The 72,089-nt window shown below is 35.9% G+C and overlaps 3 protein-coding genes across 12 annotated transcripts in view; all 3 read left to right on the forward strand.

Moving 5' to 3' along the window:
• Window positions 1-9,353: 9,353 nt before the first annotated feature.
• LOC149786736 (uncharacterized) lies at window positions 9,354-41,785 on the forward strand. Of its 9 annotated transcripts, none has more exons than XM_089977240.1 (8): window positions 9,354-9,782; window positions 10,305-10,426; window positions 28,749-28,863; window positions 39,114-39,230; window positions 40,081-40,277; window positions 40,777-40,920; window positions 41,116-41,222; window positions 41,675-41,785. In XM_089977240.1, exons 5-6 carry the CDS (start codon window positions 40,101-40,103, stop codon window positions 40,900-40,902), a joined length of 303 nt encoding a protein of 100 aa, XP_089833366.1. In that variant the 5' UTR covers window positions 9,354-9,782; window positions 10,305-10,426; window positions 28,749-28,863; window positions 39,114-39,230; window positions 40,081-40,100; the 3' UTR covers window positions 40,903-40,920; window positions 41,116-41,222; window positions 41,675-41,785. The 9 variants fall into 7 exon arrangements, with proteins under 9 accessions (XP_089833366.1, XP_089833369.1, XP_089833367.1 ...); XM_089977241.1 differs by having other exon boundaries at window positions 39,141-39,230; XM_089977244.1 differs by having other exon boundaries at window positions 39,114-40,277.
• Window positions 11,764-18,140, forward strand: LOC149786737 (uncharacterized). The gene is made up of 6 exons (XM_089977235.1): window positions 11,764-12,376; window positions 12,940-13,135; window positions 13,674-15,679; window positions 16,198-16,424; window positions 16,647-16,824; window positions 17,289-18,140. Exons 1-6 carry the CDS (start codon window positions 11,899-11,901, stop codon window positions 17,522-17,524), a joined length of 3,321 nt encoding a protein of 1,106 aa, XP_089833361.1. The 5' UTR covers window positions 11,764-11,898; the 3' UTR covers window positions 17,525-18,140.
• A 21,581-nt stretch (window positions 41,786-63,366) lies between the features above and the next one.
• Window positions 63,367-72,089, forward strand: part of LOC149786738 (uncharacterized) — a 103,702-nt gene continuing 94,979 nt past the window's right edge. Inside the window, exons 1-2 of one of the 2 annotated variants that reach the window (XM_089978250.1) lie at window positions 63,401-63,450; window positions 63,848-63,966. The gene's annotated coding sequence lies outside the window, so the exon portion shown is untranslated. Of the gene's footprint in view, window positions 63,451-63,847; window positions 63,967-72,089 lie in introns of both variants that reach the window. The other variant, XM_089978249.1, reaches the window with a different exon arrangement.

Consider the following 72,089-nt stretch of genomic DNA (forward strand, 5'->3'; position numbering starts at 1 on the left):
AGAAACCTACCAAATAATACCAGATTTGTCAAAATCTGTGTGTGCTTACGATTGGTATGACTTATTCGACTCTAAGATAAACGTTCGTGTTGTAAAGATCTAGGAGCACAAACATTCAAATGATTATCATCGAATTATATGGTACCATCTCAAAGCGGCAAGGGTAGAGGCACGTAGGTAGAATATAGAATATGATGATCCGTTGATGATCCGTAATATCGCAAGCGACACCAAGTAAAAAATATCAACTTTTTTACTTGCATTTTCACACATTTATATATTTCACAGATCAATTTAGACTGATGAGAAACCTATCAATTGATATCAAATTCGTCTAAATCGCGTTTTTAAAAAATTACTAATGTTATAACTTATTTGCCTATATGGAAAACGCTCATTGAGGAAGACATTGAGAGGACATACAGACACACAAAGATGTACTTTATAACATGCATACACATATTATATATTGTTGTATAGCTTTCCTTATATGTTTGAGATCTATAATATTAAAATTGAAATATGTGGTACCGTGGCAAACTGCAATGGTAGAGGCACGTATCAAGGATATGAAGATCGTTAAAGTCGCAACCGATATCGAGTCAAAAATACAAACTATTTTATTTTCATTTTCACACATTTCTGTTGGCACAGATCGATTTAGACTGACGAGAAACCTAACAATTGATATCAAATTTTGCTAAATCGGTGTTTATTACTATTGTAATGACTTATTCACCTGTTTGTTAAACGATCGTATAGAAGACATTAGGAGAAAAGACAGACAAATGAAGACGTACTTAATAAGATACACACACATATTATTTACTGTTGTACAGCTTTAATTATATTCTTCAAATTTATAGTATTAGCATCGAAATATGTGGTACAATCGCAAAACGGCAATGGTAGTTTCACGTACCAAGGATATGAAGATCGGTAATGTCGTACCCGATATTCAGTAAAAAGAACAATCTTTTTTATTTTGCATTTTCACACATGTATATTGGCAGAGATCGACTTAGAATCATGAGAAACGTATCAATTGATATCAAACTTGTCAACATCGTTGGTTGTTTGCGATTGGTATGACTTATTCGCCTATATGGAAAATATTCGGTTAGGAAGGCACTAAACGCAAGGACGTACAAATGAAGACGTACTTCATAAGACGCATACACATTATTTACCGTTGAACAGCTTTTATTATATGTGTCAGGTTTATAGAATTAGCATCGAAAAAATGTGATACGATCGCAAAACGGGAATGGCAGATGGACGTAGCAAGGATGCGATGAGCAGTAACGTTGCAAGCGATACTGAGTGAAAAATACCAACTTTTCTATTTTGCATTTTCACCCATTTATATTGGCACAGATCTATTTAGACTGATAAAAATTTACCAACTGATATCAAACGTGTCAAAATCGTTCTTTGCGATTGGTATGACTTATTCGCCCATATGGAAAACTTTCGTATAGGTCAGATGTAGGCACACGGAAAGACAGATAAAGACGTGCTTAATAAGATACATACACATATTTTATAATTATGTACAGCTTTAATTCTATGCTTCAGATCTATAGTATTAGCATGGAAGTATGTGCTACCATCGCAGAACGGGAACGGTATATGAACGTAGCAAGGATATGAAGATCAGTAAAGTCGAACCCAATATTCAGTAAAAAGTACACTTTTTTGTATTCTGCATGTTCACACATGTCTGTTGGCACAGATCGAGTTAGACAGATGAGAAACCTATATATTAATATGAAATTTGTCAAAATCGGTGTTTATTTACTATTGGTATGACTTATTCGTGTATATCGAAACCGTTCGTAGAGGAAGGCATTGGGCGCACGAACATACATTATGAAGACGTACTTAATAAGAAGATACATAAACATATTATTTACTGTTGTACAGCTTTAATTATATGCTTCAAATCTATAGTATTAGCATCCAAGTAGGTGCTACCATCCCTAAACGGGAAGGATGGAAGCATCAAGGATACGAAGATCGGTAAAGTCGCAAGCGACAATGAGTCACAAATAGCAACTTTTTTATTATTCATTTTCACACATTTTTTTTTATTATTTTTTTTTTTTGTTTTTTTTTTGTTGCACAGATCGATTTAAACTGATGAGAAACCTATAAATTGATATCATATATGTCGAAATCGGTGGTTGTTTACGATTGGTACAACTTATTTACCTATAAGGAACATGTTCGTGTAGGAAGGCATTTTGGCGCACGGAAAGACAAATGAAGACGTATTTAATAAGATATATAAACATGTTATGCTGTTGTTTAGTTTTAATTTTATGCTTCAAATCAGTAGTCAGCATCGAAGTATGTTGTAAACTCCCCCTCCCCTTAGTATGCAACTGCAAGCACACTTTGTCAAATGCTAAAAGGCACTAACTTTCTTGAAAATTATAATAATCAAAAAAATTCCGGATTCGTATATTATAACGTTATAATGCGCTTTCATTTTCCGTCAGGTAGGTCTCCAGGTCGAGTTGTTATGAACAACAGGAAACAGTATCGTACATTCTTTGCTAAGCGATCGCTCAGGTGGTGCAGTGTCTGTACAGAGCGTCCGCCTTGGATGCGAGAGGTCGCGGATTCAAACCCCTGCCGAATCATACTAAAGACATAAAAATGGTACTAGCAGCTGCCTCTTTTGGCGCCCATCATTAAGATATTGGTGTGAGGATAATGTGATTGGGTGGGACAAAATGCTGTATGTTTGTGGCATGATGCCACATTGCTAGACATCATTATAAACTGTCACAATGCAGACATGGTAGCGATATGATTGCATTTTTTTTTAAAGCTACGTTAAAAATTACACACACACACACACACACACACACACACACACACACTTTGCTTGGTTATTTGCTATTTGAAGAGATAGAATATTGTTCATATTTCAACCGCTTTTTATTAATGATCATCGATGTGACCAACATATACGATAATAATACTCCCGATGATGATGATGATGGTTGTTGTTCTGATTTCTGTATTACTACTGCTCCATGGGTATATTATATATCGAACTTGAAAACAGAAGCACTACCAGCAATAAAGCAGCTTTGAAAACAAATCGCACTTAATCGATATCAATATATATTGACATCAAAATGAACGTCAAATGCTCTGTGCAACTGTATCGAAATGAACTATTACATGCTGGGTTTTTTTCTTTCTTTTTTTGGACAGTTTTAGACCGAAAAAAGTAGTACTTCAAGGCTCTGTCTATGGTATAAATATGTTCATGTACACTTTTCCATTGTAACTTTAAGTGTATAGACTGCAAATACGATGAAGCACAAATCGAGGACGTCGAGTGTTAGCATTGGAACAATGTTACTACTTCGGTCGAGAAGGATAACGACCTATATATGTATTCCTGCCCACTACCATGTAGGATGTATCAAACTGTATATTACTCAAGCGCTCTTTGTCGAGCGTGCTGGTGTGTGTGTACAAAAAAAAAATGGAATATAATAACTTTAACTGAAATATATACAATTAAATTCTATATAAAAGTGATGCGGCACCTGGGAGTAAAGCAAAAATGGAAGAAACAAATTTCCGGATCGCTACTATCAACAGCAATGGGATAGACAAAGCGAAAGCAGACAAAGTAGCCAAAGAAACAAACTTTGATGTAATAATGATACAAGAAACACACTATAGAATTAAACCAGAGTTCAAAATTTTAGTAGAAGACAAACTTAACGCAATAAAGATATGCAACAATTTTACAAATAATGATATTAGAGTTGGTTGCAACAATAATATTTTTAAAAAGCTGGGAAAGGTTTGAGGAGGGGGGACTTTTTTAAGGGACGGTTGCTACGTGTTAAAATGTTTAATTGGCATATTATAAATGTGTACATGCCAGCTAATAGAAATAAGAAACTAATTTTAAAGAAAACTTATATACCTACCTACAACAATATTCGATGGAAAATCTAATCATGGGGGAGATTTCAACTGGGTAACTATAAATTAAACCAGTCTAGCAGGATTGATAAATTTTACGGAAATTTTTATGATCCATTAATATATATTAATACTGCAATAACCAACCAAAAGCTATCAGACCATTTCATGCTCACTATTGACCTAAAAATGAAAAAAATAGAAAAATGTGGGCCAGGACTATGGAAACTAAATAATAAGATTTTAAATGACAAAGAATATGTCGAAATAATAATTAAAAAAAGAAATTGAAACCGTCAAAACTGAAGAAAATATTAATATAATAATTGATTGGGATGTTTTAAAAAACAAAATAAAAGGAATAAATATTCAGTACTCAAATAGAGGGCGGAAAAACCCCAGAAAAAAAAGACAAACACGAACTCAAATTAGAACTAAGCAAAACAACAAACGACGATGGAGAAAGAAAAAAAAAACGATTGACAGACAAAATTAAAATCGTTGAAGAAGACGAAAATCAGGGGAGAATAATAAGGGCGGGAAAATTTGCAGAGATCTACAACGAGGCAAAAAACGTATATAAGCGAGAAGAATTTAGAAAAGGGGGTGATACAATTTTAAACAATATCAAAATAAACAATGTAACCCATACTGTAAAAGAAGATATCCTAAATAATATTTCCAAATATTATAAAGAACTATACACCACACACCACACAGAACATATACTTCAGCACAATCGACAGCTACTTAAAAAATGTCGACTGTGAGATGACATCAGCAGTACATAGAGACCAATGTGATGATGTCATCTCAGATGAAGAAATCACAAAAAGTATATCAACACTCACAAAAGTCACCAGGGAAAGATGGACTCATCGTGGAATTCTACCAAAAGTTCCACGGTGAACTGACGCCGATCTTAAACGCTTTGTATACTAATATAGTTTTAAGTAAAAATAAAATGACTAAATCTATGAGGGAGGGAGTTATCACAATTATATACAAAGGGAAAGGGAATAGAGACGAGATTAAAAACTGGAGGCCTATATCACTTTTAAACACGGACTATAAGATTTTAAGTAGGATTTTAACAAATACAGTAAAGGGTAGGATAAACAAGATAATTAATGTAAATCAAACTTGTGGGGGAGGGATATACAAAACAATATTTTAAACATTAAAACTATAATTAACTACATACATGAAACTGGTATGATGAGTGCTATGGTACTCTTCGACCAGGAGAAAGCTTTCGACTGATTTGAACAAAACTGTATAAAGAATGTTTTTAAAAAATTTGGTTTCGGACCCAATTTCCAAAATGGACCAAAATCCTACACACTGGGATAATTAAACGGGAAATGCACGAAAGAATTTGAAATACAACGATCAGTGATACAAGGATGTCCACTATCAATGCTAGAATACGTAATGGCAATATAAATCCTACGTCACACGATAAGAAACAACCCAGATATACAAGCAGGGGCGTATTAACCATTAAGCAGACTAAGCACGTGCATAGGACACCAGGGCCAAAGGGGGCACCACAAAGTTGAGAAAAGGGTGAAAATAAAGAAAGAAAAAAGAATGAAGATTTGTAAAAAAAACTGATACAACTAGTGCAAATTGATCATGATGTTCTGTTTCTTGATCATGGTACACCCTAGCGTTATCTTCTCAGGTGTACGTGGAAAAGAGGGGGGCACCAAGATTTGTCAGTGCTTAGGGCACCAGTGAGCCTTAATCCGCCCCTGATTATACAAGGTATACAAATACCAAACCTAAAAAAGAATTAAAAAATGCTCTAACGTGCATATGATTGCAACATCTTTATAAGAGAGGGGAAATGCTATAAGCGTCGGGTTCCAAAATAAACCACAACAAGCACGAAATCTTAAAAATAGTTAACTGGAGGGGCAACCACCCTGGATTATCGCCCCCCCCCCCACACACACTTACTGAGAGACACTGTAAAGGCTCTAGGGGTTTACTTTGGTAATAAAAAAAGAAGCTGTAGAAAATTATGAACATATTATCAATAAAATAAGAGAAAATGTGAAAATCTGGCCATGGCGCCATTACCTATCATGGAGCGGGCCCAAGTGGCCAAGACTTATTTATACTCAAATATTAACTACATAATTAAATCCATAGATATGGATAATACAATTTTAAACAAAACAGACAACGAAATAATAGATTATATATGGAATCATAAAATGCATCATGTAAAAAAAGAGACATTATATAGGGCCAAAAGTAGAGGGGGCTTGGGGTTGCCGAGCCCTCTACTACTATAATTAACTAACATAATCAATAGATTAAAAAAAAAATGCACTCAGACCCGGCTACAGCGTGAGAAGCACCGTACATCTACTGGTTCGGCTTCACCTTGAGAAACCGACCAGAGATATACAAAAATAACAAATTAATATAAAAAAATCGAAGTGCCACGCAAGCATATGAGAACTAATTTTAAAATATAGAGACAAAACAGATTTATGCAAAATTTAATAAGTAAAAGTCACGCTTGGATTAGGGAGGAGGTAACCAAAAATATAAAATGTAGAGTAGAGCAGGACAACTGAGGGGGTAAATTGGACAAAAAATTGGAAAAATTGGGGAAAATAAGATCTGTCAAAACACAAAGTATAATTTTTAAATACCTGCACAACACCTGGCTAACAGGCGAAGAAACAATCAAACATCGCATGCTGAGGATAATGCCGAAATGCCCTTTATGTAAAACAGCGAATTTCACCAAACTACATACGATTGTCCAATGTGATAACACTAAACATAACAGGATAAAGTTAATAATGAAAATTTGCAAAAAATATAAGTATAACAAAAATAACATTTTATTCATAGATTTAGACTACGAAAACAAAATCGTTCTAAAATGTATAGACTATATAGTAACTACGATGATATCCTGTGGACAGGTGATAAAGATTTTTAAATAAGATACGTGGTAAAAATAAGAATACTAACCACAACAAGAACTCAATACGTCTTACGACGAATAGATACTTACCGTCAGGTTGATATAACGCAATTGATGTTGGAATTGGGGGAGAGAGGGGGAGGGAGGAATAGGTATTACAGACCGAAGTATCGCGTAGCGCAATTGCGAGCTGATGCCATACCCATACCCCCTCCTCGCACCCCACAACAGCCATATTTCAAACAAAATTTCAAATTCTATTTCAAATATTTCAAAGAAACCCATATAACTTTTTTTTTTTAAAGAGAAAATAGAAGAAAGGAAGAAAGAAAAAAAATAAAAGAATTTTGTAATTTAATTTTTTTTTTCTTTCTCTGAAAGAAAATTCTAAAGACATATATAGGAAGGGATACAGGGAAAATATAAGGGGGAAGTAAATGGCGATGACATCATGGGGCTAAGTCACAAGGCTCAGTGAAGTGCACAGGCCCATCATGAGTCTTTGAAAACACCCAATGTAGAACATAAACAGACAAAATAAAGACACAAATACATACTGTATAACACTTAGTTTAAAACCCTACTAACTTCTCCCGCACTGCATGGTTGACCACTATAGAATAATGTGGTCTCATAAATACGTTTGGATCTTTCAATAAAGCATAATCAGATAAACTAAATAAAGGAGGCCTAACGCGACCCAGGAAAAACACATAGAGAATAAAGAAGCGTGAACCTTGGATCGAGCGTAACCTACCTATCAACATCTTTAAAGACTATTATGAGGAACGACACATATTATCACTCGAATAATAAAATAGGAAATTATTTTTTTTAAACAAAATCTAAATAGTACACCATTCCATCGTCAAAATTAGAAAACCATAAAACAAATTAAAAGATACAATATAACATCATAAAGGAAGAAATACAACTGGGAAAGATATTTGATCTATACTTGCTGTCTCAAACATAAAGAAAATATAGCATACACACAATATAACACCATTACATATAGCAAACACTGAGACCTAGGCGACATATAGCAAAGGTTACAAAACATTTCAAGGGAAGGAACTTCGAGCAAGGTGAGGGAAACCAGACTCGGACGAACAACCCTTTAGATAACACTATGGAAACATAAATACCCCATCAAAAATTCTAAAAACTAAATTTTTTATATAAAATTTTGTTTTAATAAAACGTAGAACACATCTGAGGGGAAAATACACAAATATAAAATACTTTTTATTTTTTTTTGGAAATGGGGGCATCTGTCCGTTGCCCCCACCCCACTCCCAAAAAAGTGTGTGTGTGTGTGTGTGTGTGTGTGTGTGTGTTATTATACCCATTACATTACTTGCAAAATATATATGGTGCTGACATTTTCGGCAAGAGGGAGACCTACCGATATTCTGCATATAATTATTTTAATGTTTTTCAGAGCGAGAGTATTGGGGCCTGATCTGTTCAATATATTTCTCAACTGATACAGCAGGTATAATCAGAGGCGTAGCTGGGGGGGGGGGGGGGGGGAAGGGGAGTACATATGTCCCCGGGCGCCAAGGTACAGGGGCGCCAAAATGAGGCTTACAACGTTACATTATAATAAGTAAACAAGGGTAATATTCAAAAATGTGATTAAACGGGGAGGGGGCTGGGGCGCCAATTTTATAGTTCGTCCCCGGGCGCAAAATATCATAGCTACGCCTCTGGGTATAATAAATACCCCCCCCCCCCCCCGCGAGTTTGCCACAGAGCGCTCGTGTAATATACGGTTTAATACAAAATACATGATTGTGGGCAGGAATATACAAATTTTGGTCGATATACATGATCGTTGGTATCTATTCAAACGAGGGCCATGAAATACATTAGCAAATTCCTACAGTATTTTAAGGCAGGCGATTACGAATTATTTAAACCACGTTTTTCATCTGTCACAGATTTTATAATCATTTTGAAGTGGCTGCTTTATCTCGAGGAAAACGAGCGGTAAGTGTTATACAAAACAAAATCTTAATAGCAATTTGATCACTTTTGCGTCATTTGACAGTAAGAATAGTAATAAATAGAGGATAATTTCTTTTCCTACGTTAGGCCTAATACCTGGTATGTTTTTTAGTGTGGTACACACACAAAAACAACCCCAAAACAACACTAACAACATTTTAAAAAAACCACAAAAACGAGTGCCGTGCCGAATCCACGGGCTAAAATGCTTTATTATCATTTTTTTTATTTATAGCATCAATCACAAATTGAAATATATACAGTATAAGCGTTGGAAAAGAAAGTTTTCTTTTTGTTATATTTTTTTTTCTCACCCTAGCGAAACACTTTCTGCAAATGACCTTAATAAAGAAAAATAATAAATTAACCTAAACCACTTTGAATGTCGACCGTATCTTTTATTTACACGGCATCATGCGCGGAAGAAAATACCAACTGAACCGGGATTTCAGACAGCAGATGAATTGAAGTTGATTCATTGAACATCATTAGCAATTGTACAATCAAACAGATGCAACAATGAAAAGTGGAACTATGAAAAATCGAGAATGTTAGATTTGCGAAGGATTTATTCCGAATCATTGTCTGCTAATAGAGAATTCATCTCAGTTGCTGTGTCGGCGATGCCCACACAGCGCGCCGTCCAAATGTGAAGTTGCGTTTTGCTGACAGACATAACACTGTGCCATAATTTATCTGATGGCATGTAAAGAAGCTGCTTAAATTATAGTATTTAAAAGTTTCTTCATTTTGTAAGAGCTCAAGAAATTAATTCTGGTTTGAAAGACAAGATGACGGTAAAACTCAGAAGACGTAGCTGTACAGTGCCGTTGGTGTTGGAGACATCATAATAAAGGTAACTGCGTTAACTTCGCTTTTTGTTTGGTAGTTTGTTGGATATTATCTTTTGCTGATCTTCTTTGAGCTTGGAGTAAATTTTACATTCTGAACATTTTTATTTGCTCTTATCTGCTTAATATGTATTGCTGGGATATCATATAGAATATGAAGTCAGTATAATGGTACTATATTTTACATATTTGAATGATAAAAGACTGGTAAATGATATAATGATAAACTACAAAATAAATAATTTGCCCATTATCCCAAATATGTTAATTAAAACAAACATTGAATGTAAATTCAGATATAATGAGCAGTTGTAAGAAGTAAGAAATAACATTTTATCCATTGAACCTGTTATGTGTTATCATCATCAGTTTTAAAATAAACACATGGAGACAAGTTTGCTTAAATTCTAAAATTAACACACACACACACACACACACACACACACACACACACATATGGTATTTTAATCTAATACAGAAATGGTGACATTGATATATGCAGACCAATAGTTTTTTTTCTTCTACAGATATAAATTAAAAAGCCTAATTCTGAGAGTTTCACCTACAACATTCATGATGGGAAAGGGCCACTAATTAAGAGCTGACATATGTGGAAGAAAAATACCATCCATGTTGAAAAGGGCTAGAGGTAATGTGAGAAAACATAATTTATCAATCTTATTTAACATTATTGTTGATATTTTATCTCAACTGGTCAAAAGGCTAAGTGGGTTTATGTAATGGTCCTGAGTGTGTTATTTATTTCACATCCCCTTCTGTCTTTCAACAGTAAGAAATTAGCTACTTTGGAGTCCATAGTTCTGATCAATTTGTTTATATAAAACTTGGTTTTGGGCTTAAATCAACATCTTGGATAAATCTAATAATGAGCAAAATCCAAGTATATACATGTGATCATGTATAAGATTAGTTGAGTTTTTTAACCAGCCTAAAAGCCATACTTCCACAATATAGGCTAAAATCATTAAGTTGTCCTTGAAGTTTGATGAGTGTTAACCATTAATAATAATAAGGTGATCTTTCATCTGAGTATGTTACCACCACATGCAATATTTATACATGTAGTGCAGTTTTTACTAAACTTAGAATACATGCTTATATAAATGAGATCTAGATTGAAGAAGTGAAGATGCATACAAATACATGAGGTTATAACCACTACTGCTGATTCAAGTTTGATCATGCTTGGCCATTGGGCTTATATAGTCAAGTTTCACAATGATGCTTATTATGAGTGTGATAAAGGTATGGTAGTGAAGTGACCTTGCATCTGATTGGCAGAGTTTCTTATGATTTGCACAACAGTGTTTATGATCCAATTTAGATCTGACTTGTTTAATTATTTGCTTGTATGTCTGAGGCTATAAGCAAAATCTATGCATATAATGTGGTGGTTCTACATCTCACTAGCCATTCTTGCTACTGCTCTTAAAACTATTTCTCATTAATTTTATCAGACTTGGTGAATAGATTTATCTCATCAAGATATAGCAAAAGAGCAATTTTGTAAAAAAAAAATATTCATTCATATTAAACTCAAATTCTGCATCTGATTGGTTGACCTTGCAAATACTATAAGGGCTCTATTTCTGACAAAAAGATTATTTTGATCTAATGTAGCAGAAATGCTTATATGATCAAAACATTGAACATATTTGATGACAAATAAGAAATAGTTTTTCATGCAAATTTGATAAACATTGATAAATCGGTTCATATCATTAAAAGCTTGGAAGAGTTTGATTACATGCGAGACCATCACATATTAATCATTCTTTATTTAGAGAATTATTTTTGTCAGGATTTAGTAAAATATGTAAAATCAATATGGACTGGTTTTGTTATGTACAGCAAGGCCAAAATTAAAATTAAGTTTGTTTCCCCTTACCCGACCGACCCTCTTAAAATCCGCCGACTGAAAAAAAATTTTTGAAAAATTTGCGATAGTATTTTTTTTTTTTTTTTCGTTTTGTTCAAAAGTTCGTGTTTTCGTTTCGTTTCGTTGTGCGATCCGTATTTTCATGCAGTCAACAAAATCGATGTCACTAGCGCGCGAAAAACGTTTGTTGCAAGGTGTTTAAATTAGATAGGAAAAGCATCATGACCGGCATGGCCGGCAAAAGAAAATACGAAGAAGATTTCATTATATGTGTAAGCGTAATCGCGAAATGCGGGAAATCAAACAAAAAAATTTGTAACAACAGAATACTAGAATACTCAACGGAGTGTACATGGGATGATGTATATCACGACATTACCAATGATACAGACTTTCGCCCTCATAAAGCAGATGTACTGAACGTCAGTTTATCAGACAAACTGGATGGAACGATGACTTTTCATCCAGACCTTCACGAAGGTCTGCATGTGGTGAAAGAGTTTAATCAGCGACTGAAATATGTTACATTTACGGTGACCCGTGATGAAAGTGTTGGGTTGGATGATGTTTCCTCAACTACTACTAGTACAGAAAATCAACAAGCACCACCTGCACGGACTGCCTTTTCTGTTTTAATGTCTACTTCCGTGGCAACAAAGCTACCACAACTTAAGGACACAAATGCTGAGCGTTTCACTGGTATAAACAATTTTTTTTATATGAAATAATGTTATTTTCAAACATCTGTCTGACAGTTATTAGAAATGAATTCATGCACCCTCTGACAACTGCAATCTTTCTAGAATTTTTACTGCCTTCCTAATAATATATTTAAAGTCTGTTTGTCAAGTACAAATGTTTAAGCTTTGACCGACAATAAACACAGAGCATACACAATATAGCAAAAACTATACATATATAACATACAAAACAAAAGCAGACAATAAAAACATTAAAGACATACATAAACATGATTAAAACATTATTTTGATACCTGCAGTGCATAATGAATATGACAGTGTTAAAGTCTATTAATTATGAAATCCGTTTGTTGATATTAGATTCAAGGTTTTGAATTTTATCTGCCATGGGGCACGATTGCAAGACAGCCAACAGTAACTGGTGTCACATTGAAGACTGCTGTCTGTTTTTTGTGTGCCATGTACACTTATTCCACATCTCATATCTCATTTAATATTATCTATCAGTAAAGCTGGCCATTCCATCTCAGTGAAAGGTTTTTTTTATTCCATTTTTTTCAGCTAAAGATGAGTTGTTTAACGGCATAGTCAAAGATATGATAGAATGTGGAGACAAATTTCCTGGAAGCATGTCCCACCAGAGTATATCTGAACAAGTCCTGGTGCTAGTAAATGCTTTGTGGTACATAAGTGGCAACACGTCCACAATAGAAGAGAGAGCGGCCCACCTGACAAGAATCAAGCACATCCCGGAGAGGTGTTTATCTTTGATAATATTAAATTGAAGTAAAAGATTAATCTTTATTCAATGTATATTTATTACAAACATTCCTGCAACACATAATTCTAGAGAAATTTAATATAGTAAGTGTCTTAATGTCCATAGTTTTTTTTTTTTTTTGATTTTCAATGATAAAACTGAGCAAGCAATACTATCTCACGATAAAGGAAAATATGACATAGACTTTTTAATATTTGGTAAGCTGATTAAAATAAAGGTTCAATGTCATAAGATTTAAAAAATTGGTTGAACACTTGACTTTTTTATTTCTTTTGTGTTGCTACCCAACCCTAATATTGCGATGGAAGAGGGTGGTTTTATAGCACCATAAAATCTGGTTCAACCTTCCACGGTTTCATTTAAGCCTGTACAAAGTCAGGACCATTGCGGTTGTCAATTTCTCCATTATGTACATGTAGTAACCTCCATTTTGCTTACTTTACTTTTCCGTGACATTTGTCAGAGATTGATTATCCTTGTTCAGTAATTTTGTTGTAACTTACCTTTTTTACAGGTTTTTAAAGTTTGATGGTGCTAATGATTATAAAAGAAAGAAGCAAAAACGTCCACAGCTTACTGCAAAAGATCTGAAGTTACAAATCCAGTGTTTATTCAGGCTAATCTCAAGACCTTTTACACAGCATTGGACCATAAGAGGTGACATTGAAACCTTAACTGGATGTTTACAGTCTTATGCAGATTATTTAGAAAAAGCAAATGAAAAACAGATATCACGACAATTACAAATGAATCCAGTTCGTCAGATTGATTCCAATCTCTCCATTGCACATCGTCCTAGACAAGATGAAATCCTACCATGTTACAGTCGATTGGATGGTCAGGTATCTCAGATGGCAATGTTTCAACCTCTCTTCTTTGATGAAGATTTGCATTTAAATGAACCATTTAAAGGGCCAGAACAACGATTTAGATATTTTGAGAAACTTTGTCTGACCATACCAGTACATATGTTAAGGTACGACCCTGGTGGAGGGATTGGGGCGATTTCTTTTATCTGGAGAATTCCTGAAGATGGGATGTCTTCTTCGGAAATGTTTATGAGAGACAACCAAGTTTTGCACAGCTTACGCAGTAAACTGCCTGAATATCACACAAGACAAATGAGACAGGAGTTCTTCAATGCTTACGGAAATATTGCTGGAACCATTATACCTCCACACATTTTGCGGTCTATCTACACAACCTTTACAAATGATGCTTCAGCAGATCAAAATAAGGAAATAGATAACCGAGTACGTCTTTCTGTTTTGGGGATTGATCCTGATCTTGTGGTAGATTTACGTCACTTAAATAAGGGTAGACCTAATGACACTTTCGATGTATTTTTTCAGACCCTTGAAAAGGAGATTCAGGACATGGTTGCTGCAGATGAGAGGAGACACAATACAGAGCATATTTCACGTTTTTTGTCTGTTAGGGATATGATAGAGCAGGTGAAAAGTAAAGTACCAGAAGGAACCAATATTCCCAGTGAGTCATCAGTCCTACTAGCATTTGTTCCAAAAAATGCACATCAAAATGTAGCCAAGTTATACAAAGGTAGAGTACCTATTAGATTGAAAGTACAGACCAGGCAACTTCGTGCACAACACCAAGATGATCACTACTGTTCAGCTCTTTTTAAATATTGTAGAGCATATGCAACACAATTTAGAGACATTAGTAATTTTGTGTGTATGGACGACAAGTCTAAGCTGGACTTTGGAGAACCTGATCTCTTCACCTCAACAGGGGTAAGAGGGAAGAAATCCATAGTTACGATGAATTCAGTACTTTCCTGTCTTGATCATGATGTGCAGAGCAAAGGCTCACTTACTCCTTCTGTCGTACTTGATGTAGATATTCCAGGTGATGCAACAGAAACATTCTACAGGGGACAAGTCTCGGTTACATTCAAAGATAGTATCTTCCAGGCAAGCACCCCCTTCCGTCACATAGTAGAGCTTGAAACTATTCTGAAAGCTAAAAATGAGAACAAACCAGCTTTATTTATGTACACAGATGGTGGTCCTGACCATCGGGTCACATATGGAGCAGTAAAGTTGTCATTGATTGTTTTATTCAGAAGACTCCGGTTAGAATTCTTAGTTGCCTGCAGAACTGCACCAGGTCACTCTTGGACTAATCCGGCTGAGCGGATTATGTCACTTCTCAACATTGCCTTCCAAAACACTGCACTTGCACGAGAGCTTGCCTCATCTGATGTAGAAACAATTCTGAAAACATGCGGAAGTATGAATGAAATCAGAACAAAAGCTGGAAAAAACAATCAAATTAAAACAGAATGGCTACAGTCAGTTCAACCTATGATCAAAACCCTGTCCTCAAGAACAGAGAGAGTCCAACTTAAGGAAAAGTCTTTCAAAGTATTTAAAGCAGCAGAGGATGCTGATGTTGAAATGGCTGAAGCTGAAGTGACCCTTATAGACCCTGCCATCAAAGTTGGAAAGTATCAGCAGCAGCAACTTAGCCATGCAACACAGCTGAAAAAATTTATTGGTAAGTACAGAGATCTACAGAACATTTTTATTGCTTGCGACACTCAGAAAGTGCCAGGGTTGAAGTTGCAATATCTTGTCAGTCTGTCCGTAATTTCAAGGGTGAGTGTCAGAGCATTTTATAATTCCAAACTGAAAGTGGACATGCAGCTCTCCCGATTTGTTAGACTTCTACATTATAAAAACTCAACATTGACAGATAAATCATGATTTATTTACAGATATACACAAATTTTAAAAATAGAATAACATTGCATACAAATTGTCTTTGTAAGTCGACAGGAATTATTTTGAAATATTAATTTAATGGCCCAGGGCACTACTCTTAAACATTATGCCAGGAACCCGTTCATTGTGCATTTTCTCATTTTTTCTTCATATGAAACATAACTCAAACATAATTTAGTCCTTAGTTTAAACTTATTGGCTCATTTTCAAAAGTGATGTGTTAAATGTCCCTGCATGTCAGCCCTTTCTATTAAATAAAAGATTTTCATGTCTCTTGGTATTTTATTACAGCTGATCACTGCCGTGAACGCCATTACTCCTTTCAGATCAGAAGATGTCATGATGAGGGTTGCTGTCCTACTCCAGAGGGGGAATGGGCGTGGTTACCAGACCCCATATTAGACATAACTGGACAGCATTACAAGCCATTTGATGAACTGCTTGGTAAAGAAACTACAGATAAGGACAGGCCGTCTAGTTTAAAGCAAACTGTAGCTGCTGTGGCACAAGAACAACAGGTAAGGATGTTCATAAATCTTATTAAAATATAGAAGTTTTATAAAGTATTGATTTAACAGTTATAAATTGTGCAATAATAACAACACATGTATATAAAAAAGTTATTTAAGAAACTGCAACTTTAATAGAACCCCTTGTAACATAATAAGTTACAAAATAGAGGGCATGTCACTACACAACACTTAAAACACAAGTGATGATATTTATGTTTCTTTGTACAGGGTTGTAAAAACAGTATTCTTGTGGGACAGAATGTTAGACAAACTGTTAACTGCTGTGAGTGTCTAAAACCACGATGCATATACGCTAAGACGAAACTAACAGCAAGAGACCAGAGAGCTTTGACACATACTTTGGAGAAATACGACTATACTTGTGGTTCTGTTATCACACCTGATGGTAAGTTCTAATGATTTAATATTCTATACTTTTATCCAAGTCCTTAATACTTTATTCAAAAATATACCTATACACTCTTCACATACTGAATGCGGTTTGACTCTTACCTTGATTTAGAATCATGTCTGACACTGTCAGAGAGCCCAGATAGTTTTTAATGCTCTTTCATGTCAGATATTGCTTTTTTTAACTGTGATTTTCTCTTAGTACTAGCCATTGCACTAAAATTTTAATGTGAATATTATTTTACAAGTATTCCTGTTTCCTGGTCCATGCTCCCAATTTTTAGTGAAGTCCAAGTTGCTCATTTATCTTTTTATACTAGTTTCTCTGTGTTTATAAAGATAATTATTTACAGATTTAGTTTCAGGTTCTATATGCTATTTGTTGTGTATCATGTCTAGTCACCTTCGGACATTAAAGTTCAATTTTGGATAATTGGTGTTCTATTTAATATATTTTAGGAGACATCCTACAGGGAAAAGTGTTTGTAAGACTACAATTGTCTTGTGCTGTACACATTGAATTCCCATACTATGCCAGCAACATTGGCAGACCAGATATTTGTGCTCATTGTGGAGCCATAGGAGCAGAAAAATCCCAGGAAATGACTGGAAGATTCCGTACTGTTCTACCAGTGTGCCAGCAATGTTTAGCATCTGGAAAGGACATTCCAAAACGAAACCCAGTTAAAAACTAACCAGCAGCTCTTAGTGACATTTAAAATGATGTTTTGCATTGTTTGTTTCTTTTTTGTTAGTTAGATTTCTACATGTATTTAGTGTTCTGACATTACTTTATTGACATGTTTCTGCATATTTGAGACACTATTCAATGTCTAACTTTATATTTGTGCATTTTGACAGGTCTTGCAAATATGTTAAGTCTCATTATATATTGAACCCAATGATACTAGTCAGAAAGAATACTCAAGACTTTTAAAATACTTTTATTAATTATTTTAAAACATTTTTATACATTTGACCTAGTCAGAAAAAATACTAAGGGTTATTCCAGCAAATATCTACCTTAACCCAACACTCCTCAAAAACTCGGAAAAAAACACTTCTTGCACCTTTACATGTGTATCTTTATATTTCATTGAAATTACTCTCATTTAATATATGTTTCAAAATTTGAGTAAATCTGCTAAATTGGTACCCTGGCCAATGCCTGCAGGGAGTATTTTTATTGGAATAGCCCTTATCAAAAACTAATCTAGTCTATAAAACATTTTAAACTTGTTCACAAGTTACTGTATTTCAGTTCATGAGTTACTGTATTTCAGTATTATTATTAAAGTTGAATTTATCGTTTTTCTGTTTCCTATGTGTCAGTTTATAGTGTCATGAATTTCATGAGAAAAAAAAATTATTAGCCTACCTACCTACCCAACTTCAAATTGTTGGGTAGGGTAAGGGGAAACAAAGATATTTTTAATTGCGGCCCAACACTAGTTGTTTACTGAGTACTGAGGGAGTTGGGGTAAGGCAAGGGTACATTGCAGTAGGTAACCTGGTTGACTTGATAACAGGATTTTAACACAAACATTTTTATCAGGAGTCTAGCATACTAACCATTGATTCACTGCAGATCCTGCCCCCATTAGTTACCTTTTAATACATAAAGCATTTGGGTTTTTTATGTCACAAATCCCATAGGGATTAAAATTAACATCATAGGTCTCACTGGATAGTTTCGTATTTTGACATCCCTCTAATTTTTAAGGTAGAAGGCATGAACCTAATTATCACAAGCCTAGCATTTATAAATTTACACATAAGCTAAATCTATAATGTGGTTCAGATTTACTTTGAGTTAGGCATGGAAATAGGTTGGCTTGTTGGTGACTGCCTGTCACAGTTAGATGAGCATTGGAGATCATATGCGTAACTTAGTCTGCAAATGAGCTGCCGACTTTTATTTGTGTCTGCTACAGAGGTAAATATAAAAAAATCTTGATGGTAGAGGGGTGATGAAAAGTATGTTAATTTGTTATGGTACTAGTGAACTTTATTCATGCATAAGGCACATACTGATTCTTTTAGTTGCCTTGTCACAGAAAAATATTGAAAATAGCTATTTCTAGTAAAAAATGAATGTAAAATGTACCTGCATCCTTTGACCCTACCAGAACCAAACTAAAAGCTCAAATTTGTGCAGCTGCTTTTGCTCATCACAAACATAACTGGGAGTATAACTGCTAACCCTACCCTCTAGCACACATTTAAGATCTTTAGAGTTTTTAAATACAGCCTTCTAATTATACAAGTTTCATTACATTGGTCAATAATTAGTCACATGTGATGACACTTGTAACTAATCAAACCACAGCAACTGAGAGCAGACTAAGCACTGATATTTATATGGTACAGTGGCAATATACAGTCTGTCTGCCGCAACACATGAAACAAACTGGACAAATCTGAAAGCCTTGAATTTGACTTTATTTATCTGTATGGTAGAACAGAACCTGAGTTGAAAAGCTTTTAAAGAAAGACCTTGATATCAAACCTAATAATAACTGCAGGAGTTATATTATGGATAATTAACCATTCTCTCAGTTTCAAACTGGGCATTCCATCCCATGGGGTTCTAAATGTAAACCAAGTGTAACTGATATCCTAATGAACTGTAAAGACCATAGCAGCACAACAGCAGGGGACCAGATATGTCCAGATCCAGAAATCATAGACCAGTTTCAAACTGATGATGAACCACATAAAAATTACACATCTGCTAGAACTTATGTTATGAAGATAACTTAAATTGCATTATTATTAATCCTCCTCCTCACATTCATCATAATTGAGATGCATCATATATGTTTTATTGTAAAATAGTTTATGCAACATAATTCAGTGAAGACCTTTGCTGCCAATTTACCAGTGAACCATTTGTTTCAATGAACATATTTTATGTTGTAACAAGGAGCATCATTTAAACATTATGATACACTTATCATACCTGTATATGAAATCTTAATACTAACACTTATACTTGCAATACTACTACTAATAAAAACACCTGCATTGATAATTTGATTATGTTCAATTGGACTTGTATCTAAATGATCACCAGCTGTATGAAAAGACATATTTTAATATATAGATATTGGATGGAATACTAGTTACCACAATTGAATAGTCATATGATAAATGATATATTATTTTAAACAATTTATATTTGCAGTGAAACATACTTTTACATTATTTTCACTTAAATTTCATTTATAGAGCAGTATACTCTGCATTCATTAAATTACTGAAATGGTTAATAATACAACAACAAATACTGCAACTTCCAGAATCACAAAAATCAAAAGATATAAGGTGGCGCTATACAGTTTCGCATTTTGCATAGGGTTAGGAATTTAAAGAAAAAGAATGTCCTCGGCTTTCCTCACTGGTTATACTGGCTATTTAAAAAAGACCTTGTATATCTTAGGTATAATGCAAAGAACCTTTAATTCCCTTTATTTTGGTGTATAATTGATGGGTGTACTATGGGTTATAGAGTATACAGCTTGGCCTTACTTCAAATGTGCACCTTTCAAAAAAGTGCTAGCTCTACTTGGTCATTTTCACTTCCTGAACTTCAGAGGTCATTTGTATAAAAAAGAGCCGATAACTTTTTTTACATTTTATATATTTGGTAATTCATTCATTGCACTTTCAGAAGCTGGTATTGTCTAGTCTGGCAAAATTCATTTTCCCTATTTTAATAGCTGCTATGTATAGTGTACTTTAGACTAATTCAGACTGATTTTTTAACACAAGGGAGCAGTCATTTTAGTTAGCAGTGTGCTTAAATCATGTAAAATTTCCAAAAGTACAATATCCAAAAGAAATATCATCCACATTACATTAATGTAGCATAGAGGTATGCAAACATTCTCTCCACTGTGCATGTTTTAAATGCGAACTACTTCACCTTACATACGTCACTCTCTCAAAAGTACATATTATCTGGTGAGCGCCACCATAAAGAAGATGTAGGTATTATTTTTTATGATTTAATTATGTTTATATGGCTGAAACATTTAAGTCGCAAGCATCAAAACAATCCTTATGAATAATTCTCCTGCTTTTTTCCCCACAGAACAGTATTTATGAGTGTCAGAGTCTCTAACAAGTCCAGCCTCCCCCCCGCATGATAAAAGTGAGCTATTTTAAGAATGCACATTACATTTTGTAAACATAGCAACCAATGTTATGCTGAATGACAGGAACATGAAACTAGCCAGAATTATTTCTGAGATATCAACAATGAATTTTACAATTAGAAAAGGGAGGTAACTCATCAGCTTCATAAAGGTCAAAGGTCAAAATGTAAAATATTTGCCTATTGTTTAATATGGAAGAAGCGAATTCACTTTCTCTTCATTTATTTTTTTATTTCATTGCAAATAAATGAAAAGAAACATTTTCAACATATATTTCTGTCACTTATTGCAACAGTTTTAAATTTAAGTTGACTCTATTCCTATATTCTAAGTCTTCTAATTTCCCCATAATTAAGGTCACTACTCACACAAACATACCTCATGGCAAATTACGTAAGCAAGAGAAAAATGATCATAATTAGCTTATTTTCATGCTTAAATGCAATATGAATGTACCATTTTATTCAGAACATCATGCATAATTATATGAAAATAAAAAAAAATAATTGCAAACATTTTTTTATTTTCTATAAAGAAGATGTAGGTATTATTTTTTATGATTTAATTATGTTTATATGGCTGAAACATTTAAGTCGCAAGCATCAAAACAATCCTTATGAATAATTCTCCTGCTTTTTTCCCCACAGAACAGTATTTATGAGTGTCAGAGTATCTAACAAGTCCAGCCTCCCCCCCCCATGATAAAAGTGAGCTATTTTAAGAATGCACATTACATTTTGTAAACATAGCAACCAATGTTATGCTGAATGACAGGAACATGAAACTAGCCAGAATTATTTCTGAGATATCAACAATGAATTTTACAATTAGAAAAGGGAGGTAACTCATCAGCTTCATAAAGGTCAAAGGTCAAAATGTAAAATATTTGCCTATTGTTTAATATGGAAGAAGCAAATTCACTTTCTCTTCATTTATTTTTTTATTTCATTGCAAATAAATGAAAAGAAACATTTTCAACATATATTTCTGTCACTTATTGCAACAGTTTTAAATTTAAGTTGACTCTATTCCTATATTCTAAGTCTTCTAATTTCCCCATAATTAAGGTCACTACTCACACAAACATACCTCATGGCAAATTATGTAAGCAAGAGAAAAATGATCATAATTAGCTTATTTTCATGCTTAAATGCAATATGAATGTACCATTTTATTCAGAACATCATGCATAATTATATGAAAATAAAAAAAAATAATTGCAAACATTTTTTTATTTTCTTTAAGGTGGCGCTATACAGTTTCGCATTTTGCATAGGGTTAGGAATTTAAAGAAAAAGAATGTCCCCGGCTTTCCTCACTGGTTATACTGGCTATTTAAAAAAGACCTTGTATATCTTAGGTATAATGCAAAGAACCTTTAATTCCCTTTATTCTGGTGTATGATTGATGGGTGTACTATGGGTTATAGAGTATACAGCTTGGCCTTACTTCAAATGTGCACCTTTCAAAAAAGTGCTAGCTCTACTTGGTCATTTTCACTTCCTGAACTTCAGAGGTCATTTGTATAAAAAAGAGCCGATAACTTTTTTTACATTTTATATATTTGGTAATTCATTCATTGCACTTTCAGAAGCTGGTATTGTCTAGTCTGGCAAAATTCATTTTCCCTATTTTAATAGCTGCTATGTATAGTGTACTTTAGACTAATTCAGACTGATTTTTTAACACAAGGGAGCAGTCATTTTAGTTAGCAGTGTGCTTAAATCATGTAAAATTTCCAAAAGTACAATATCCAAAAGAAATATCATCCACATTACATTAATGTAGCATAGAGGTATGCAAACATTCTCTCCACTGTGCATGTTTTAAATGCGAACTACTTCACCTTACATACGTCACTCTCTCAAAAGTACATATTATCTGGTGAGCGCCACCATAAAGAAGATGTAGGTATTATTTTTTATGATTTAATTATGTTTATATGGCTGAAACATTTAAGTCGCAAGCATCAAAACAATCCTTATGAATAATTCTCCTGCTTTTTTCCCCACAGAACAGTATTTATGAGTGTCAGAGTCTCTAACAAGTCCAGCCTCCCCCCCGCATGATAAAAGTGAGCTATTTTAAGAATGCACATTACATTTTGTAAACATAGCAACCAATGTTATGCTGAATGACAGGAACATGAAACTAGCCAGAATTATTTCTGAGATATCAACAATGAATTTTACAATTAGAAAAGGGAGGTAACTCATCAGCTTCATAAAGGTCAAAGGTCAAAATGTAAAATATTTGCCTATTGTTTAATATGGAAGAAGTGAATTCACTTTCTCTTCATTTATTTTTTTATTTCATTGCAAATAAATGAAAAGAAACATTTTCAACATATATTTCTGTCACTTATTGCAACAGTTTTAAATTTAAGTTGACTCTATTCCTATATTCTAAGTCTTCTAATTTCCCCATAATTAAGGTCACTACTCACACAAACATACCTCATGGCAAATTATGTAAGCAAGAGAAAAATGATCATAATTAGCTTATTTTCATGCTTAAATGCAATATGAATGTACCATTTTATTCAGAACATCATGCATAATTATATGAAAATAAAAAAAAATAATTGCAAACATTTTTTTTATTTTCTATAAAGAAGATGTAGGTATTATTTTTTATGATCTAATTATGTTTATATGGCTGAAACATTTAAGTCGCAAGCATCAAAACAATCCTTATGAATAATTCTCCTGCTTGTTTCCCCACAGAACAGTATTTATGAGTGTCAGAGTCTCTAACAAGTCCAGCCTCCCCCCGCCATGATAAAAGTGAGCTATTTTAAGAATGCACATTACATTTTGTAAACATAGCAACCAATGTTATGCTGAATGACAGGAACATGAAACTAGCCAGAATTATTTCTGAGATATCAACAATGAATTTTACAATTAGAAAAGGGGGGTAACTCATCAGCTTCATAAAGATCAAAGGTCAAAATGTAAAATATTTGCCTATTGTTTAATATGGAAGAAGCGAATTCACTTTCTCTTCATTTATTTTTTTATTTCATTGCAAATAAATGAAAAGAAACATTTTCAACATATATTTCTGTCACTTATTGCAACAGTTTTAAATTTAAGCTGACTCTATTCCTATATTCTAAGTCTTCTAATTTCCCCATAATTAAGGTCACTACTCACACAAACATACCTCATGGCAAATTACGTAAGCAAGAGAAAAATGATCATAATTAGCTTATTTTCATGCTTAAATGCAATATGAATGTACCATTTTATTCAGAACATCATGCATAATTATATGAAAATAAAAAAAAAATAATTGCAAACATTTTTTTATTTTCTATAAAGAAGATGTAGGTATTATTTTTTATGATTTAATTATGTTTATATGGCTGAAACATTTAAGTCGCAAGCATCAAAACAATCCTTATGAATAATTCTCCTGCTTTTTTCCCCACAGAACAGTATTTATGAGTGTCAGAGTCTCTAACAAGTCCAGCCTCCCCCCCCCATGATAAAAGTGAGCTATTTTAAGAATGCACATTACATTTTGTAAACATAGCAACCAATGTTATGCTGAATGACAGGAACATGAAACTAGCCAGAATTATTTCTGAGATATCAACAATGAATTTTACAATTAGAAAAGGGAGGTAACTCATCAGCTTCATAAAGGTCAAAGGTCAAAATGTAAAATATTTGCCTATTGTTTAATATGGAAGAAGCGAATTCACTTTCTCTTCATTTATTTTTTTATTTCATTGCAAATAAATGAAAAGAAACATTTTCAACATATATTTCTGTCACTTATTGCAACAGTTTTAAATTTAAGTTGACTCTATTCCTATATTCTAAGTCTTCTAATTTCCCCATAATTAAGGTCACTACTCACACAAACATACCTCATGGCAAATTATGTAAGCAAGAGAAAAATGATCATAATTAGCTTATTTTCATGCTTAAATGCAATATGAATGTACCATTTTATTCAGAACATCATGCATAATTATATGAAAATAAAAAAAAATAATTGCAAACATTTTTTTATTTTCTTTAAGGTGGCGCTATACAGTTTCGCATTTTGCATAGGGTTAGGAATTTAAAGAAAAAGAATGTCCCCGGCTTTCCTCACTGGTTATACTGGCTATTTAAAAAAGACCTTGTATATCTTAGGTATAATGCAAAGAACCTTTAATTCCCTTTATTCTGGTGTATGATTGATGGGTGTACTATGGGTTATAGAGTATACAGCTTGGCCTTACTTCAAATGTGCACCTTTCAAAAAAGTGCTAGCTCTACTTGGTCATTTTCACTTCCTGAACTTCAGAGGTCATTTGTATAAAAAAGAGCCGATAACTTTTTTTACATTTTATATATTTGGTAATTCATTCATTGCACTTTCAGAAGCTGGTATTGTCTAGTCTGGCAAAATTCATTTTCCCTATTTTAATAGCTGCTATGTATAGTGTACTTTAGACTAATTCAGACTGATTTTTTAACACAAGGGAGCAGTCATTTTAGTTAGCAGTGTGCTTAAATCATGTAAAATTTCCAAAAGTACAATATCCAAAAGAAATATCATCCACATTACATTAATGTAGCATAGAGGTATGCAAACATTCTCTCCACTGTGCATGTTTTAAATGCGAACTACTTCACCTTACATACGTCACTCTCTCAAAAGTACATATTATCTGGTGAGCGCCACCATAAAGAAGATGTAGGTATTATTTTTTATGATTTAATTATGTTTATATGGCTGAAACATTTAAGTCGCAAGCATCAAAACAATCCTTATGAATAATTCTCCTGCTTTTTTCCCCACAGAACAGTATTTATGAGTGTCAGAGTCTCTAACAAGTCCAGCCTCCCCCCCGCATGATAAAAGTGAGCTATTTTAAGAATGCACATTACATTTTGTAAACATAGCAACCAATGTTATGCTGAATGACAGGAACATGAAACTAGCCAGAATTATTTCTGAGATATCAACAATGAATTTTACAATTAGAAAAGGGAGGTAACTCATCAGCTTCATAAAGGTCAAAGGTCAAAATGTAAAATATTTGCCTATTGTTTAATATGGAAGAAGTGAATTCACTTTCTCTTCATTTATTTTTTTATTTCATTGCAAATAAATGAAAAGAAACATTTTCAACATATATTTCTGTCACTTATTGCAACAGTTTTAAATTTAAGTTGACTCTATTCCTATATTCTAAGTCTTCTAATTTCCCCATAATTAAGGTCACTACTCACACAAACATACCTCATGGCAAATTATGTAAGCAAGAGAAAAATGATCATAATTAGCTTATTTTCATGCTTAAATGCAATATGAATGTACCATTTTATTCAGAACATCATGCATAATTATATGAAAATAAAAAAAAATAATTGCAAACATTTTTTTTATTTTCTATAAAGAAGATGTAGGTATTATTTTTTATGATCTAATTATGTTTATATGGCTGAAACATTTAAGTCGCAAGCATCAAAACAATCCTTATGAATAATTCTCCTGCTTGTTTCCCCACAGAACAGTATTTATGAGTGTCAGAGTCTCTAACAAGTCCAGCCTCCCCCCGCCATGATAAAAGTGAGCTATTTTAAGAATGCACATTACATTTTGTAAACATAGCAACCAATGTTATGCTGAATGACAGGAACATGAAACTAGCCAGAATTATTTCTGAGATATCAACAATGAATTTTACAATTAGAAAAGGGGGGTAACTCATCAGCTTCATAAAGATCAAAGGTCAAAATGTAAAATATTTGCCTATTGTTTAATATGGAAGAAGCGAATTCACTTTCTCTTCATTTATTTTTTTATTTCATTGCAAATAAATGAAAAGAAACATTTTCAACATATATTTCTGTCACTTATTGCAACAGTTTTAAATTTAAGCTGACTCTATTCCTATATTCTAAGTCTTCTAATTTCCCCATAATTAAGGTCACTACTCACACAAACATACCTCATGGCAAATTACGTAAGCAAGAGAAAAATGATCATAATTAGCTTATTTTCATGCTTAAATGCAATATGAATGTACCATTTTATTCAGAACATCATGCATAATTATATGAAAATAAAAAAAAAATAATTGCAAACATTTTTTTATTTTCTATAAAGAAGATGTAGGTATTATTTTTTATGATTTAATTATGTTTATATGGCTGAAACATTTAAGTCGCAAGCATCAAAACAATCCTTATGAATAATTCTCCTGCTTTTTTCCCCACAGAACAGTATTTATGAGTGTCAGAGTCTCTAACAAGTCCAGCCTCCCCCCCCCATGATAAAAGTGAGCTATTTTAAGAATGCACATTACATTTTGTAAACATAGCAACCAATGTTATGCTGAATGACAGGAACATGAAACTAGCCAGAATTATTTCTGAGATATCAACAATGAATTTTACAATTAGAAAAGGGAGGTAACTCATCAGCTTCATAAAGGTCAAAGGTCAAAATGTAAAATATTTGCCTATTGTTTAATATGGAAGAAGCGAATTCACTTTCTCTTCATTTATTTTTTTATTTCATTGCAAATAAATGAAAAGAAACATTTTCAACATATATTTCTGTCACTTATTGCAACAGTTTTAAATTTAAGTTGACTCTATTCCTATATTCTAAGTCTTCTAATTTCCCCATAATTAAGGTCACTACTCACACAAACATACCTCATGGCAAATTATGTAAGCAAGAGAAAAATGATCATAATTAGCTTATTTTCATGCTTAAATGCAATATGAATGTACCATTTTATTCAGAACATCATGCATAATTATATGAAAATAAAAAAAAATAATTGCAAACATTTTTTTATTTTCTTTAAGGTGGCGCTATACAGTTTCGCATTTTGCATAGGGTTAGGAATTTAAAGAAAAAGAATGTCCCCGGCTTTCCTCACTGGTTATACTGGCTATTTAAAAAAGACCTTGTATATCTTAGGTATAATGCAAAGAACCTTTAATTCCCTTTATTCTGGTGTATGATTGATGGGTGTACTATGGGTTATAGAGTATACAGCTTGGCCTTACTTCAAATGTGCACCTTTCAAAAAAGTGCTAGCTCTACTTGGTCATTTTCTCTTCCTGAACTTCAGAGGTCATTTGTATAAAAAAGAGCCGATAACTTTTTTTACATTTTATATATTTGGTAATTCATTCATTGCACTTTCAGAAGCTGGTATTGTCTAGTCTGGCAAAATTCATTTTCCCTATTTTAATAGCTGCTATGTATAGTGTACTTTAGACTAATTCAGACTGATTTTTTAACAAGGGAGCAGTCATTTTAGTTAGCAGTGTGCTTAAATCATGTAAAATTTCCAAAAGTACAATATCCAAAAGAAATATCATCCACATTACATTAATGTAGCATAGAGGTATGCAAACATTCTCTCCACTGTGCATGTTTTAAATGCGAACTACTTCACCTTACATACGTCACTCTCTCAAAAGTACATATTATCTGGTGAGCGCCACCTAAACAAAAACTTCCCTACATGTATCAACAGTTGTCACTTAATAGACAGAACTATGAAGATTTAGAATAGGATGTTAACAAATTAGGTATTCAAGTTAAAAAGAAAAAAATACCAAGTAAGCTTACTACCAAAAAATCAATAACAGTGAATTTTAGCACATTCCCAGGAAACAGAATATATGATTTTTCTTAACTTGATCTGATACATCTTAAATCTATAGAAAATGATTCATATTGTATGACTAAAATATTATGTAAACAAAAATTCCATCACTTTTTTCAGATGCAACATGCATACCCCAACCCATCCTTCTTGATCATAAAGTATACCAGCATTCCACTATAAGATGGGGAGCTGTAGTGGCTCAGTGGTTAGCTTTCTGGACCTGTGAAATAAGGTAGGTTCAAATTCTACCATCAGACCAACCTGGGTTAGCTACCATGGTGTGTCCTTGGGCAAGGCACTATACTTAAAGTGCCTTGGCACTAAATAACTTACTTGTGTTGGTTTACCATAAAAGGCCAAACCAAACACAAAAAAACAACAACTTTAAAATATGAGTTTTGTCAATACTAAGTAAATGAAAATCATACTGAAGAAATGTTTTTGTTAATACAGTTTAATGGATCTAAAAAATCTCTTTCTTCTGCAGGAGTTTAAAATGTTAAATGAAAAAGGTCATGGTACACATTGCTTTGTTCGTACACATCAGGCTCCGTAACCCATATTCAACTAAAAATTTTAGTAGAGTCTGAATAAAACATATTTTAATCTGGATGATAATATTCTTTCTCCATTCATATATTACACCACCAAGATTGATCCAAATAAGATTACATTTTACTATAACACTGAGGATGAGTATGAGTACAACTGACAAATGTGGAGAGAATGGAGTTAAACTGAACTTTGATTTCTTTTCAACCATAGCACAAGATGATCATTTATTATGAAAAAACCTGAATAAAGTTGGAGTTCATAACCATGACAGTCTTGATACAATATAAATTCAATATATTATTGTTGTCTTGAGGTATAGTTCTGTATATTACAATCTCAACACAAGATCAGGGTATATTTTAGTACCATACAGTTAATTCGGGATTGTATTAATACCTATTCTGGTGAATGAACATTAAATAAGATTTACTATTTTGGAACCAGTTGCAATAAAGTTTACTAAACAAGAGAAAATATGACTTTACTATAATATCTAAAATGTAAAATCTGCAAACAGAATACTTGCTTGACTTTACACTTCAACTATATCATAATATTTATTTGAAATGAATTTATACAAATGGCATTAAATTGGGTTTCAGGCTGGTAATGACAATGGTAGTAGTGAATAGGGACGGTCTAGGGACTAGGGAACTTCCATGTTAAAAAGGGTATATCCACTCTGGGGACTATGTAATTTAACATGGGAGAAAAAAAAATATCCATTCTAGGGACAAGGGGAATTTAACATGGGAGAAAGAAAAAAAACTATTCACTCTAAGGACAAGGGAAATTGAACATGGGGAATAAATCGTGGGACTGTCTTGGGACTAAGGGAAATGGAACAGGGTCGGGACCCTATTTTAATAAGGTCCCGACCTGATGGGTCTATGAAAATGGAACAGGCGAAAATTGAAACAGGGAGGGGTCTCTATTTTTTAATTATTTTTTTAAACAAAAAAATAAAAAAAGGGGTAGGCAATTGAAAGTCAAGATCTTTTCGAGAGATAGGAATGGCCCTGAAAAGGGCCTTTGGTTTTATGTTAATATACCCTTAACATAAAGGGCATCTGTGACATCTTCTTCTTGACCTTAGGCTGCGCCTGACTGCAGGACCATAGATTAAGACTCTTTTGAGGCATCCTTGATGCTCCATATAAGATTCTTCGCATCCACAGGCTGGTGTCTGTCCTGTGGATAACTGTCCAGTTGGATCGGACATACATTGATATGTCCGCCCGGAACATCATCGAAGACACAAGCGTTGAAGATTGTACGTCGGTCCACATGTTGGGGTGCTGAGTAACAGGTGAAGGAATGCAGTGAACTGTACTTATTTATAGGGGGAGGAAGGATTGAAACGGATTGAGTTTGTTGACCAATCCAAACACGCATTACAAAATTCAGTCAGCCCACGTCCAATCCGAAGAGAGCAGTCTGTGACGTCACATAGTCTATATAGATTCGCTAGCGCCTGTGCGCAGTCAATCTAAGTGACAGTTTTTCAACATGACGGAAACTCAGAAAACGATCAGTTTGGGTGCACTGATGGTGGAGACTACCCAAGGGAACCCAGACTTACTTTCAGAAGAGGTGAATTGGGATTTTGTGGATTTTTTTACCTTGCAAGAATTTGTTCCTGAACCTTCGTCACCTTCTCCTTCATTACCGCACATGGAAAATTTTAGACAGAGACAGAAAGAAGAATTGGAGAAATTTATACAACAGCAAAAGGAAGCGGAACAAGCTTTTCTCCTACAGCAACAGCAGCAAGAAGAAGAGGTAAGAAAAAAACAAGAAGAAGAAGAAGCAGCAGCAAAGAAACAAGGGTGTCAAAATCAAACGGTCACGGTACTGTTAGACATTTTAGCGGAGTTAAGAAGTCTGAAACAAATGTATCAGACTTCTTTATTACGGCCGAAGAGAATACGACCTTCCCAAGCTAAACACTCCAACCCTGTGACTACGCCTACTGCACCACCCTTAGTGATTTCAACGAAATCATCATCAACAGTACGCAGTCCAGAAGTAGGCCTTGGCCATGGCAAAGGCTTAAGACAGTTAAAGTTGATTGTTTAAACTCACCCCTTACACCAAAAAAAGGCCCTTTTCAGGGCCATCCACGTCTCTCGAAAAGAGATAGACTTTCAATTGCCAATAACTAAAAAAAAACATTTTACCCAATAGTACCTGTCTGTGTATGAGTGTGCGTGAGTGTAGGTTCTTATTTTAAAATCAAAACCCAAAGACACTTACCTTTTATAATTAATTTATTCTTTTATAAATATTTACAATTCACAATTCACAACAGAGCACTTTAAAAAGTTCATAGACTTATTCTGTCTCATTGTTCACTCTCTGTTTTTTTAATTTCTTCACCGTCATAGTCTTTTCCTCCTCTTCCTCCTCACTTTCTTCCCTTCTTTTCTTCTCCTGTTTCTTTTTCTTCACCTGTCTGTTTTCTTCCTCTTCTTCTTCCTCTTCCTCTGAAGAATCCCTCTCTTCTTCTGACTCCTCTTGTTTCTTTTTTGGGCAGTCTGGTGACCAATGTCCTTTTTCTTGACAATAATAACAGGTATCTTGACTTTTGTCTCTTCTAACCCCTTTTTTTTCTTTTTTGACGGTCTGGACACTCTGAAGACCAATGCCCTTTCTTCTGACAGATATAGCAAGTATCTAGACTTTTATCTTGAAAGGAAGGAGAGTAGTCCCTCGGCTGGTCTGAAGAGAATTTTCTAATGACCCCTCGCAAAGCTCTGATGAAACGTTCGATCTTGGTAGTCTCTTCCATCGTTGTGCTCAGTTTGAGAGTGAAATGAATAGTGAAAGGACAAGACACATACCCTTTATATACACTGGTCTGCTATGACTATAAATTAGTCCATGGTGTTTAAACTTTAGTCATTTGACTTTTTGCTATCGAGATGAAATGATCCAATTCATTTGAGAAGAAAGAAGAAGAAAGTAAGAGGCTGAAACGTGATCTATCGCCTCGTACCAGGGCTGAAGTCTTGGCACAAATTCATGCCAGTGATTTTGAAATGGACATGAGTGAACCAGAATCCAAACCCTCTAAACAAAGTTTACCACCCTTAGTCAACCCTGATAAGTACTATGACATTCGAGAGACGGAAAAGCGTCCCTCTAGAAAATTTAGAACTACGGCTTACAAATACACAGTGAAGTTTAAAGATTTCAAGTCTGAAGTACTGTTAGAGAAAGCAGAAGGGTTCATCACCGACATGTGGGATTCTTTGCTCACCACACTCAAGCGACAATGTCAACCCAAAGAAGATGATTGCTTGAGACTTTCCATACAACATGACGGCTTGAAATCCCCTGTTTGGATCGAGTTTAGCAGCCCTGCAGAATTGACCACTTCCAAAGTCATGGACAAGATTCAACACGTGCAACAATCTAATGACCAGTTTGACATCACCGATGGAAAAGCCACACTGGACATGACCCACGTCTCTCCTCCTCAAGGGACCGGACAATGCAGAAAGACCTTATTGGTCAACAACCTTCGCATTACCAAAACAAGTCTTGTCCAAATTAATAATTTTCAAGACCACATGTGTTTAGCCCGAGCCATCGTGGTGGGATGAACTTATGCCGACAAGAACACATGGTAGAATGGAAAAGAGCCTGGGAGAACATTCGAAAATCGAACCGAGCCAAACAACGAAATGAAGCAGAACTTCTGTTACAACAAGCATGCCTGTCCAAAGACACATCCTGTGGCATTCCTGAGATGCAAAAATTGCAAGATGCCCTAGCTCCACGATACACCTTGAAAGTGCACCCTCAAGAAGTGCGCGGGTCTCTGTTGTTTCGAGGGAAAGACTTTAAGGATGGAAAATACATTCACCTCTATCATCACGATGACCATTTCGATACCATTACCACTATCACTGGATTCCTGGGATACAAATATTACTGTGAGAAATGTGACTTATGATGGTTATAATAATCGAGAGCAACACAAACATTGTGGATCGAAATGCTCAGGATGTTTGGCCTCTCAACCCTGTCTGAGTGAAGGGCAAGAACCAGTGCATTGTCCTGCTTGTCTGCGCACATTTGTCAGCCCTGCCTGTTACCAACAACATCTGAAGATGCAAGGTTCACAGAAGAAATGTGCTTGTCAACTCCTGAGATTGTGCCCAATGTGTGGACAAGGTCTATGTATCAACAGTACCAAGGCACACGTATGTTCAGGAAAGAAAAAATGTCACATTTGTCACTGCATCGTGGACTTGGAACACCAATGCTACATGCAAAAATACCAATCCCAACCAGAGAAAGAAGATGGTCACAAGAAGAAGAAAGGCAATTTCATCTTTTTCGATTTCGAATGCATGCAAGAGACCGGTATTCACATTCCTAATTTCTGCGTGGCTCATCGAGCGTGCGAGAAGTGATTCAAGAACCTATCTTGAGTTATTGCCCTCACTGCAGTAAGATTCCTGGAGGGCGTGAAAAAATCTTTCAAGGACCGAACACACTAGCCGATTTCACACAATGGGTCTTAGACCCCATCGACAAGACGTGGAGCCAAGAGGACATCGAACATTATTATGGAGAATGTCATCACCATGCCACGGTGATGGCTCACAATTTCTCCGGATACGATGGACAGTTTCTTTTGAGATGTTATACGGAACGTGGCATCGAGCGTCCTAAAATCACTTTGAACGGAGCCAAAATCATTTTCATGCAAGTGGGACAAGTGCAGTTTAAAGATTCGATGAGCTACTTAGCCATGCCTTTGAGTCGAATGCCTAAAATGTTTGGAATGACAGAAATGGCTAAAGGGTACTTTCCACACTTTTTCAATACAGAAGCCAATCAACACGCCGTTCTACCCCATTTGCCTCAGGCTCACTATTACGACCCTGACAACATGCGTACCGAACGAGAAACTTTCTACGCTTGGTACCAGGCTCACGCCTCCGACCCTTTCGACTTTCAGGAAGAAATGCTAAAGTATCGTCGTTCCGACGTGGACATTTTACGGCGATGCTGTGGAAAATTTCGAGAACTGTTCATGGAACACGGAGGGGTTGATCATTTAAAAGAGGCTTGCACCATTGCCAAAGCGTGTTCCTTAGTCTACCGACAACGATTCATGCTTGAAAACACTGTGGCTGTCATCAGTCCTCAAACAACCAACTATGTCAAACGTCAATACTCGGTCAAAGCCCCATGCTGGTTGCATTACTTGTGCGACAAGGAAGACAAATGGATTCAGCATGCCCGCAACGGACAGGGCGAAAAGATCATCGTAATGCATTCGGTCGATGGCTGGGACTTAGAAAACCCCAAAATCATGTACGAGTTTAACGGTTGCTTATTTCACGGATGTCCCGTCTGTTACCCTGACCGCGGCACTAAATATCAGTTCTTACAACGAACCATGGAAGACTTGTACCAGGCCATTTGTCAGCGACGCCTAAAGTTAGAACAGGAAGGATACCAAGTGGTGGAAATGTGGGAACACAAATACAATCACCGTTTGAACACCGATCCCAAGTTTAAACGTCTCATGGAAAGTTACCAGTTCATGGACCCCCTGAACCCAAGTGATAGTTTGTACGGAGGAAGGACCAATGCCACCTGTTTGCTGTACCAAGCTGACGAAGAGAAAGGAGAAGAAATCAAATACTTGGACGTGTGTTCACTGTATCCCTACGTGTGCAAATATTGTTGCTTTCCTGCAGGGCACCCACAATTTTTCACCGAACACATCGACCTAAAAAACATTCGACAATACGAAGGCTTGATCAAGTGCAAAGTTTTGCCTCCCACGAACCTATACCATCCCGTCTTACCTCGCCATTGCCAAGGCAAACTTATGTTTCCTTTGTGCCGTACTTGTGCTGAAACGTGCAACCAAGATCAACCTTGTCATCACACCCAGGAAGAACGGGCCTTGACGGGGACATGGGTCAGCGTAGAATTGTTCAAAGCTCTGAACATGGGATACCAACTGTTAGAAGTGTACGAAATTTGCCACTTTCCCAAGACACAATAATTCCACAAGGGTGACCCCACGCAGAAAGGCATTTTCGCAGACTACATGGATGCCTTTTTGAAACTGAGCAAGAAGCCAGTGGCAATCTGTCCTGGTGTCACACTCCCGAAGACCAAAAGACATTCAGAGAGAAATTCTGGGCACAAGAAGGCATTACTTTAGATCACATTGAGAAAAACGAAGGCAGGCGATTGTTTGCCAAAGTGATGTTAAATTGCTTGTGGGGTAAAATGGCACAATGACCATGTTTACCCAAGACGGAGTATTTGACCGAACCTTCCCGCTACTTTCAGATGATTCATGACAAAGCCAAATTCATGAAACACGTGGACGTCGTTCGTGAGGATTTGATCTTGGTGAATTACGAAGAAGATCTGAACTTTGTAGAAGATGACCCCTTTGGAAATGTCATCATTGCAGCTTACATGACAGCTCATGCTCGCTTAAAATTGTACGAAGCTTTAGAACTGTTAGGGGAACGTGTCTTGTACTTTGACATGGACAGTTGCATTTATATCGATCACCCGAGTCAACAGCACCCTGACATCGAAGGAGACCGTTTAGGAGCCTGGACAGACAAGCACCCCGATGACAAGATTCTAAGTTTCGTCAGTGGCGGTCCCAAAAATTACAGCTACGAATACTGGGACAAACAAGGAGAAGTGCACACGAAGTGTAAAGTGAAAGGACTTACTCAGAATTATCGTACCAGTCGAGTGGTCAACTTTGGCGTATTGAAAGAAGCCTTGCAGTCTAGAGAAAGTGACCACCTATCAACCCAACAAGATTGTACGTTTACCCACACACCACATCGTCAGTCGACCCTTGGAAAAAGTCTATCAAATCGTGTAGCAGAAGCGAGTGCGGCTTCCCACCCACTTTACTTTGCCGTATGGACATGTCGGTATAAAACATTGGTTGTAAGAGGATAGCCACCCACCAGAAGGATGACTTCGCCACAGCAAGAATCGAGTGAGAAATCCAGTGAGAACTCCAAGTTCAAACCCTACCATTTTCCAGTCTTCTTACCTGACTATTGTGATTGTGCCCATCGATTGGACACGTTTCAAAAATGGCCTACGGATAGGGAAGGATTACCTTCTTCGTATGTTTTAGCTAGAACAGGATTTGTCTACTTCGGACCTGAGTCAGGATTGGGATACGAAGTACAGTGTTTCGCTTGTGGACTGAAGTTACGAATGGATCTATGTATCTACAAAGATTCAGCTATTCTGGAACATACTCGATGGTCTCCGCACTGCCCTTACCTTTCAATGGCCTTTCCACCCATTAAACTACGGTACAGTTATGACGGTACCTTAGAGACGGTACCTTCCAAAACTAGACGTAAACACATTGCATCCTATTTCATTGTTGTTTCTTTTCCACATAATAGCTTATTTTTTATAAAATGTTAAACTTTACTAATCTTTTTTCAAGATCACTTTAGTTTGCAAAAATATATCTTGTCATTTATTGGCATTCTACATTGAATTTTGTAAACTAGCTATAAACCTGACCTAATTACTCAACTTAACTGCTGACAGAAACAGTCTACAGTAAATGTATTTCATTTCTATAGCTCGATGGATAAACATTACATCTTTTAAAGCTGTGCACAGAATAGGCCGACATATCACGAGTCAGGAAAACATGGGGGTGGTATCCCCTGTGTCCAAAATTAATATCATTTTGAATAGAATATTCTAGTGACAATTGCCTCTTTTCAAATGGTAAGCATTGCTTTTTTTTATTTTCGTCAATCTGTCAAATTCGGTATGCATTTTGCTTTAATATTTGAGATGGAAACCTTAGGTGCATAGAAATGTCAGACAGCATTGTACATCATGGATGGTGTCCAACATACTTTTATGATCATAAAACAAAATCCCATTTTTTAGTTATGGCCACTGATTTAAAAAATATTCATCGAAGCTAAATATAATAATAATAATAATGAGGACTTTGTATAGCGCCTAATCTTTAGAAGCTCTGAGCGCTTTGCAACATTAGACAACATAAAAACATACACAATGATATGATTACAAAAACAAACACCATGAAATTAGAAAACATAAAATACATGCTGAGAATATTTAAGGTAGTTAACATTATTAAGTCATTAAGTTTGTTTTTGTAGTCAGAATAAGTAGTTTTGAGAGCACTCTTGAATGGGATCACTGCGTCTTTGTGTGTAAGTTCAGTGGGCAATTCATTCCATGTTGCTGGGCCCTGGTATGCAAAAGAATGCTGTCCATGTGACTTTGTTTTCATAGTGAGAATAATGAGTATATGATTGTCGGAAGAGGAGTGTAAGTATCTTGCTTGTTTGTAACATAGGTGAGGTCGGATAGGTATGTTGGACTAGAGTCTGTCAGTGAAACGTAGCACAGAGAACTAATGTTGTGTTTGATTCTGGATCGAATGGATAGCCAGTGTTGGGTACAGAGCAGCGGGGAGGTGTACTCTGATTGTGGTACTCTAAGTATGATCCAAGCAGCTATGTTTTGAACTTTTTGAAGTCTCTGCAGTAGATATTAAGATGAACCAGACAGAATTGAGTTACCATAGTCCAGTCTTGAAAGTAGTAATGAACAAGTGTTTTAGTGGCATCAACTGAAAGATATCTGAGAATGGAGCTGATGCGTCTCAGCTCAAGATATGCAGCCTTGCATATGTTCATGACATGTTGGTGCAATGTGAGAGTACTGTCCAGAGTAACACATAGGTTTTGTACTGATTGTGTGAATTTAATGTTGGTGTTGCTGATATTTATTGTGTGAGGTAAAGGATGTGAATGAGAAAGTCTTTGTGTTGTAATCAGAATGGTCTCAGTTTTATCATCATTCATCTGCAGCTTGTTACAAGTCATCCATGATTTCACATCAGAAATGCACATCTCTACACCTTGGATGGCAGCATCAACTTCAGTTGGGTGGCTAGATTTGTATATTTGGGTGTCATCAGTGTACAATTGGTGAGACACTGGATGATGATCTATGACACTTGAGAGCAGCTGAGTGTATAGAGTGTAGAGAACAGGTCCAAGAACAGACCCCTGTGCAACACCACAACATAGATCAACTGGGCTGGAGTGTAATCTATTTGCAGACACAATTTGTGTCCTGTGGCAAGGGCGATATGCAGATTGTACATTGCTAAAAAGACTGTTTGAATTCGGACAAGATGCAAGCTGGGATTGAACAACCTTTTGTAAGATTTTTTATATGAATTGGAGATTAGAAACCGGGCAGTAGTTCTTTAAATCCTTATGGTGTAGTGTTAGTTTCTTCAGCAGAGGTTTTACAATGGAAGTTTTGAAAAATGATGGAAATTATGCTGATGAGAGAGAGGTATTAATAACATCAGTTAGTGAAGGCAATACTGGATCTAAGCACTCAAGCAGCAGTAATGTTGGAATTGGATCAAGTTCACATGACTTTGGTGCACTCTAGGATGATTATTTAAAGATGAAAATCTCAAGTGGAAACCTTTCTGGTCAGCCATCTCATCCAAAACCTCCTGAAATGGAGAGTATTTTGCAGACTCCAAGATTTCCTCTTATCCTGCTGGTATGTTCTATTTAGTTTATCTGGTCTCTTTTTATTTTTTATCAATTGCTTTTATACCATGCCACAATTGGAAATTCTTTATCAAAAGTATGTATAAATTTCATCATTTTTCTGTCTGTTTAACAAGATGTGTTTAAGAATACTTACTTACTCATGATGCTGTATATATGAGATTAGATGTTTTGTTAAAAAAGAATGCATTTTGTGATATATTGTATCACTGCTTTATATACAGTGGTCATTGCAACCAGTATGCATTTTGTTTACATGCCAAAAAATCCAGTCTGATTTCTTTGTTTCTTTTTTACTGCAATTAAGGAGTAGTGATAATCTTTATACTCTTAGCTGCATCCAGAAGGTCAACACCATCACCATCCCCATCCACTCTGGAGTGGAGAATATAAAGATTTCTCTCTGCCAGTTCCTCTGCAAGTAGTAAGTATTGAGGATGGAAAAAAATGTACATTATAGAATAATGAAACAAATACTACAGGTGTTGACTTTTATATAATCTCTTATTTCATTTACAGCTCTCTAAATACGAGTAGGTCAATTATACACTGTATTTATGAATTTAATTCTCATCTAAGGTAGTAGAACTGTTTTATGTTTGACAAAATGTTGGGTAATTTGTGGCCATACACTAAAAACACATTTTGTAGCATTTAAAAATGCTTATGTTCAGTGCACGTAAAACTCATTGGTTTGTTGTCACTTCAGTTGATAATAGTCTTGTCATCTTGTAGACATTTTGGATGTTAGTGTTCAATGCTAAGGTCATATACATTGATTCAACATCAAAATTTGTTTGCGAAATGGAAGATTATGACATGAAAGCACAAGCTCTTGTAGCTTAGATACTGTTATTTCAGAACATTGTGAGATGTTAATTAATTAAATTATAGGTCATAAAACATACTGTTCAAGACTTATTTGTGCAAATAAACAATGAATTGTTTTTCATTGATGTGTCGACTGTTCATCATTCCATTGGTTTTTTTATTTTTCTTTCTGATGTATACATTGTCTTGTGTAAGTCAGACGCCTAAACCATCTACATTGAATGCAGACTTTACAGACACCAGCAGTGAAACAACATATCCAGGGAATAAAAAAATAAAGGATTATAGGGAAAAGTTTTCATATAAACTGTACAAAAACCATGTATTTCATTTCATAAATATATTTCATTGTTAAACCCATGTTCACTGTACAGATCTTTTTAAGGAGTTTATAATAATGATCTTGATCTTTCAAAACTAATTTCATCACAAATCTGTTACAGATTTCCAGTTCAATGTACTTATGAAACTGGACACAAATATTGAGAATTTGTTGGAGCAGCTGGCCCTCCAAGTTCATACACAAGGCCCAGACACAGAATATAGAGAAGAAATTCTTGCAATGCCATGTGATTCAGTGGAGGAACTAGAGGGCCTTTGCCAGAGGTTGGAGGAGAATCCCAAACTCTCCAAGAAGATGGTAAATTGGGGCTTTATTTTCTGTTTAAAAAACTGTTATAACCTTTATTTGCTGTTGTGAACCTCAGTATGCATTATGCAAGTTCTGCAGTGCCTGTATAATTATTTTTGGGGGTGGGGTGAACATGTAGTGGTCGGCTGTTTTGTCTTACGGATGTAGGCCAAAACATGTTTAGAGATGAACATGTAACAGGTATTTTACTACATATACACTATTACATATTATGTGGCTACTTTAATTCAATCCTTGAGTGAATGTCATTTATGAAGTTAATAGATTCACGGTGGTTAATTTGGTTTATAATTGCTATTAGTACATTGTGTTGCATAGTTAATGTTATCAAATTTTTTTCAAGTTAGAGAAATTAAATTTGCTTGCAAAACCATGGCAAAAAATAACTATATACAAGCATATTTTGTCACATCGATCATGAAATACTACTACTAATAATAATATCAAAATCAAAAAATAGTAATATTATTATTATTATTATTTTCAGATATGCTACTTGAGCTCCCTTGGCAGGTTTACAATTGGGGATAGTGTCTGCAGGATGATGAAAAAGCTTAAAACAAAAAGAGTCCAAAGGGACGTAAAGGGAAGAAAGCATTTCAAGAGCTTGTGATATGTCAGGTTTTGATAAGTAAGTATGGCTTGATTTAAATTGTGTTTTTCATGTGACTTGCCAGAGATTTTTAAATGAATTGATAAAGTAACTTGAGACACATTTCAAAGTACATGTTTTAAAAATATTCCATTGATTATTGCTGGCATTTAGAAAAATGCAATGCATCCTTTGTTGTGAAACTTATTTTAAAACATTGTATTACTCTTGCAGAAGCCTGCTTGAAAACTAATGGCAAAGCAAAGGCAAATGGAATGGAAGAGACTGTATCAGAGACCCTCAAATATGCACCCAACCAACGCAGAATGATAAAAAACAAGGTAATCCAAATGACTCTTATTTCATCAATATTGGATTCAGTTTCGTCTTTTAAAGCATAGTATTTGCAAAGCGGATGCATTTCTAAACTGATAACAAAATCAGCTTATCCTATTGCCCAGGACTATCAGAGCTAGAGTCCAGCTAACTACAATATGCATATATCTTGTCTGATCGGACAAGTGCCTCCATTTGGAATTTTTATTCACATGAAATATTTGGATGAAATAAATTCATCTTTGTGCAAATTGATTGCACCATCCACTTGCCAGAAATGACAAGTAAGTGCAAAGTTATCTTGTATCATGGCTTAACGATAGTAAGGGAAGCACAAGTGCAGTGAAGAAAATTTCATACATTTTTATAATGCTGATTAACATGACTTCTGCATATGTAACTAGTGCTGAGATGATATGACTTTATTTAAGCATTACAATTTTGTTTTAATTTGCAGGTGCCTGAGCAGAAGAAGTAATAGATAAACTTTACAGTGGAGTTGGAGACTGATTCTGATTCATAATCTTAATTAAATCTAGAAAATAAACATTAAAGTCATATTAAAATATCTGTTGTATTGTTTCCTTCTTTCATTTTTCTCTTAAAAACAAATGTCTGAACCTTTAGTCTGTAAATTCAGTGGATTCCTTATCAGCCCATCTACTTTTACTTTACACCATGCTACTTTAAAAAAAAAATGAATTATACCTGCCACATTTAAATCTAATGGAAGGCCCTGCTGTAAAGCCTGTTAGTAAAACTACCCAACAAGAGGATTTCATACATTTGCAACTCCTAGATGGATGGTAATGTTTTCATTTTTGTAATGTAGATTTGGACATTCTTGCCACCAGTATGGAATATGTGTTTCAGAAACACAAGCAGCTTTCATCAGATTTGCATATAGGTTTTATATGTTGTGAGTATGTTGTAGGAAGTTTTTTTAAATAACATCATATGAGATGATGCCAGTGGAAATGGCAGAAAAGTGTCTGTATTGTTCACCAACTACACCTTGTTCTTACAAAATGTGGCTGTTACACATTCCCATGATGATGTCACTGACGGCCATCAGTGAGGAATGCCCCAACAAGCATAATACAAATTGCTTCCATTGTAATTGTTACAATTCCATTCTGACCACTCCGGTGTCCTAGTGGTTAGAGCGTCCGCCTCAGAAGCGGGAGGTCATGGGTTCAAACCCCAGCCAAGTCATACCAAAGACTTACAAAAATGGTATTAACAGCTACCTCGCTAGACGCTCAGCATTAAGAGGTTAGTGTTAGGACTGATCGGCCTGGTGTCAGGATAATGTGACTGGGTGCAACATCATACTACATGTTTGCAGCATGATGCCCCAGTGCTATACATCACTATAAACTGCCACACTGCAGACATCGTAGCAATATGACTGAAAAATTATTCAAGCTACGTTAAAAATCCAATCACACACACACAATTCCATTCTACGATCCAGAACCAACACTAATTCCGTACTACAGTTCTTGCATTTCAATCCAATTTTGCTTTTGAAATGTAGTGCCACTCAATTCATAATGAACCCATTCATTTCAAACACTCGCAAATACTTATTATTCCTGTCTACAACTGAAAAATATCTATATAAAAAAACGTGTAACTGTGTTTTATGCAAGGGCATGAAGATGCACAAAACTTGCACCTGAAGCTTGAATAAAACCCCGACTGTGGATAAGACTTTACCCATCGATTACCCCAGCTTGGGGATAAATTCTGACCGTGGCGATTTATTATATATCCTATGACTGCTCCAGCTTGAGGGCAAAATCCAAGCACATCCCTAAAAAGATAACAAGTATAGCGGCTCTTTACCTTCTGTAAATGCCACTTGAGCTTCCTGATGCTGTTGTATCTGCCATTTGACAGAATCACGAATGTGGATATATTTCTTAATTGCCTCTAGTTGTTGAGCTAGTTTAGCTGTATGAAATTCCTTTGTGCAGACTCACTCATTATTAATATTACAACAGTGATTTAATTACACATCACCTGTCAGCACACCGATGATAAGTCAGTTATTTTATAACACACCAACAAGCTTGCCCCTTGCACCCCCCCCCCCTTTTTTTTTATTTGGGCACCTGTGGACATGAATCTGCAAGGCTCAAATTGTCATTTTTAATATAAGATCTCAACATTTTTAAGGCCTTAATTTTAAAGACATCCTTAAAACCCCCAAAAGGTTATCAACTGGATCACCAGCCTTCGTTTAGAGTAACAGCAAGTATATATATATATATTTAGGTCTAAGGAAACACAATAAAAATGTTTGATTTAACAATGACATATTTGCCTCAGGTCTGTGATCCTGAAGTGAATATTAACTGTCCATTTATTTTCTTGGCTTTTCTTTACTAGGAAATTGATTATAGAGATTTCTGCAATGGTGAAGGCAATGTAAAAATTGGTTACTATAACATACTTTTTACGCCATGTTTGAAAAAATAAATCCAATGGAAAGGTTATAGTCTGAAAATCTTCATTAAATTAAGTTAATATAGGGGAAAAAACTTTAAGAGTTCATAAATATTTTTCAGTGCTGAATAAAGATATAACATAACACTTTCTGCTGTGATTTTAATAGTTTCTGAGAGCATGAAAAATTTCTAGAACTATAATGTATAAATGTTTTCAAAAGATTATATTAATATGAGGGAAAAATCTGTTATGAACTAAACCGACAAGATCTTGTATGAATTCATGTTATCTTTAAATATGATATTTGTGTGAAAATATCTGGAAGAAAAAACAAGATGGTGCCACTCACACATACAGTGTGGTTGCCACAGTAGCCATATTAAGAAACTTTTTATCGCTACTTCTGAATGGATAATTGTGTCAGCGTGTCAACATGTGTACAAAATACTTATGTTGATGTCTAGCAGGTCCTGAATGAGAATTATGGTGCTGTACAGACATCCTATAAGGCCACCAATGTGGCCATCCTGAAAATCTTGGTATAACTACTTCTCCTGAATGAATCGTCATATCAGTGAAAGACTTCTTATGTCTAGTTGGACGTAAATGAAAATAGTGCCAATCTAACCTCCAATATGGCTGTTTTAATGGGCATCTGGAAAACCCTTCCTTGCTACTTCTCCTAGATGGCTGGTCATTTTGACATTGTGCTTTCACTAGATGACCTATTTGATGTCTGGTTGGCCGTAAATGAAACTATGCATATGGTTTTGATGTCTAGTTGGTCCTAAATGTGGTTTTTGCTGCTCATAAACTTCTAATGGTATTATAGTTGGTTCCTTAATGAAACTGCTGTACAAAATTAAAAGGCCTTCTCACTTTCTATCAAGTTGGATACAATTATCTTTACCAGCTAGGATTTCTTGATCCTCTTTTTTATACATCAACCCTTCGCATATGTAGTTAGCTAAAACAGTATTTTGAACAATTAATTGCCCTCTTGCAAATACGATCCCAATTGCATGCTTTTACCAGTGTGAGAGCTCCTTATATAAGTAGCTAAGTATTCAGTAACTGAATTTCCACATCCACATGCATCAACTCAGAATTAAAAGTTGCAAAACATATACAGATTTGAAAATCTTGAGACATGTGTCACTTTGCATGGTGGGTGTTATGATTTAAATGCAACAAGGAAATTGAATTAGGGTTAATTTCTTTAAGCTGTATTCAATCATGGGGCCCTGGATTATAGAATGGTCTAGGCATACACATCACTAATCAACTCTCTCTAGTCCAACCAATGTGTGGATATGAGAAAGCTTGCCAGTAGCGTTATGTGTGTTGATTTCTTCCAATAAATATGTTGGCTGCCATGTAAAGTCTATGATGTCCTGAAAAATGGTGTTAAGCTCCATACAAGCAAGCTAAACAATCAATGATATAATGGAATAGTAGACACCATTTTAGCTAAATATGCCAAGAATTGATTTAGAGACTTGGTTAGTGATGATGACTTAAAATTGGCAAGGGATTAAAAAGATAAAAGAAATGACCTTTCATGGCACTGTAATATAACAAATGAGGAAAAACAAAAGTTTATTGCATTTGAACCTTTTGTTTTTTCACAGTTTCAATTTAAGTCATAAGGCCCCTTATTTTGCCTTACCAAACATATAGCAAGTTATTACCTCAAGCCCTAGCACTAATAATGCCTCACAAGTAAGCAGTCTTTTATGGAGTCTCAGGTCTGAGTATATGTCTAGCAATACTTATGTCCAGTTTGTTTATAAAATTCTTTCTCACATGGTACAGTTTTCAGAGAGACACGATAAATTCAACAAGTGTGGTAATGAAGGGACAGGCATTCTTTATTTATGCACACATCCCAAAGGGACATTGCTATGTTTGAATCAACACTGAACTGAAGAATGGAGCATCAGCTGCATCAATTAAAATATTGTGGCCCACACAAAATACTGCAAGGACTATAATCAATTTATGAGTGCAATGGGCATGAATTACTGTAGCAGACTGGAGGAAGTAATCCGAATTTATTAATATCTTGAAGCTAAATATAGTAAAGTTTTCATCTATAATCTGTGGAATCGTTTTTGCACACAGTTTGCAGGATTTGTCTTTGGGTCATCGTTTTTCTTTTTCTTCATCTTTCTAGCTTATGGTATCTTGATAAGTCTTATGGTGCCGTGCAACTGCACTTGATGATTACCACAGCCAGTGACATTGTATCAAATCTTCTGGGATCATTGATTCAATGCAAATTCCACATAACCTATCACCATCCTCATGTTTGCCATCTGACTTACTAAGTTATTTTGCCTAAATAATAATAAAAACAATCTGGTCTGATGTATTGATAGCGTTCTGAATGACCATAATATATTCTCTGTATCTACCCTAGAAAATCCTGAGTGGATCACTGTTTGGTTTTAATAAACCAAAGTAATCTCCAATGAAAGGCATTTTACAGACACAAGTGTCTGTTTCCTGTATGCAGTGATTAAATGATAGTATTATGTCTTTATTTTTTTAAAACTGATGATACATATGATCACCTTCAATGTGCAATATTAGTTATGTTAATTAACGAGTGGGCAATATTTGAATTTCAAAGATAAAAGTGTATGCCATGATCACTTTAGTAGGATGATTTGTCAAGTGAGGTTATCTTTTCTGTTTGAATAAATATTGTTAACTAAACTATTTTCGCAAGTTATGACATAAGAATGATTCAAAGAAAGAAAATTCATTAAATTGAACATATAAAATGTAATACTGCAACAGAGTCTAGATGAACTATTTCTTCAGAGTCACAATCCAGACTCTGTGGCAGCAAAATTATCAAATAGGATACAACTAACAGACAATCACATTTTCAGTCACAATCGTTTGACAATTATCAATGGCTTGAATTCATTGACTATGAAGGCAAAGTGATTTGCAGTTACTGCAAAAAAAGTTCCCAAACTGTCACAGATTTTAAATTCTACCAGTGGACTTGTAAGTGTAACTGACAAATTCAGGATTTAATCAAGCAAGTCTCATGATAGTATTGTACCTAATAAAGCAAAATTTTGCACAGTATATTCATGACACTTAGGCCAGCATGTACAAAATATTCCTCAAGTTACAGTTGCTAGCACTCCACTAAGAAATGTCATTTTATAATAAATAAAAATGTAATGGAAAAAAAATCGATAAAGTGATTGCACTCTTTAACATAGCCTACTACCTAACTCAATAATGAAAATGATTTGGTTCATTATATCTTTGTGTTTTATGGAATAAATGCATACATCTGATTGAATTTTAGGCAAGAGACTGAACTTTTGGGTTAAGTTAAAATGTATGTGGAACAAATGCATTTTCTAAAACTACTTGTATCAGTGTGCATTGTGACTTTTCTTTAAGATAACTCTAAATGGTACTGGGTATATATCATTTTCTTCAACTGCACACTGTTGTCTTCCATTTGATTTGATGACTTACAGCTATACTGTCTACACAGTAGGCCTCAGCATCAGGAAAAATTCTGTATGCTTCAGTTACAGCTGAAATAAGTTTTGCATTAGCACCTGAATCAGACAAAAAAGGTTGTGTTCTGGTGTGTGAATAGAAATGGCTAAAAGTAATATAGACAAAAGCCATAAGAGTACACAAGTTACATATGAAAACCACCAATTCGCTTGCATGTGTGGCATACAAGTTCAAAGATTTGCTTCATGTTTATTTGTGTACACACATTGTTCAACTCATAAGATATTTTAAGAGCTATTTCTCTATTGTATGCATAATTCATTTACAAATATGATTAGTGGGCCACACCGAAGGCCATACTATTAGTTCACTTGGCAATATGGTAACGTCAGCTGAAAAGCATAATCATCCATTAAAAGAGCATTATGATATGAACATTAGGTATTTAGGACATATAGATTTTTCTTTTCCAAATGGAGTCCAAGTAATTATTGCCCAATCCAGGTATAATTTTGTACACAAGTAAAGAACAAAATAAGATAAATCTTCATTTATTTGCAATTGACAATACACTTCTTAATGAATATACACTTTTGCATTTATTTTGTATCACTTGAATAAACAATATTTCTTTCAGTTCATTTTAAACTTTTATTTTATATCACTTGAGTAAACAATATCTCTTTCGTTTTATTTAACACTTAGAAACAGGTTCTTCCAGTTACAGTAATCAACTCTGGAAACAATAAACAAACTGGAACTTTTGACCTAATTATATTACATTTACTAGGGTTAAAACAATAAATTCCTTAACATAATAAATTAACAGTTCCAGTTAATCAAACACAAAATCATCTTTTATACAGGGTGTGAACTGTTAATATTTACAGGATAAAGCTTATAGTTTCCAAATCTATTGAAGCTTACATGTTGCAGTTGCTGGCACATATCTATTTCCAGCATGGTTTGCATACATTCCACCTTTAATAATTTTGTTACTTCCCCACCCCACCCCATTCAGTAACAAGTATCAAAAATCAGGCTCATTCTAAGGCAAAGTTTGTAACTTGTGTACCACAGTCATCAGAGAGACAAAGATGCAAAACTTTATGATGCCTGTCAAAGGAAGAAAACAGTTTGTTGTTTACCCAAGTTTTGAACCAGTTAACTTGAATTCTCAGAGCATCAATTGCTACAGCCCCACTAATTACAGTTGTTAGGGAATAATGAGAACTCAACTTCAGTTATCTGTGTATATATATAATTTTAATAACCAAGAATACCGCATGTCTGGGAACATTATAGCATTCAATGGTAACGTCAGAACTGAGATGAGAGAATTAAACAAGCATAGTACATGACATAATATATCCATAAACTATTGACTGGGAAAAATACTACAGAACACCATTTCTGCTGGCAGAAAGATGTTGAACCTATATGTCATAAATATCAGGTTGGACATCTAGGACCAGTAATATTCATAATGGGCAGTACCACCCCACCCCACCCCAAGTGAGAAAGGGCCTGATTTGTAATCTCAGCCACCCAACCTATCACAGCCTTTATAGTACTTGAAACAAATATTGAGTAATAGTAAAACAAACTCTGAAAGTTATTAAAACCAATTTGTTGTATTTCCATAACTCTCCATAGTTAACTGTGCAAGCAGACTTAAACATATCAGTGTATGACAGTTAAATTGAGCTATAGCATCGATTAACAGAATCTACGAATTCATCAACAAACAGTGAACAATCATCTTCACAATAAATGTCAAACATTAGCATCCATAAGCTGTCAAGACAAGTTGTTACACTGGATATATGATCATCCATTTATTTCAAACAAACTGTGAAAAACGAACCTCACGTCCGCTATATGTACGCTGGCCATTGCAAAGGATGCTTTAATAGATTAATGTTTATCGTCGTGTCTTGACAACCATTTTGCGCGCGCACACCGGAAAGTCATGCTATATATTTGTTACCTGTGAACGTATTCGTGGGCAGTACGCTATATATTGTTCCCATGGCCGCATTCGCGGGCAGAATGCTATATGTTTGTTCTTCGTGAACGTATTTTTGGGCAGTTACTTTGTCATCTTCAACCTAAAGGTCAAAACTGCCCATGAAATTTATATATCTGCCCACGAACCGAAAACATGAATAGGACTATAACATAAGTATATATACTTATTTTCAACATATACATAATTACTATGTAAGAAATACAACCTATGTATATATATTTTGATTTGAAATGTAAACTATATCATGTCCTTCCCGTAAACCCACTTTCGGGATGACTGCCCACAACGCACCTAAAACGTGTATATATATATATATATATATATATATATATATATATATATATATATATATCTGGCAGAAATGGAAAATCACAATCAATCACAACAAAAAACGAAAACGTCAAATATAAACAATCTTCACACAGAGAACTGATTATCGATATTGTTGCTGTATAGCTACGTTACCTGGGCAATATCAATCGGTACCGGATAACAAAAATGACTGGATAAGATGTGTGCAAACTTAAAATTGATAAATATGCAATAGTCACATGTGGGTTAAATATGTCATACATTGATTTATACCTGGCGTAGATGTTTGTTATATGAGTATGTGTTCTAAATTCAAGCCAAACCCTGTAAAGGAAATTACTTACGACGGAGAATACCAAAACTAACCACCAAAGAATGTACGAACGTAAATTTGGTTCCATAACTGCCTTAGTGTAACAAAATAACTAGCTGGTAAATGAAAAAGTTTATGTGAGAGTCCTGATTAAATTTACTAAGCTTTACATGACTTAATAGCAATCGAATCAATAATATTGGTCATATAGCATTACACTTAACTGTACAGTTACTTATTGTTTACTATTGAGGACATTCAATTTTTAAAGGCTTCCTCGATTACCTTGGATACGGAGGATGTACCAAAAACAAATTATATGTGTCCGTTTACAAGGGTACGATTAGACAAGATATGTATATAATTAAATTCTATTAAAATGTCCCAAGTAGCATGAAATTACGCCATTGATGCTGAAAATTCATTACATTATGAGTCTTTTAGTTAAAGAAACAGGTCAATATAGAGGTGTGAGAATTTTTTTTTAATCTTATGTATTTTCGTTTTAGCAAGTGTTTCCGTATAAATAGCCATAGCAACAGCTAGTTTAGAAGTTGCCGCGGAATATATCCTTGGACATATTTTTCTTTAGCTCTCAGGGGGGTTAGTGTAACTGTACTAGGCCTCAACAACCAAGGGCGGATCTCCTTGCTGATAATAGCAAGAATTACTCTTTATTTGGAATTCTGATGAAAGGGCATGTGCGTCACATAAATGAAGGGATCCTGCTTGAAATTCAGCGTGGGTTTAGAACGACGGAAGAAACATACATGGTGCTTACTGCTCGTCAGCTCTAGGTTAAATACCTGGAACATACATCTAAGTTGGACACCATATGTATCGACTTGGACATTTCCTTTAACAAAGTCACCTGTGACGGCCTTTGGAAAATCATAGCAGGATAATTTGTGCTGTCTCTAGAGGTCTTGAGAAAATACCTATTCGTGAAAGAAATTGTAGCAAAATTATTTTACCAGTGCCACGTGTTACTATTGATATAGACCCGATAACAAGTATCATTGGTTAGCCTGTAATGATTGACGTGGTTGTAATTTAACCATGCCATGCGCAACGGATGTTGCAGCGACGATTACGCAAATTCCATTGGTTACAAGATATACACGTTTGCATTTCACGAGTAACATACATTTCATGGTGATTTTACTTTCCAATTTTAATCTACTTCAAGTATTTTTCACTTCCGTTAAATTGAGCGTCTAATGTAGTGTTTATGTTGATAATGTATTCGCGTATTATGAATAATCAACAGGCGGATTAGGCTTTTTCTGGTTCAACAATCATTAATTAGAGAAATTCTCTGAGGACTATTTAGGTCTACAACGAGTGTTGTTCTAGGAACATTGCATCACGCTGATATCAAAACAAAACTGTCCAGCGCTAAATAATATCATCACACAAAGACTGGTACAAGAAGATCTGCTTCATTATTAAATACTGGTCGATATCTTTCATATACATTTTGGAAAAGAAAACCGGTGTTCATCGTTGTAGAAACAATCACTAGGTATTTTTATATGTTGTGGCGCATACAATGTCTGGGCGTTTTCAACTGCATATTTGATCACTATATTCCGCCCTCTAGTTAGTATTAGTCCTGTCGATTTTTATTTGACCCATAACAAAATAAATTTTAGTGTATAAGAGTGTGTGTTAACACCACCCTGACCCAGATAGTACTCAACAAATGGAGGAAAATTGCCATGAACGTTAGCAATAAGCACAATCTAGACCAGCACAAACAAATCTATATACACGGAACCGTTTGCAAATCGAAAGCCAAAGAATAAAATCCTGCAAAAATTGGATATACTCCATAACAACAACACTGCGGATGCAACATGTGATGTTCGATGCAATGGTTTTGATACAACAATGAAACTGATGCTAGACAAACTTCAAACATTTCCTTGGAAAGGGCTTCGCTTTGCATGATATCGACATGATTTTTCTAGCCTTTTAGGTATAGGACAATTTGGTCATATTTTGTGCTATTGCGGATTTCGAATGCAGGGCTGCAGACAACAATGCAGAATACAAGCATTCCAGTGCCATTGGAGCAATACTTTAAATAAAAGCAGCTTTGATGATTCTGTTCTGCACCATTAAGTTATCTGAAATCATCAGGAATTTTACTCCGTTGCTTCGGTTCTATTGTGTGTATGTGTAGTGGTTTATTTGTGTTCGCCATATTCTTCCCAGATAAAGACAAGACAGTAACAGATAAAAAATATACATTAATCAAAAGATGAGAGCATCCTTACCGTTCATCTGTGATTGAAATAAGCTGCTGTATAAATCCGGTTGTATCTGGGAAGATCATTGTCCTTAAAGTTAAAATACAGATTTGCTAAGGTATTGAAACTGTATCATAAATCATTTTATTACAGATTGATTACACTAGGAGCTCTATTAATATATACAGTTATAATGTAAAATGGAGTAATTGACGATCCGTTCCTTTATCGAGAAACGTAATAGCTCATAGCGCAAGTAAACAAAACCATGCATGAAAATGATGAAGATCACTAAGCATGACGATGTAGAGAGAGTACGAAAGCAACCTATAATTGGTCATGAAATTCCAAAGGAAGATTATAAGGTTGTGCTTATGCATATGCATAAACATGGACGCATACGTATGCACATATGCAAATGACCTTGACATTGATGATGGGCTTGGTTTATGTGCAGATTTTCGTGAGTGATTAGGCCAAATTAAACTCTATCAGGCGCACTTTGAATACTTTGGGTAGTTTTGATCTGTCATTGTATTGCAGTTCAGTGTTGTTTGAGCTGCTGAGTCTCCTCATATTATGTTGACTGTGCAGGGTTGAGCGATCATATTCATTATGATCCCAAGAGTCAGGGTCAATTTATAAATTAATTTCCAAGGGTGACTTAATGGGGTTTTAGAACTATCTTGTCTAATCTACCAGAGATTGCTTTCCCTCCTTTACATCTGTGTAGAATATCTGACATCTAGATGTTTTAACTGCCCATGACATCGCTGACGGGCTTGGTTTATGTGCACATTTTCGTGAGTGTTTAGGCCAAATTGAACTTTATCAGGCCCAGTAGGAATACTTTGGGTAGTTTTGATCTGTCATCGCCATGCAGTCCAGCAATGTTTGCGTTTGTGAGTCACCACTGTAATACTACCAATCTCATATACTGTAGATGCTACTGTGCAGGGTTGAGCGATCATAATCAATATGTTCTCAAGATTCATGCGCAACACTGAAATTTCCAAGTGTGACTTGACGGCATGTTAGAAGTTTCTTGTCTAACCTAAAAAATTTCTTTCCCTACTTTACATCTGTGTAGAATATCTTCTTTATGTACTAGCTCGTCTGACATCCTTTTCGTTTGAACTGCTCATCTCAGCTATGACTTCATCAGAAAAGTATAGAATGTCTGCCCGTAATCTGACGATGGTAATAGCTACTCATCTTTGCAATACTGAGAGCAATTTAGCCGAGTTATATGGAAGTTTTTGTCTACACTTGACATCAATGAAATGGTTGTCACAATATTGTATAGTGCCTTCTCTTTTGATAGATAGATAGATAGATAGATAGATAGATAGAAAGGCATACAGACAGATATATATATATATATATATATATATATATATATATATATATATATATATATATATATATATATATGGATGGAAAGCAATGATACAAAATAACAGGATTTGACATTAAAATAAATATTTATTCAAATCAATCCTTCGTTCTAGTACCACTGTTGTTGAAATAGTTAAGTCCTTCTGAAAGCATATTTCATTTTATCCATGCATTTTTAATCCAAAAAAACCCAACAGTTCTGTAAAATACTATAACTATTAATGAAACACTATGTATATGAATTAATTACAGCAGGGTATTAAAGCTCACATTTCACCGATATTTTGGACAAAGCCACTGTATCAACATCGTGTCAATCAAGTCTTATGGTATCTATAAATATATATGAGGTTCATAATCCCCAAATTGATGAATTAAACATGACCAGCTTTCCCAAAACCACATACAATTAGGTACGAGTTTTCGCTCACTGTCACGTGAGCTGCAATTACCATTCCGCGTGAATTGGCTTGATTACTGAAGTTCCAAGGTTTACTAATTTGTATGACACCAATTCTTTCGGTTTGTTTAGTTAGTCTTTATCTGGCTTTGAATTGCAAGTAAAACACAAAATAATAATAGAGTTAAGAAAAGTAAGCTTTAAACCAAAAAAATGAAAATCCACAAAAAAAGAGAAAGAAGACGGACTCAGTTATTACTAAAAGAGTAAAGAAATGAATACAAAGTTATTACAGAAAGAGTAAAGGAAGAATGATACAAAAATTATGAAAGACAGATTGAATTGCAGAAGAGGAGGGGACTGAGCAATATAAACAAAAATGCAAATGAAGAAATAATAAATGCAAATACAAAGAGAGAAAATTAGATGCAAATCCCACTGCAAAGATAAAGTGAAAAAAAGAACGTCAATTACAATTTATAATAAAACCATTAGAACTGGCAGATTGAAAACACTCGTCTCCTTTCCGCACAAATTTACATGTTGCTAAGAAATATCACTAGAGTATACCCTTTTAAAGAGAATGAATCAAATCAACATTTGCCTTATTTTGAGAAAATTGCTGAAACATTGTAATGGCTGACGGAGCATTGCAGTTTATTATTCCGTTAGCTGAAAAATGGTGGTTGAAAAAGCTTGTACTGACTACAGTGAAATGTAAATGCATTTGTTGTTGCATTAAAATTTAGTGCCATCTATATTGGTCTTAATATTTGTTTCAGCATAGTGACAATTTACCTTGACAACATGTGAATGCTCATATTATGCCATTTGTCATATTCACTCATATCTAAACTTAATTTGCCTCTGATACAGATACAATTTCCTACAGTTTTGATCCTGCGTGCCTGACCGTTATGTTAGAACCATAATCGCGGGCAATATAGTTGTAGGTATTTTAAATATGTTATATGGTAACACTGTAACCAGGTTTTGGTTTGAACACTTCATATTATTCTCATCAGTCTCCTCAGGAAAGCAGTACGACTGGTCGTGAATGTCTGCAATCATATACTCGCTTTCTGTATGCATATCTTTCTGTAAGGAGGAAGATTATGCTTACGTATATTTAGCCAAGATTAAGGAAACAGTGATGCGTATTGGGTTTCGATCCTTAGAATATATATCGTGATTGATACTGTTAATGTGGGGTTGTATTCAAGGTAAAATAAAAGTGATCGAAAGAACAGTTATGAAACATTGAATCAGTAAGCAGACCGTATAAAATGACTATTGAATCGTCTCGTCATTTTAATTCTTGTGGCAAGTAATATTCTGACAACATGCTTTTATCAAGGACGCAAAAATTTTAAATTCGTAATTGTATTGTTATCAACAAAATATACATAAGGACTATATCTAAAACTATCAGCAGTTTGAATGCAGATATTGCTACCAATTACTTTCGTGTTCATGGTGATCCCAGTGTCTCTTCTGATGACTGGATAAAATACGGATACGGATCCTCAACGACATGACAAATTTACATGTGCCGGCAGTATACTAAGATTTAGTTTGTGTTGTTGCTAATTAAAAATTGCCAAGGACCGTGGCGTATTCAGAGTTGACAGCTGTCATAGATAGTAATGAGTACCATTCTGGCAACTTTCATTTTGCATGATGGGACTTCACAAAAAATATTGATTTTGGATCGATTATACTATGTGATCTCTTCAATTTGCAAAGTTTTTAGTATAAATAACGATAGTAGAATATAGTAGTATATACAAACACTGTTTTCATAAAACATGAATATGTGGCCACATGCATTAAAAAATAATATTATTTTCTAAAAGTCCTGTCCAAGACTTGGTGTTCTTTCTGCGGAATAGTTTAGCATCCCTGTTAAAGAACATCAAAATTGCTTCCATAATGCACCTGGTCACTGCAAACGGAGTCGGAGGACTCCTAACCTTTGAACTGTCTGCATCACTATTTAGATGTGTTCACATGGAAAGTTTAGGTCACATGATCTTTTTGTTTTACAGGTCGACCACTTCTGTGATCTAAGTGGTTAGATCTTCCACCTTAGATGACGAAGGTCGCGGGTTAGAACCCCGGCCTAGCCATACGAACCACTCAGAATAAAGAGGTTAGTTTTAGGACTGGTGTCAGATAATGTGACTGGGTATGGTGTGATGTTACATGTCTGCAGTATGATGGCTCAATGTTAGATATCAGCAAAAACTGCCACGATGCATAAATCGTAGTGATATGACTAACATTTTTAAATATACGCTAAAAATCCAAAACACGCAGTTGTTTCTTCTAACTGCTACATCCAAGCCCAAATCTCGCAGAGTGGCCAAGCCCTTGAGACACAAAAACTTTCTATAGCACTAAATATTTTAAGTTTATTTATAAATAAATCCTATACTATGTTGATAAGTTTATGGTTAGGCAAATTATCATATTTGTGTTTTACTAAAAGTAGACTGCAATCAGGAGGAATAATATCTTCGCCATATTTACGAACTCAAGTTAAGTAACTTATACCTGCAAAATATTTCATTAATCAATTGATTTAACTAGTGTGCGCCAAATTTTCAACCAATACGGCTTCAAATTAAGTGTTAATTATACCTGTAGGTATTATGATATATATGGGTTATTAGAAACGCTTCTCGAGATCAGGCACGATTTTAAAATTCTTCAGAATGTATCTGATCTAGTAACACATTTTTGTGTGAGGTCTATCTCAGAATAAAACTAAACAATCGATAACATGTTTTCAAACCCCTATTTTACCATGATATGCAAGGGCGCCTCTTTAAATTGACAACACTCGCTAACTGCAAATGTTAATTATGTGGTAGCATAAGGTAACAAGAGAAAATTTGTAATGTTTAATTCTATTAATTTTCTCACATTTCTTAAAACTTTGCTACTAAGTGTATGATTAGAGAAATAAATGAAGAGTAAATAAAGCTTATATCTTCGTTTTGTACAATTAGTTTTTTATAATTCATGATAAAGCTGAAAACATATCAGATTACCACCTCGAATTTCCTCGGTGGCTCTATGGGGTAGATGAAGTCGACCGATTCGGCTTTCTAAAACCATACTCTCGATATCTTAAAACGGCGTTTGTATATTAGTGTTATATTCATTATGCGTGCTTAAAACCTAATGTTATTAAATTCTAAAGATTAACAACAAATGTTGTCGCAAATTAGACAATATGTCGGGTTAAGTAACCTTGTGACACTTATGACATATCTGATCTTAAGTTATGATACCCTGTTATGAACTGCCGGCAATTGCTGGTATATTTATATGTCTCCTTGCTGCCTTTTCTCTATTAGGTAGTTGTTAATGTTGACTTAAGATATCTAAGTTATGTAAATCACACCCGCTAACTGTCATTTTGAAGTGTTCATAGGCGATACAACCGTCATTGTTACTGAGAAGTCAACTTGTTCTTCAAGCAGATGTAATATTGTAGGCCTCATTGGACAAGGAGCAAGAGTTCATGAGATTCGCTTATTAGATGATTGAAAGGAGTGATATATATATATATATATATATATATATATATATATATATATATACATATATATATATATATATATATATATATATATATATATATATATATACATATATATATATATATATATATATATATATATAGAGAGAGAGAGAGAGAGAGAGAGAGAGAGAGACAGACAGAGGGAGATAATTAAAATCCAAAAGCATCGATATTTGTTCATATCTTTTCTTTAGGTTTGTAATATGTAAGAGTAATGTATGATTGAAAAAGCGCCGTCAAACTAGCTGGTTATCATAGTACTGATAGTTCACAAACATTTTATGGCTTTTATCATTTGGAAATATTCTTTTGTTTACTGTCATTTTTTTCGTGTATAATAATTAGTCTATGTTCCATCTCTGTAATAAGAAAGCAAGCGGTAAAGCCTTTGAAACCTGAACATTAAACCGTATGGTTGAACCCGCTTGGTGTATCCCTTAAAAATACAAAACATGTTGAACACTGTCTTATTCTGAAAGCTACAGTTGATATAAGGACAAGTTATTTGCTCTTGTTTTGTTAAATATGACTCTTGTAATCTTCTTATAACCAACTATTATATGTTACTCAAAATCACTTCAAAATTGCTTCTGAGCGAGAGGAGTTTGCATATATAATGCAGGAATATTTGATAATATGTCAAGAAATGTTTGCTGAAACTTGAAAAAAGAATATATGGCACATTTTCTTCGAAAGCGAAACATAAATTTGAAATCAAAATCATAACGTTACTTTGAATTAACAATGCATGCAATGTTCATTCAAGCTGTACATAACATGTGGACAGAATATCGCTTAGAACACGTGGACTAGACTCACCAGTTCATGTGGAGGATTGTAGATTACTCGTCATGTATTGAATTGCAACATTATACAGTCCTAACATGTGGATATATAACAACACAAAATATAGCATGGCCTTCGTCTCCAATTAAGGTATACGTATATTTATGGTACACAATAAATGTTAGACAAATAAGTAAATATTTCGAATACTGCATAGTGAAACACTCGGAGAAACTCTGGCTTAGAATATCGATACCCCACCCCCAAATAATTTAACCCCACTGCCGGTACATCTCATTCACTTCAACACCCTAACTTCATGGATATGTCTGTCTGTATTAACAAGCAAACTCTTGCCTGCGAGCTTTAACATAGTTAATTATATGGAATCCAACATCTTATGAGACTAAATGTGAAGCCAACACAATAGGCAATATAGATCACATTTAACACTTTCAAACTAGTTACGGGACACTGTTTCTCCTTCAGTTTAAAAATCATGAAGTAAAGATACAATTAAGTGACTCATACATTATATTTTTAGAAGACAACACACACGAAAGAAAATAGTTTGTATATAATTATTAAATATAGTGTCCGATTGTGAATATCCAATGCCGGGAAAATATTTAAGAGTTATATCTAATGCAAAAATGATTTGCCATTGAAGAAACATAAAATGTAAACATGTTTATTTAACGGTCAGAATATAATTTCAGCCAGCATAAGTAATGAATGGGCCTTCTATACTTTGTTTGAACAGTCTTTTACTATGAACCGGCATAACTACACATATGTGATTGAAATGTTACGTGTAACATTGCATTGTAATTCGAAAGGGTCAAAAAGTGGACTTATGGAAAGTGTTTGGAAAGGTCTTAAAAGAATAAGAAAATGTATAAAATAATATCAAAATATAGATTGTATTATTTTCAATTTCTTCATTGATTTAAACCAACTTGTTAATGACTTAATAATTGTTTAGATTTGCTGCTGTAACAGTTTGATGCAGACAAGATTTGGCAAGTATCTATAGATTATGTGAATTGTTTGTTGATAATCATTTATCAATTTTAATTTAACTCTATCGTTCCTTCTTAGATTAGTACCGTATATACGTATATGTTTTCAGCTAATTAGTTTCATGCTTCTTTGCTCTTAAATACAAACATAGTTTGAGGATGAAAACAGATGTTGGGAAAAAATAATATCTGAATTTCTTTGGATACGGTTTGTAAACGTTTCTCGTGAATATCATGCATTATCATTTGTTAGTGGTAGCTGACGAACGTAGAGGAATGGGATATAGAACCGATTCATTCTGAATATGTCATATGCTAATTTATATATGCACATTATTTAGGGAGCACACTACTGGATTTTGTGTCACTTTTACTCGGAAAATTGCTTCAGTTGTGTCTGGCTCTCTGTTGTCTGGATATATCGACTCACCAGGAATTTGACGATCTGAATGTGACGACACTGAGAAAATATTATATGGGATTTAACTTTGGTTCAATACAATATCCATATAAGATAGCATACAAAATAACAATGAACTGTATTGTGCAATTTGGTCGTAACGAAAATTAGCTTTGGCTCATTACAATCGGTGGATGGAACTCCATCGTTGATAAGAACAATGGATGCCTAACTTACCTCTTGAATCCAATCGTGCAGATATGTCACTAGTACGAAAAGAATTTATATGGTTCATTGATCGAATGTTAGAAACTGGAAAAGAACAACGGTATGGTCCATTACTGCAATGTTTTCTACATGAAATTTTAAACGAAGCTGCTACACAGTCTGGGAAATGTCCGAAAGACATGAAAAAAGAAATAAATCCAAAAATATCTGCAGCCCCAAACACCGTCATAGAAGACACCACTTAGATCATTTTCGTAATATACTGCGCACACGGTTTCTATTCATTTAATAACACGCATTGTTATGACACGTTTGCATACAATTGTCATTTCGTTCAATACCATGTCCATTTCTAATGCATATTTGTATTGTCTAAGACACCCCATGGCCATCCAACTAGAGCTATTCCTGATCAAGAATTAGAAAATGAAGGAACATCAACATGGGGTTGTGGCAAGGAAAATAGACGGGCATTCCCTGAATAACTGAGAGCAGATCATCACATGGTTGGTTGGTTGGGGGGGGGGGGGTCCTCCTTCTGTTGGAGTGTAACATTCTTCTTGAGGAGACATAGCCTCTCATGGAGACAGGTTGTGCTGAGTATAACTAACCTTGTAAGATTTTGCAAAGATTTTGTATGTACACGGATAAAATGATTTTGATTTTGCATCTTTTCTGTACCTATGGTTCTATAAATTTACTATTTTTTTCGAAATTCGATCGACATATGAGAATTGTGAAAGGTCATCTGAAGTGCCGGATATTTATTTTGTTGAGCTAGTGTTTTCAAATTGTATTGGTACTCGGGTAGTGGTTCTTGTGGAAATTTGGTTGCCGCCTCATCAAAAGTTTCTTGTATCGCCAGTATCCTTTCTTGAATTCCTACTGCGTATGCTTGCTGAAACTGACGCGACGAAGTTCTCGTTTGCTTCCAATCACAACAGTGGTAGTTTTCGTCGTTTTCTTTACATCATCTGCGGTTAAGCGCCTGGAATTTATCAGCTGCACAAGTGTTTGTTCCATGCCCACTGTGACCTATCTTAATTCAGTCTGTCTCCACTATAACTTATCTTTCACATGTTCTCGGGCTGATTCTGTTGATCAGCAGCTTCAGATATGACATCGAGGCATTTTGTTATAGTCTATATGTATCGCGGTTGTTAAATTCCTTGAAACTTTTGAATTCAAATACAGGCGATACTTGCTCGGTTCAGCATTTAAGTCAATACTGTGGAAACTATACGGGTCCTAGGTGGCTTCAGCAAACATGTTTCAAAGAACATCCCACGAAATTTCAACAGCACATTATGTCCAGCAAATGTTTGTAAGGCCATAAGCGTTAAACCCACGAAATATTATCAACATGTTGTAATTTTACCGAGTCCCTTTAGCCATTTATCTGCAACGATGTGTCACATAGATCACGTCTGTGTTTTTGTGGCGGTCCCGGGAAAATATTCTGGCGACGCTGTTTCACCGGTCAAGCATCGTATCTATGTACACGACACAATTAGTATGCTCTGAATCAATTACTCAATTGCAAGGGCTTCGTCAATCATGGAAAAAGATAAGTGATGGACCACATTGACAAACGCGTTCTTAAACACTTCAGCACATCATAACACTGATGATCGTACGCGGATGGTGCAACAACCAAGTTTTCACAAAACAGGCCTGGCCAGTTATCAGCGCACGAACCGAGTTCTGAAACATGGAACCATTCTTGTGTAGACAACGCGTCACCGACCTTGTGAAGTCAATCCACAATCTTTAATCATGTTGTAACATATATCTGTTAGTGGAACGAATGAGTTTACAGTTATGAAAAGTTCTAGTTTCAAATCAACTTGACGGTGATATCCCTGCTGGCTTACAAAGTTTCCCTGGTTACTGTAAAGCAAATATCCTGGTAAAAAGCATTTATCTGGATATAGGTATTGCAGTCATGAGAGACGGCTGGATATAGGACTGGACTCTAATAGCCGTCCGAAGCCATTATATCGCGTAAATGGTTCAGGTCATAGCCATGCCATAAATGCAATTGCGTGACGTGCTGTCTGAGAACAATCACTATATACATTGACAAAGGAAGTGTGAATGTTATGATTGAACTCAGAGGCTCAGCTTCAAGTGGACAAAGCAGAGTAATTAGACTTCAGAAATTTAAATTAATGAACATACATTAATACAGTCCTAGGGTTACTGGAACAGAGAATCAGTCTTTCTAAGATTAGCGAGCGCGGATATTACTGGGTTCGCTCGAGTGTGATTTTCCAATGAACCTTGTATGGTGAATTTCCCGTGCATGGTATGATGTGTGTACTCACAATGTCATTCACCAGGCGCATTTGTTATATTTCCTACATGATAGGTTACATACAAATAAACACTACTCATCATAGCTTTTGCCAGTAGATACATGACGCCAACTCCTTGACGCCTAATAATTCTCCATGTGTCAGAAACTCATTAAAACCCACGCAGAACAAATATAAGCAAACAACTCTGATAATACATTGATCATTGCTTGTTAGTATTTTATTAGAAATAAAGTAAAGTTGATACGAACGTTATGATACCATATAATATGTACTGCAATAATAGTAATGAAGTTCAAATAAAAGCCTTATTGTCGTAAAGTTATAATGAACATAATTAAATGCAAGATCATCAATGTCATCCAATAGACAATACCATTAAGAAAGTAAGTTATTTTAATTCTACACAATACAATATAACAAAAACAGAAAGGAGATAAAAATAAAATGAAATGAAACTATTTCTACTCGTGATGTGTTTTTCCCATCCAAACACGAGAAAAATGTCGAGCAACATAATGCAATGCATGTATCAAGCTGAATACTTTAATATGCCTTACTTAATAATGCTATTTTTTGTCCTTGGCATTTATATCTATAAAATTAGCTTTCACACAGAAGTACGTTTTGTTGTACAAGATATTCGAAACCGTATTTGCCACACATATCTCTCAAACTAAAACAGTTTATGATCGAAATTTAGTTGTATTTCTCATGCAATTTATCTTCAAGCCAATAATGTTTAATACAATTTAATTTAACTTGAAATCTCACCCAAACTATTATAATGTTCTAGTAATTTTTTATTCATTACACATTCAAAACATATACTATGTGTGAACCCCTTGTTAAACAAGAAATACTACAAGATATATCGTTTAGTGGAAATAACTCTTTAAGACTTTACATATACTTTCATATAGTCTGCTCTTGTCATTGCCTCTGTCAATTATATATTTATATTGTAATGTTTGCCAATGGATACACCTCCAACAAATATGTCCGTCATGTCTCTGCGGATCACATCACATCAATAAATTACTTTTATCGAATAGTTGTATCCCCCTGTACCTCACTGAACGTTATACCTTAATCATAGTAGTTTCATACATATCTCTGTAGCAAGACGTAACTCGAATTGCGATACCGTATGCAGACTTTGCCCTGGGTGTTTTCTTTATTGCACCAGACGTTTTGAAAGAATATCTTGAAAGATATATGGGTATGTTAATTTTACAATTAACTTGTCTCATATCATTTAAATGTATCCTGTTGTAAAATACATATCGCCATTGCATTAATAATTTCAAAGATACGTTTTTAGAGATAGTGTTAACAAGTCGATAGAATTATATCATACGCGTTTTGTTTCTTTCGCCGAATTTTGTAAACTTTTGCTATCAATATAAAACAAACTCATCACCTATCTGTAAAGTATATACCGTATAAATATGTGATACAGTGATCGAATAAATTAATTCTGAAGCATTTTCAATAATGGCTAATGATTTGTCAATGGGTGGAGAAATAATAGTAGCGTCTTCTTTTGAAGGCTTCTTCGCCCCTTAGAATTGTCTCCATTACTAACTTCTGTACACACGTCTAACTCTCTCCCATAGGTTCCTCATATAAAGTTCTTGCGTGACGGGAGAATAAAGGCCTTATGAGTATTCCACACAAGCCGCGAGTATCATCCCACTCCCTATCCACTGTCCACTATTCACTTACCACTGTCATGGTTGGTATCAACGCTTGTGTGGTGAACAAGCTGTTATTGTAATTGTAATACACATACAACCTATCCATATGTAATTGTTTCAATCAGGCCATATGTGTGTCTGTGTGTGCTTGCCTGTCTGTGTGTTTATAGTGGTAAACAGTGTGTATAGTATTTTGAAGGGAGTAATTATGGTATTTAAGGGGAGTCATGTTACGTGAACGATGACGTATTTATAACATAACTATGGAGTCACTATGTCGCTTAATGCATCATACAGATTTTTGCCGAGAGGTTCAAAAGATGTATCATTCCTTTTCTTTGCGTATTATGAGCATCTTATTAAATCAATCTAGTTAGAGATTATATTTTAAGAGCAAAGACGTATAATCGATCAAATTTTGTAACAAAATAATTTCAGAAAAAGCATTTAATGATATGGTATAAAAAACGTTTTAGATGTTGACGCCAGCATTAATGAGCGAACAAAAGTACACATACAATGAACTCATTAGTGACTATGGCACCAGAGACAGTGAATGTAGTAATGAGGAGATCAATTAGAAATATACATTTAGTAATTATATAATAATCGCATTCACAATCGACTTAAATTTTGAAATGCGATATAACGCTACAGCATCAAACACAGTGCTATATTCTAGGAAGTTATTGTCACAAAATAGTGCGGATATTTACAAGCATTCCGCTACGTTTTACGTTGTTGCATATAAGGAGTAAACTCTGTACATTAGTTGAGGCCATTTGGTCTGGCATCGCGTTGGAAGATAAGTTATTTAAACTAGCAAGCCATTTTCAAGATTACGGAAAGAACAAGCATGTTTATCTACGAAGGCCTGATTTAAATAATCGTATCATTGTATCGCTAGTCGTCTAAGGTTGACATTGCCAGGGTGGGAGTGGGAGACAAACGCCCCAATCCTCCAGAAATGCCCATACGGCTTCCATCTCTGATTGCCTCTGTCAACTAAAATCCAGCTCCTGGCCTTCGCGAGTGGCATAGATTTGAAGTCAGGCAGATAACGTTTTCCACTAACAGGAGAAGGGGTGAAGGCGGGCCACTGGGGATTTAAGACCAGTTGCTTCGGGTAGATGGGACTCGTAAACCTTGGATGCTAGCTCATGTAGGAGAAGAAAACTCCGATTCGAAACCTCTGCTGCCTTGTGGCTATACCCACTCATGTGAAAGGCTAAGGGAGTAAACCCCGACAGAAAATCCGGAGACGGAGTCCCTATGGCTGTCTGACACTGACTTCAACGTCATTCCTGCAACTCCTGTGACGCCGTTGGTGCCAAGCTGTATCGGCATTCGTCGTTCCCTTGGGCCCACCAGCTGCGTGAAGAGGGGGGATCTGCTGCATGGACAACAGCTGATTCTCCATACCATCCTGCCCAGGCTTCGTAGCTCCACTGGAGAGGACTCCAGCGTCGTCGTACGGCGTCGGCACAACACGAGAAGTAGCAGTTTACTGGTTCTAAGTCAGAGTTCGATTGGCGTAGAGCTTGGCTACAGGGGTTACTTCTGACGGTGGGAGAGATCACCAGGTCTCACTGGACAGCTACCGCCCGCCTCAAGCTGGGCAGCCCCCCGTCAATAAGGTGCTGCCCGCCATGGCCTGCCTGCGTCATTGGGTGCGTGTGGCTTAGAGAACCATCTCGACAAGTGGGCCACACAACTTCGCACCAGGAAAAACTAAAAGAAGAAATAAGAAGACTTCAGCTCTTCGTTTTGCAACCCGGAACATCAGGACCATGTGTCCTGTATTGGCCGCTGACCTAGAGCAGATCGACGATGCACGGAAGACTGCCGTCATTGACAGAGAACTCTCCCGACTGAACACCGACATTGCCTGCCTCCAGGAGAACCGACTGGCTGACAGCGGCACCATCAGGGAAGCCAATTACACGTTATTTTGGCAGGGGAAACTCTCGGATGAACCCAGGCAGCACGGTGTTTGCTCTGCCGTAAAGAACACGCTAATCGCCTTCATTGAACCTCCGTCATCAGGTACTGAGATAATCCTTGTCCTCCGGCTGTCAACATCATTAGGCCCGGTCAACATCTTCATCGTGTATGCCGCAAGCCTCTGCTCCACCCACGAGGAGAAATACAAGTTTTATGAGGCTCTAGATCAGGCAATATCCATTATCCCCAACAATGAAGGCCTTTACGTACTAGGAGACTTCAATGCTAGAGTGGGAGCTGACCATGAGGCCTGGTCCACCTGTCTCGGCTTTTACGGAAGGGGCAAGATCAACGAGAATGGTCAGCGACTGCTGCAGATGAGCTGCTCCCACAGCCTATGTGTGACCAACACTTTCTTCAAATGCAAGGAGATCGACCAGGTGTCATGGAGATACCCACGTTCACGCCACTGGTACAAGCTAGACCTCGTCATCACCAAGCGTGCGGAACTGGCCAGTGTCCTCCTCACCAGCAGCTACCACAGTGCCGACTGCGATAAGGACCATTCCCTCGTGGCCAGCAAGGTGCGAATATTACCCAAGAAGCTGCACGACGCCAATATGTAGGGTCACTCACGCATCAACACCTGCTGTGCAAGCAACGCAGAGAAAATACAGCAGTTCATAAGCAAACTGCAGGAGCCCTCACCAAAGTGACACCTGATGACACCATTGACTCCAAGTAGTACCATCTCGGTGACTCTGTGTACAATTCAGCCATCACAGCTTACGGGAAGAGAGAGCGAAAGAATGTCGACTGGTATGGGGCAAACTGGGAGGAGATGGAGCCCGTGGCTGAGGTAAAGAGGAAACCCCTCCTGGCATACAATACTGCACCTAGCCCCAAAACACTACAAGCCCTCAGGATTGCAAGGAACAACGCCCAAAAGACCGCCCGCCGCTGTGTCAACACCTACTGGCTTTGCAACAGTATACAGACAGCTGCCGACACCGGGGATACAAGAAGAATATATGAGGGTATCAAAAAGGCGACAGCCCCCCACCCCCACTACAAGACGGGCGAAGTCATCACGGACCAGGGGAAACAAATGCAGCGATTGTTTGAGCACTATCTCGAGCTATATGCAACCCAAAGCAACGTCACTGACACTGCTCTGGGCACCATTCCAGACCTGCCTGTCAAGTAAGAGCTAGACACACAACCCACTCTGGAAGAGCTCGGGAAAGCCATCGATTGTCTTGCCTGTGGGAAGGCTCCTGGAAACGATGGCATTCCGCATGAAGTCCTCAAGAGCTGAAAACCAGCACTGCTCCAGACCCTACAAATACTCCTCTGCCTCTGCTGAGAACAGGGATACATCCCACAGGACATGCATGACGACAACATCGTCACTTTGTACAAAAACAAAGGAGACCGTAGCTACTGCAACAACTACGGGGGCATCTCCTTCCTCAGCATATTTGGATAGGCTTTCGCCCGTGTTACCTTGGCGCGCTTGCAGATCCTAGCCTACCGCGTCTAGCCAGAGTCCCAGTGTGGATTTCGAGCCGGCAGGTCAACTGTAGACATGATCTTCTCACCACGTCAGCTGCTGGAGAAGTGTGGCGAGCAGCACATGCCCCTCCATATTGCCTTCATAGACCTGACGAAGGAGTTTGACCTGGTTAGTCGGGGTGGATTCTTCAGACTCCTACAGAAGATCGGCTGCCCCACACGTCTGCTTGCTTTCCTCATGTTGTTCCACGAGAACATGCACAGCACAGTGTGCTTCAATGGCGCAAATAGGAAGCCTTCCCAATAATTAGCGGAGTCAAACGAGGCTGTGTTCTTGCGCCGAAGCTCTTTGCCATCTTCTTCTCCATGCTTCTCCATCACGCATTCAAGGACTGCAGCGAGGTAGTGTACATCCCTACCAGGGCTGACGGCAAGCTGTTAAACACTCCCGTCTCCGTTCTAAGACTAAAGTCATAGAGGTACTCATCCGTGAATTGCTCTTCGCCGACGATGCAGCCTTGACATCACACACGGAAGATGGACTTCAGCAGCTGGTATGCCACCTCCCCCACGCTTGTAAGGAATTTTGACTGACCATCAGTTTGAACAAAACGAACGTCATGGCGCAGGACGCAGACTCACATCCCTCTGTCACCATCGATGGGTACAATTTGGATGTTGTCGAGAACTTTGCATACCTCGGGTCCAACATCTCCAGCTCACTCTCCATTGATTCTGAGGTGAACGGCAGGATTGCCAAGGCAGCAGCAATGATGGCCAGACTTCACTAGAGGGTCTGGAACATCCCCAACCTCACCGAAAAGACCAAACTGCGTGTCGACGAAGCCTGCGTTCTCAGCTCGCTCCTCTACAGCAGCGAAACATGGACCACCTATGCAAGACACGAGAGGAAACTCAACAGCTTCCACCTGAGATGTCTGCGGCGCATTCTGCACATCCAGTGGTAGGACAAATTACCCAACACAGAGGTTCTAGAACGTGCCAACATGAACAACATGTTCTCCATTCTCAGCGACAGGCGCCTTCGCTGGCTCGGCCATGTCAAGAGAATGGACCCAGGCCGCATTCCCAATGACCTATTATATGGGGAGTTAGCAAAAGGTGCACGACTGACTGGACGACCAAATCTGCGCTACAAAGATGTTTGCAAGAAGGATATGAAGATGGCAAAAATCAATGTCAACGACTAGGAGAGCTGTGCAAACAACCGTTGCAGCTGGCGTCCAGCTGTCAGGCAGGGAGTTCAAAAAGCAGAGGAAGACAGAAAAATAAAACAAGCTGAAAAGAGAGCTAGAAAGAAGGATAAACTAAAGCTTACTCTGGAGCTACACCATCTTCTCCCGTGGAAGGACGGATGCCAAGTATTATATCGCTAAAATATGTTTGGTTGATGATCTCCGTAAAATTATAATATATAAATTCGATTTTATTATATTAATTCATATACCATCACATGTATATGAGTATGGTGCTCAATCACTCATTACAAGAGGCATATTAAGCAAAGTCTAATAATCGGCTTTGAAGACCATACAGATCTGTTCGAGAGTAATAACGTGCGCGTCGACGAAGGTATGCAACCTACTATTGTAGGAAATCCCAACGATATCGATGAGGAAAATTATAATACGTGAATGCAATCATAGGCAGGATTGAATCCATTGCATTTTCTGATCCTGACAAGATAAAAACAATATACTAATTATTTATAAATTAGAGAATGATTTTCCATTATATATAAGCATGAAGACTGTGAATCAGCTTAATCAATTCGCGCGTTGGTGTGAGATACGAATAGCAAGCGGACTATGAAAAGCTGATATGCATTTAATGTTACGACCTTCTGTATAGTCGGCACAGTTCACACTGAAACAAGTTTTCGAAACAGCAGAACAGCATCATCTCGATATTCATACATGGGTCAAGATGGCTGAAATTGTAGAGTTGGTTGACGATGAACAAGAGCGTGGACGCCCTATTACGTATATTATCGCCACTGAGAACATGTTTAAAACGTTCTACAAGTTTCTGAGCTTCAACAATAAATGAAATTACCGTATGTCATTTGCGCGAACGTTCCATGTCTAAATATTCCAGAGAAACCTCCAATATAGTCAATATGGTACCGATAACTATGTCAGGTTGAGTTTGATAATACGAAATGGGGTATACCCATACCAGCATATGAGTGGATGCAAAACATTTGACAGAAGCCATCCAGTGAAGCATTTCATTCATATGTGACTCGCGAAAGTATTTCCATCAACGAATATGAATACGCAAACGATGTCTGGTCCAAAGTATGTCTTAAGGATCTTGGGGACTATTGTAATGTGTTTGAAAATATGTTTAATTCTTCTCACGGATGTGTTTGAGACGTTTTGTGATTCAAATATTCGTGCGTACTCAACATTTAAGCACGTTGATGGCTTGGGACGCATTGTTGTATAAAACCAATGTCCATCTGAAGTTGTTAACGAACATTAAGCAATACTTATTTCCTATATGTGGTACCGATGGCAGCATATCCACGAGGAATTTTATCTACGCTACGCCAAAGATCCGCTATTGGATGGATACGACCCAAATGTCTCAATTGTGTTACATCATAATATGTGTATGCATGGGCGTTGATGAAACCGATGCCCCATCATGACTCTCAGTGGATTGAACCCGCCCACATAGACGTGAAAAATATATTCGAATTACAATAGAAACAGTTACATCAATTACTTTGATGAAGTTGACCTGGAATATCTAGACGAACTTGCTCGCGGTTATAATGATTATCCTTTAGCACCAGAACCTCTTTAGATGTCGCACGAGAAACTGTCCATATAAAAATTGCAAAATTATGCACGATTCCGGCTGTAATTACACAGAATGCTTCGTGCTTGCTCCGACTATTCAGAATCAAATAACTGTGTATTACACGTGCGTAATGTACAGTTATATCCGCGATAAGATATGATAATATTAAGAAAACATTCAGTTTGGAGATCTACAGAAAAATGAATAAAGAGCAGAGGCGACATAATTGGGTTTCAAAAAGATTTATTTAAACTACTATGTCTGTCAAAAAAGACGGAATCCTCGTCGACCTCGTCTGGGACAGCGAGTAAATATAAACGTAACAATAGTTTGGACTGCGTCCTAAAATTCATCAATTGTGTTGTCTCCTCCAGAAACATTCTGACATGCTGATCATATCGAGTATTTACGACATGAACATACACAAAATGCTTTCGTAGACGTACAACGCCCTGTTATGCCCGACAGATTTATTTCCAGTGACGCCGCTTATAAAATTAAAACATGACTAGCATCCTTGAATTTGTAGTGCGTGGAGAAAAAGCTGTTAAATGATATTCAGGATTGAATACTTGTGCGATTTCTCTAAGTTATATATTTAGGTTTTGTAGAGATGATCCCTAGCCTATTTAGGAGCCAACACACGGTCAGGCTATACTGACAACCCACTGACAGTGATGTCATTTGTCGTGTTGATTGGGCTCGAGACATCAGAGTCATTACGTCATAATTACCTTTGCAGATTCTTGTGATAGTCCACTTAAAGGCTGTAAAATTTGGTTTGTTAGCATTTATGAGTTCGTGAGGTACGTCGCCGCCGTCATGTCACAGGAACACAAGTTCAATACAATTATAAGTTAGTCAGATTTCATGGCAAGTAAATAACAACTAGATATCAGCGGATCAAAACATGTCTGTATGGATGGGCAAGATTTAATTTGCATCAGGGACATGTCCGTAATGATATATAATAATTCGGGAGTGTGTGAAGATCTCTTCAGTTGATCGCTCGTCAGAGACCCAATGATGAAATCTGTATGTATTGATTTCGACAACAATGAGGTTGCACGTGCATATTACACATTGTGTTAAATGATAGACCGGTAACAAAATGTTGACACGGGTCTGAAAATTTCTCAAAAAGAAATATTTTACTATGTTTTAACTGATTTATTAATTTTCATTGGAACACCTGGGAATTTTTACGCAGACTGGTAGACACGTAGTTTCAGCTTTCATACACGTGCTATTAATCAGCTCGGGACGAGTGGTCTAAAGCGCTCACCGTTCCGGATCGTTGCCTTCTCTCCTCTGTCTGCGAGGGTTCGAGTCTCATGCTCAACTAACATGGGTACGTGAAAACGCTGGCCAGTAGATTCTAGTGGGTCGGAGGTTCTTCCCGAGGATTTCCAGGTTTCTTCACCCACCAGTTATACTGGCGGCCATGTATAGCCTATCATGTGCTGAACAATGGCGTTAAACCCTACAACAACAAGAACAACAACAACTAATCAGCTTGATGGCAACAATTATAGATGCATTGTTTGCATTCTGTCTGATGAACTGTTGTTGTGACAGCGCTTATGGCTAATGACGCAGCAGTGATAAACTAGTAAAAAAAATCATATTAGTAATATAACCTGTTACATTTTTAAATAATAATGTCATATATTAAAGTTAAGGATGGCCTTATCCAAAACAGCTTCAGAAAATAGCTTACTTCGACAAAATTAACTGGAGTTGTTACTCAGTGTTTCACCCAGACACAAATCAGTCGCCTTAATGAGGCCAAACAAGAGAACACAGTAGTGTCATTCAAGCGAGACACCTTAGAGGTGCAAACAATCATTAGACTGTTGGAATATTTCCA

The sequence above is a fragment of the Sinohyriopsis cumingii genome, chromosome 12 (assembly GCF_028554795.1).
Source record: "Sinohyriopsis cumingii isolate HCF-2022 chromosome 12, ASM2855479v2, whole genome shotgun sequence".
In the NCBI taxonomy this organism is placed as follows: domain Eukaryota; kingdom Metazoa; phylum Mollusca; class Bivalvia; order Unionida; family Unionidae; genus Sinohyriopsis; species Sinohyriopsis cumingii.

Bases quoted from the DNA above. Each gene is read 5' to 3' on its own strand.
- LOC149786737 (XM_089977235.1), top strand. From the start codon at position 11,899: ATGACCGGCATGGCCGGCAAAAGAAAATACGAAGAAGATTTCATTATA. The intron at 12,377-12,939 runs GTATAAACAATT...CATTTTTTTCAG, and splicing joins AAATGCTGAGCGTTTCACTG to CTAAAGATGAGTTGTTTAAC. The intron at 16,825-17,288 runs GTAAGTTCTAAT...AATATATTTTAG, and splicing joins TTCTGTTATCACACCTGATG to GAGACATCCTACAGGGAAAA.
- LOC149786736 (XM_089977237.1), top strand. From the start codon at position 33,796: ATGGCTCACAATTTCTCCGGATACGATGGACAGTTTCTTTTGAGATGT.